Genomic DNA, 72,089 nt, shown 5'->3' with positions numbered 1-72,089 from the left:
GCACAACCCCAGAGCTGAGACTGGACTGCTTAGAAAGGTGTGGCTGGGATGTCAGTCGCCCGAGGGGCTCAAGAAGCCCTGGGCTTGTAGCCTGAACTTCTCCTCCAGCTGAACGGTGACATCAGACCAGCCGTTCCCAGCCTGTGGGTGGGCAGGCAAGTCTCAAGTCTCTAGTTGTCCCAGTTTCTGCAGACAACAGGCAACTCTCCCTAAGCTACAGCATCATCCCCAGGTTTCTGCAGCTGCCATGGGGCATTCAGGCCTGCTGGGATTAGTAACTGGATCACAGCCCAAGAGCCAAGGCCCCAAATATAGGGCTGCCAGTGCCTACTGCAGAAGACCTTGGCACCAGCTGTTCCACCTCCTCAGACCTTATGTCCTAGACTGGGAAACTGAGGCCTAGAAAGGGAGGTGGATTTTTCCACTGTTGCTTGGTGAGCGAATGGGGGCCAGACCAAACTTCCCACATCAAGTGCTCATTCAGTCCCTGTCTTGAAGCTTATTTCCCTCAGCCCATCCACTCTCCTTGGCCCACCCTGAACTACATATCCCAGCTGATGACACTTTTACCTGATGGTCACATCACCCTCCATCTAATCTATTCTCATACAACAGTCAGGAGGAGACATATGTCACCTCTTAAACGCTCTTACAATTTCTTGTGTAACCCAGAATGAATGTAAAATTACACATGGCCAAGAGTCATCTGGTCCCTCAGAGCACACATATACATCGTCTTGTGCTCATACATGCACACACACATATGCATGTGATCGCCGCACACAGCCATGCTCATGCATGGAAACGTGTCTATGTACACACATTCACATACACATAACTATGCACGTCCATACAAGCACATGAGAATGGGCACACACATGCACACATTCATGAATACACATACATGCAGGCAAGTCATGTGCATGTATGTACATAGACACACACACACATACGAACATGAATGTACTGGTATTTGCTTCATGAAAGTACTGGTATTTGCTTCACCCACAATCTTGGGCAATAGGGCCCAAAGGAGGCAGTGACCTCTTAAAAGATAAGGGAGAAGGTTCATGAGTCCCTTCCCCCTGCTTCTTGCTTCCTGGTGTGATCAAACTGCCAGGTGGATTCGCTACCACTCAGATCAGAGAACAACTTCAGCTGTCTACTCTGTTCTGTATTCGTGAGTGTATTTCCTCAATTTATATCTTAATAAATCCCTACTACCCATTAAATAGACCCATGTGGATTGATCTTAATAATGCATATGAACATATATGCAGGTATAGATATGCGCCTTTACATGGACATACACACACACACACACACACACACACACACATATATATATATATATATACACACACATATTTGCATGCACACATGAATAAACATATTCACATGCACACAAATAAGTACACACACAGAGGCATACATATACATAACATATACATACACACAGATGCATACATACAATAAGAACCTGATTATGTTGGCCTGTTTGTTGTCTCTGGAAGGCCCTGTACCACTGGGGCCTATATGTGTAGATACACATATGAATAAGCCAGTGTGTGTGTGTGTGTGTGTGTGTGTGTGTGTGTGTGTGTGTGTGTGTGTGTGTGTATGCATGAATGTGTGTACGTGTCCTGTTTTATGTGTATATGAGCATATATGTGCATTATGTGCACATCTATGTGATACATGTGCATATTTTGTATGCAAGTGTGTGTGTGTCCACATGTGCCTGGGTCTTTGTGCCTGCTTCTCTTTCTTTGTATGCTTGTCCTGAGCATCACCGTGCCTGGTCCCCCCTGTCCCCCACGCTTCCCTCTTCAGCCTACAGTGGCTTCCCTTGTGACCATTTTGTCCCGCTTCTAACCCACCTCTTCGTTTTCATGAAAACTAAGTCATACTTGGGGGTGATAACAAGTTGCTTCTAGTCAAAGACAATTTTTATTTTAAGCTTTGAAGGTTAAAACAAAGCAAACAGACATAGAGTAGCTGGTGGTGGCTTCTGTGCTCCTTGTGAGGTTGAGGACCGTCCTGAGCCCCCGGAACTGCACTCAATACACGGCTATTGCTCCTGAGTGAGACAGTCTACGTGGCTTTTTGGATTGTGCCTGTCCTTGTCACCTCATTCCCCTCCCCCAGCCACCATTTTCCCAAGATAAATCAGCCAGGTCAGCCACCACATTTTGGTGAAAAAGAAACAAGTTAGTCTTTGGACTTGACAAAGTCCGCCTTTCTAGGGGCAGAGGGGCTGGGGCAGTCAGGAGCATGTGGAATTGGTACTGCAGGGGCCAAGACAAGGCTCGTTTTGTGTTCTGGGACAAAGATAAAGTGTCCTGGCAAGATGGGGCCAGGGCCTTTCCAGCGCCAGCTCTGGCAGACAGGATTGGCTGGCAGCGGGTCAACTCACCCCGTGTGACTGGATGGCCCAGCTTCCCACCACCTCCTCCCCTCTAGTGAGCAAACAATCGAGAGCGGGAAGACAGTCATGAAAGTATGCTGCTGCTTGCCCATCCTGGCCACCTGGCATGCCCGGGCATGGGCATCCTCAGATCCTGCAGACTGGAATTTGCGGGGTCAGGAGCCTTAATTTGCTGCTTCCATGGCTTTGGGGGAGGCAAAGCTGGCCTCAGTTCTAAGTCAGGTGACTTTGGACTCTCCGAGCTTCTGGCTACCATTGGAGAGACAGTACAGCTGCAGGACAGTTCCAGCTGTACAGATTCGGTGACATGTTCCCTAGTAACGGCGAGGCACATGCTGGATGTAGGGAGGGCTCTCGGGCTTCAGGGTGCTGCTTGACATCTGGTGTTTCATCCGATTCTTAATGTCACCCCTGTGTGGGGAGCAGCATGCTCACTGCCATGAGTTAGAAACTGACACTCTGGGAGGAATGAGACCAGCAAGGTGATGGCAACATTTGAGTAAGGAGGCAAGGAAATCCCCATCGTGGGAATATTGGAGAGTTAAGAGTGCTGGGCCACACCTCTGGCCCTGTGGACCACTTTCCCTTCTGCAGAGGATGCCCCTCCCCCACCCCCAGCTAATGGACTTTGCCTTTTATGACAACCTAACCTAGAGCAGGAAGAAATTTGCTTTTTACTGGGAAAATCTGTATGCTGTTTATAAGTTTTTTCTATGTGGAAATTTTTTTTTTTTTTAATTTTGAAATTTGAGTTTTGAGTCAGTTTCTCTGTGTAGCCCTGGCGGCCTCTGCCTCCTGAGTTCTGGGATCAAAGGTGTGCACCACCACTGCCCTACGTGGAGGATTAAAAAGTGTGTTCAGCCGTATGGCTTATTCACTGGATAGCTCTTGGTTGAACACCTGCTCCCCTGGTTGCTACACACCGAGGAACAAGTTAGAAGAGGTCCCGGTCTCCAGGAGCTGACATTCAGTCCGCAGCTCTGGACCCTAGCAGCACAGCAGGATCGTTTGGGGGAATGTTGACCGTTTTTGATGGCTGTGTCCTATACTGGGGCCATGGGCCTTTAAATGGTGATTCTGGGGGCCAGCTTTGCTGAGAACTGGAGCATGAGGAAGGAAAGAAATGAATGACCACCTAGAAAAGGAAATTAGCCTAGGGAAAGGAATCCATAAAAAGTGGGGCTGCTTCAACATAGTTCAGCCTGTAGGGCCTCTGGTGAGAAGCCTGTAGCAGGAGGGACCCAGAAAAGCTCCCGAATACACCATGGGAAGTGATGGGGCATGGGCCCAGGCCATGGGAGAGCAAGGGCCAAAGCAGAGTGGGTTGGAGCGTGCTGATTAATTAGTAAGGCAACATATTGCTGCAAAGTCACAGGTGGGCCACAAGGCCCAGACATGGTCTATAGTTCCCCAAGGTCGGAATGAGCTCACACTGCCTCAAGGTCCATCCTGTCTTTACCCTGTAACCCAGATGGTGAGGAAGGCCTATGTCAGTGTATTCAAAGACTGATCCCCAGGACTCGCCCTACCCACCCTGCCCCCAAACCAGCTCACAGAAACCTGGGGTGTAGAGTAATGAGCAGGGAGAGATAAGCAGGGAATCAAGGTCTTTAGAAAGTCTGTCGCTGCTATACAGCTGGGTGTATCTGACTGGGTCCTTGAGAGGCCGAGAACTGGGGAGTGCTCTGGCCTCACAACCATGGCCTACACAAATGCCTTGGTGAATGGTCTGTAAGGAAGCCATGAACACCGAGCATGGCTTAGATTCTGCAGTACCTTGCCCAACACAAACCCAGAGTCACTAACACTAAAGTGGTACCTGAGAAAAGTGTTTGAGCGAGTTGAGGTCAAACTGTGTTCCAATAACACAGACCTCATCCTTTATTTTTTTTTTTCTGAGGAGCCTAGATGCTGTGTTCCATATATTGAGAGTCTGCACTGAGATGCTGGGGGTCATGCTATCTGTTAGAAGGGTGGGTTGCCTTAGAGTTTTAGATTGGAATGTTGGTAAGAGCTGTGTTTTAAAATGTTGAAATAAAATACGAATCTGTGTTCGCACATTCTGTTTGTAATAGGATTTTAGGGCATTATGCTAAAATATGTTATTGCATTGGAATGTAGTGTCACTGTGCTTTGTTAGTGTGGTGTGTGTAAACTTAAAATCAAGAGGATGCTCATGGAACTGTGGGAGTTTTGGCAGGAGCAGAACGATGCCTGGCTTGATTGTCAGGGACAAGGTTTGGGCTCGGTTTTGACAGTGGCTCCTCTGAACTTTGTCTTTGTTGACTTGCTAGCCCAGCAGGGGTTGCTAGGCAGTATTACCTGCAGGCCCTCTTCTGCCATGGATCGGGCTCTGAGTACAGCTTCTGAGTACTGGGCTCTTTGCCTCCTTGAGAAGGAGAGGAGGCTCTTTACCAAGAAGATTGATCTTATCTGGGAACAATTGACTTTCTGGGAGTAAACAGCCTCCTCACTGAAAGGGAAATGATGAGGATCAAGTGACCAAGCTGAGAGGACTGTAGACCTCATGGGTCTGGGGTGGCAGTCCACTGCTCACACCTGGTCTGGGGTGGCAGTCCACTGCTCACACCTGGTCTGGGGTGGCAGCCCACTGCTCACACCTGGTCTGGGGTGGCAGTTCACTGCTCACACCTGGTCTGGGCAGGAACCCAGCTCTCCTCCAACTGTCTTCCTCGCCTCCCCTGCTGACTGCCTTGCCGCCAAGCAATAGGAGGAACTGCTGAATTCTGATCGCCTAGTTACCGCACCCCAGGGCCTAGTGAGGTCCTGTGACTCTTGAGTTCTCCATTCCTGTTCCTGTCAGGCTCCTTCAGAACAGGCTTTGAACAAGTGGTTTGTGCAAAAATATCCTGGGCTTCCCCACACCAACTCTCACTGCTTCTCACTCATGGGAAACAAAAGCAAGCCATGCCAAGGCAGCCTGGGAGTATGCACACACTCACAGAGACTCTGCTGCCTGGGAGTATGCACACACTCACAGAGACTCTGCTGCCTGGGAGTATGCACACACTCACAGAGACTCTGCTGCCTGGGGGTATGCACACACTCACAGAGACTCTGCTGCCTGGGAGTATGCACACACTCACAGAGACTCTGCTGCCTGGGAGTATGCACACACTCACAGAGACTCTGCTGCCTGGGAGTATCCACACACTCACAGAGGTTCTGCTGCCTGGGAGTATGCACACACTCACAGAGACTCTGCTGCCTGGGAGTATCCACACACTCACAGAGGTTCTGCTGGCGGGACACCTCAGCTTTGCATACTTCTAACTGCCCAACAGTCCAAGTAATCTGTAACCCAAGACAACAAGAGAGTTAAAAGCATGGCGCAGCTAATGTCCATGAGATCTTGTCTTGGTCAGTTTTGTAGTTATAACAGAATACCTGAGACAATTTGTATACATAGCTTATTTGCACTAGGGTTCCAGAAGTGGGGAAGGTCAAGAATGTGAGAAGAAACTCTGCTAGGCTTATTGTGAGGGCTTGATGGTCCACCCACAGAGAAGGGAGGGAAGGGGGTGAGCTGGTTAGCTTTCTGTCATCTTGACACAAGCTAGGGTCATCTGAGACAGGGAACCTCAGTTGAGAAAATGCCTCCACAAGGTCAGACTATAGGCAAGCCTGAAGGACATTTTTTAAAATTAGTGATTGATAGAGAGGGGGCAGTCCACGGTGGGTGGTCTCACCCCTGGGCAAGGGGTCCTGGGTTCTATTTAAAAAAGCAGGCCAAGCAAGCCATGGGGACCAAGCCAGTAAGCAGCACCACTTCATGGGCTCCACATCAGCTTCTGCCTCCAGGTTCCTGCCCTGTTTGAGTTCCTGTCCTGACTTCCCCTAAATGGACTGTGACTCTTACATATGCCCTGAGTGGATTTGTAAGCTGCATAAACCCTTTCCTCCCTAAGTAGCTTTGGTCATGGTGTTTCAGCATGGCAATAGTAACCCTAACTAAGACAGGGGGTTATACAGAAGAGACAGGGCAAGGGAGACCACTGTCTTTTTCACAATCTGCTCTAACAGAAACTAGCTCTCTCTTGTTAGTTTCTCTTGAAACTGATACCTCCTAGTGGCTCGGTCACATCTCAGAGTGTCACCATGGGGAACTTTGGTAGCAAGCAGACCATGGTGGTGTTCTTGTTCCAGTCACTTCCTGGCAGGCTGGTGTCTTCTCCGGCAAAACATGCAATGGCTTTGGCCTCGTTGAACTAGAGACATACTTGCACAATGTTTAGCTCAGTGCCTATCAATTGACAAGGACCCTGAGCCTGGAGAGGTTAAAGGTGTTCAGGCTCAGGTATCCCCCATGTTCTTCTATATCTTCTAGTCTTGGAGAATGAGACTCATGGTCATCCTTAAATGAAAGGAAAAATCTAAGGAGGAGGGAGCAGGAATCGGAACAGATTTTCTGTGGAAACTAGGAGCAGACAGGATGGGTTTTTGTAAATCAAGTCTCTTGATACTTTTTTTCTTCAATTTTATGTTTGAGATTATAATATAATCACATCATTTCCCCCTTCCCTTCCAGCTTTGCCTATCATTCTCTGTGTCTGTTTGAGCCCTCTTGGGCTTTTCCCCATCCAATTTGGCCTGTCCGTTGGAGTCATCCTTGATTGGTACACATTTGGGCAGTCATGTTGGGGAGATTTCATGGGGGTATCTTCTGACAGTACCAGGAGACAGTCTCTTTGCAAACTCCCTAATCCTCCGTCTCTTACATTCTTTCTGCTCCAATTCTGCAATTTCCCTTGACCTCAGGTGCAGGAGTGTTTTGTAGATGTGTCCAATGGGCTCCACAACGATGTATTTTAGTTGATTGTGGATCTCTGTAGTGGTCTCTATGTGTTGCAAAGAGACTTTTCCTTGACAAGGGGTCAAGCCTACATTTATCTGTGGGTATAGGACAAATGTTTATAGATCATTGTTAGGGATTATAATACTTCTGAGGGAAGATGAAGACTTCAAAATCAGACTCAAGGCTGGGCATGGCTCTGGGCCCAAGCAGCATCATTGGTGGGTTTACTAGTTAGGATTTTATCACTGTGATAGGGCACTGTAACCAGAAGCAACTTTGGGAGGAAAGCTTATTTCACCTTACAGCTTAGAGTCCGTCATGAAGGGAAGTCAGGGCAGGAACTCAGAGGCCGGACCTGCAGAACACTGCTTACTGGCTTGCTCTCATTGGCTCACTCAGTTTTCTTATATACCCCGGGACCGCCTGCCCAGGAATTGTACTGCCTACAGTAGACCCTTTTACATCAATCACCAATCAAGAATCACCATAGGCCAATCTGCTGGGGGCATTTTCTCAGTTGAGGCTTCCTCTTCTCAGATGACTCTAGCTTGTGTCAAGTTGACACACAAAAAAAATAGAAACAAACAAAAACAAACAAACAAACAAAACCCCCCAGCAACTTAGTTATCTCATCTGTAAAATAAGGCCTAAAAGAGAACTTCATTTTTTTCCTTGTGGGTGCAGTGAACTTTATTGATGGTATTTAAGAGACTAGGGCTCCCTAAGCCCCTCCTGTTATTCTAGGGGTCTGATATGGAAACTGTAAGGGGGATGCTCAGTGTCAGGGGCTGAGCTGGGACAAGGACTCCGCAGCCACCAAAGGCATCTCTCTTGTTCTCATGTCCTTGCTGGGGCGGGTGGTCCAGTGCTCCTTACTCCTTGGAGGCCATGTATACCACGAGGTCCACCACCCTGTTGCTGTAGCCATGTTCACTGTCATACCAGGAAATGAACTTTACAGAGTTGTCACTGAGAGCAATGCCAGCCCCAGAATGAAACGTGGAAGAGTGGGCATCACTGTTAAAGTCACAGGAGCCAACCTGGTCCTTGGTGTAGCCCAGGATGTCCTTCAGTGAGCCCTCTGATGCCTACATCACCACTTTCTTGATGTCATCATACATGTCAGTTTTCTCCAGGCAGCGTGCCCGATCCACAATGGACACACTGGGGATAAGAACATGGAAAGCCATACCAGTGAGCTTCCCATTCAGCTCTGGGATGACTTCGCCCACAGCCTTGGCAGCACCATCGGATGCAGGGATGATGTTATGGGCAGTCCCAGAGCCATGATGCCACAGCTTCCCAGAGGGACCATCCACAGTCTTCTGAGTGGTAGTGATGGTGTGGACTCCACATGAGTCCTTCCAAAATGCCAAAGTTGTCATGGATGACCCTGGCAGAGGCAGGAGTGGTGGTGGGGGCGGGTGGTAAGCAGTTAGTGATGTAGGAAGCATTGCTGACAATCTTGAGTGAGTTGTCATACTTCTCATGGTTCACACCCATCACAAACATGGGGGCATCAGCAGAAGGGACAGAGATGATGACCCTTTTGGCCTCACCTTTCAAGTTGGGACCCAGCCTTCTCCATGGTGGTGAAGACACCAGTGGACTCCACAGCATACTCAGCATCAGCATCACCCTGATGTTAGAAGGATCTTGCTCCTGGAAGATGGAGATGGCCTTCCCATTGATGACAAGCTTCCCATTCTCAGCCTTGATTGTACCTTTGAACTTGCCATGGGAAGAGTCACACTGGAATGTGTGGACCATGTAGTTGAGGTCAATGAAGGGGTCACTGATGGCAACAATTTCCATGTTTCCAGACATGATGGCAGTTTGGGTAACCAGGCACCCTATATAGTCAAATCTGCTCACTCTGCTTCACCATTGAGTCTTGGGGACGAGGCTGGTACTTCATGAGAAGATATGGCTGTCTCTGGAACAGAGAGAATCAGAAAGCCTAGAAGAGAACTTCTTTTAAAAAGGACTTTATTTATTAATCATTTCATGCATCCATGTTTATGGTATGTGCATGTGTGGGCATGTGTGTGCCACGGTGTGAGTGTAGATGTCAGAGGACAACTTTTAGGAGTCAGTTCCTCATTTCATGTGGTTCCCCAGTGTAAAATTCAGATTGTCAGGCTTGTAGGCAAGTTATGTTACCTTCTTAGTCATCTTGATGGCCTAACAATCAAATTTTTAACCCCACAGGACCACCATGGGAGTAAAATTGTCCTTTGGTATAACATGAATATAGAAAAAGCTGAAATAGGCCTTATGTGGCGGAAGGCAGAGGACAGAGCATCATGGGAAGTGGCCAGTGACAAGGAACGTGAATGGGAGGGTATGACAGAGGAATCATAGATTATGTGTAGTCTCCTGAAGAAATGGCATGAGGCAAGTAGGGTAATGAACAGACTCAAGTCTGTCTGAACGCTAGCTCCCTGTGTGACCATCAGCTGATACCTGTCTGGGTTTCAGTGTCCTCCTAGGAAATGCCAGCTCCAGTGGGGAAGCCTTTTAGAGTTTTCATATTCCCCTGACATGTACTCACAAACCTTAGAATGCTTGACTGGGGAAACTCGATCTACCTGTCCAAGAACCCTTGTTCTCATCTTCATGACTAGAACGTGGATAGCAAAGAACAGATATCCAGTTCCTGAATGGGACATCCAGGAGAGCTAAGGATGGCCAGTGACAGTCCCCGGACCTCACTCATTCACTTTCCTCACTTACTGGGGACAGTGGGAATTGAGCTAACATGCATAATAAGTCTCGGTGCCGCAGCTAGGAAGGGAGCCAGCCTAGTTCCTGCCCTCAGGATGCCCATTCAAAGGGTGAGCTCTGCCATTTGCTGCACGTATATGTACAAGTGTCACATCTTTTCAGCAAATTGACATTTTAAAAATAAATATATAATGTTCCTCTTTGTCTCTTCAAGTCACAATTGATTTAAAGGGCACTTTATATGACAGTATAATCACCCCAGATTTCTCTTGGTTACTCTTTACATGAAATACCCTTTCCATCACCTCCCTTTCATTCTATGCACGGTGTTGGATCTAAAGAAAATCTTTTCTAGACACCAGACAGTTGAATTTTATCTTCATTTAATCCATTCATCAGTTTACGCTTTTGTGCATGTATGATGTGTGTGTGTGTGTGTGTGTGTGTGTGTGTGTGTGTGTGCACATGTGTACTTGCCATGGTGTGTGTATGGAAATCAGAGGATGGCCTCAGGTGTTAGTCCTTACCTCCCACCTTGTTTAAGAGTGTTTCCCTAGCCGGGCGGTGGTGGCACACACCTTTAATCCCAGCACTCGGGAGGCAGAGGCAGGTGGATCTCTGTGAGTTTGAGGCCAGCCTGGGCTACAGAATGAGTTCCAGGAAATGCATCAAAGTTACACAGAGAAACCTTGTCTCAAAACACCCCCCCCCAAAAAAAATGTGTTTCCCTAAGAGTTACTATGATAGAGGGAGACATCAAGGGAACAGGGAGAAACAGGGTGCTAGAAAAGTTCCCAGGGAGAAACAGGGTGCTAGAAAAGTTCCCAGGAATCCACAAAGATGACCCTACCTTAGACTACTAGCAATAGTGGAGAGGGTGCCTGAACTGTCCTACTCCAGTAATCAGATTGGTGAATACCCTAACTATCATCATAGATCCTCTATCTAGTAACTGATGGAAGCAGATGCAGAGATCCACAACTAAATACCAGGCTGAGCTCCAGCAGTCCAGTCGAAGAGAGAGAAGAGGGATTTTATGAGTAAGGGGCATCAAGGTCATGATGGGAAAATGTAGAGACAACCAAACTAGACTAGTGGGAACTCATGCACTATGGACCAATACTTGTGGAGCCTCCATGGAACTGGACTAGGCCTTCTGCATAGGCGAGACAGTTGTTTAGCTTGACCCGATTAAGGGGCCCCTTGGCAGTGGGATCAGGATCCATCCCTGCTGCATGAGCCGGCTTTTTGGAGCCCAGTGCCTGTGATGAGACATCTTACACAGCCTTGGCTCAGAGGGAGGGTCTTGGATCTGCCTCAACTGAATGTACCAGGCTCTGCTGACTCCTCATGGAGTCCTTGCCTTGGAGGAGGTGAGAATGGGGGGTGGTTTGGGGGGAAGGCTGGGGGTGCGGGAGGAGGGAGGAGAGGGGCACCTGTGGTTGTTATGTAAAATGAACAGAAAATTTCTTAATAAAAATAATAAAAGGAAAAGAAAAAGAATGTTTCCCTTGTGGTGTTTGGCACTGTGTACACCAGACTGATCGGCCCCTTGAGTTTCCCCAGACTCTCCCTGTCTGCACCTCTGTCTTACCCAGGACTGGTATTACAGAGCATGCCACTGCCTGGCTTTATGTGGGTCCTGGGGACTTTAACCCAGTCCTGGTGTTTGTGTGGCAAGTGCTTTATCCACAGAGCCAATTCCCCAGCTCAGTATATCCCTTTTGACTGAACAGCTTAACCTATCTACATTTAAATGAGTTACTGATACTTACTTTGGCCATTTTGTTACTTGTTGCCAAATCTTCTAGCATTTTGCCTTTCATTCTCTCCTCTATCACTTTCTTCTTTATTTAGCTGGGTTTTTGTAGTTCTGTTTTCAATTCGTTCTCATTTCCTTCTGTGTATTTTGATACTTTTTTTTTTTTTTAAAGAATACCCTCTTCCCTCTTTTTTTAATGTTACAGTTTCATTCTCTGAGACAAGGTCTCACCATGTAGCACTTGCTGGCTTAAAACTTGCTATGTAGACCAGGCTAGCCAGGAACTTGCAGTGACCCTCCTGCCTCTTTCTGGGAGCAGGGGTTACTTGTGCTGGCCACCATGCCTGGCAATGATGCACCCATTCTTTGAAAACAAGTGTGAATTGGGGATCTTTCCTTAGTTTGAAACCAAGATCATTCTTTCTTTTTCTCTTCTCTTTCTTTTCTTTTCCTTTTTTTTTTTTTTTTTTTTGTTTTTTGTTTTGTTTTTTTGGTTTGGTTTGGTTTGGTTTTTTTTTTTTTCAAGACAGGGCTTCTCTGTGTAGTTTTGGTGCCCGTCCTGAATCTCACTCTGTAGACCAGGCTGGCCTCCAACTCACAGAGATCGCTTGGCTCTGCCTCCGGAGTGCTGGGGATTAAAGGCTTGAGCCCTGCCATCCGGCTCTTTCTCTTCTTAATGAACAAAGCCCTATCCAGCTGTGTGTCCTGGTCATTCTCTCCCATATGGCAGTGTTACTGAGTGGGGCCTAGGGCTTCCCCATGGCCTTTTAGTTTTCTTTGATACATTACATATTGATCCTGATCAAAGTTACTATTTTTCTCTCCTGGATTTCTAAGAAATGTTCAGGACAGACTTTAAATGTTTCCACTTAGAGTCTCGTGGAGCTTTACCGTCTGTCTCACTGTTTGGGACACAAAACAACTGTGTCATATTGTCACTAGTCAGGAATTCCTGTTCCTCTCAGATGGCTTTGATTTCAGTCAGTAGTCACAAAGTTGTTGAAGTAAAACAGCGATGCAGACATTATCAAATGATTGCTGATAGGACTCTGAAACATTTGTGTCTTACCTCCACAAACCCATTCTCAACAGTACAGCAAAATAACAACAAATAACTGCATCCTAAAAAACAAAAGCAAAAAACAAACAAACAAACAAAAACCAAAAAACAAAACCTCCCTATTGACCAAGTTAAACTAGCAAGAAATGCTTTCACAATTGCTACTTTCCAGGAGTTGAAAACAGTTATTGTAGAATAAGGCTATAAAGGTTCAAGTTAATATTTCAATGAAAATTCCTAGGAGGCATTCACAGTCTGCCGAAATGAGAGGAGTTGATTTGGTCACATCGTTGAATTATTTTGTAGAGAACTTCAGGTCCCGCTGTGTTCTCTCTGAGAAGCACAACATTTCAGTGGCCACACACAGCCACAGAAGCACGGCCCAGACCTCTCCACAAACTAATATGTCCTTTTATAATCTATTAACGTAGTTTCTATTCACATAGTCATTCTTTCAAATGAAAATAACCTTATAGAAAGACAAGCTCCCTATGATAGGAAATATTTTTATTACTTTTTAAGACTACATTATAATTACATCATTTTCCCCTTCCCTTTCTTCCCTCTAACCCCCTCTGTCTAACCCCCTTGCTCTCTTTCAAATTCTTGCCTTCTTTTCTTTAGTTGTTGTTACATATAGGTGTATATGCACACATATACATATCTTAACATACAAATACTATCTGATCAGTCTACATGTTACTTGTATGTATATGTCTTCAGGGCTGACCATTTGGTGCTGGATAAATAGTTGGGGTGCTCTTCCCTGAGGAAGACCGTTTCTCCCACTCTCAGCACTCCTGAGTTGCCTGCTGTTCTTTGTCTGAGGCTGAGGCTTCATGGTCACTCTGACTTCCATGTTAGTATGTCTTAGAACATACTTAGACACATCTGTAGTTCTGTGACCTGTCAGACTGCAGGTATCTCTTATGGTTTTCACAGGGATTACACACATCCTAACTTCTTAAACTGTAAGTTCCACCCCACATGAGATCTTACAACTGAATGTGGGAGTTGGGGGTGAAATCTGGCAACAGCCAAAGGTTCCTGAAGGCGAACCAACAAAGCATCCTTCAAAATCAAACATGGAATGAATCCCAAGTTTCAGGCGGTGTTCACCCATGTGGCATCTTGAACTTCATGGAAGCTGTGGTTCTGAACACACATGTGCATTTTGTACTTCACATGCCATGATGCAAAGTATCACTGACGTCCCCAGCTTCTGCCTGGGGTCACAGATGGCTTATTATGTATGCCTTCCACAATCTTTGGCCACAAGCATCTCTGGCCTATTGTGTGTCCTGCTCTATTTTCTTTAACAGAGCCTGTGGGTGGTCTCTGCTTGAGAGTGATCAGAGTCAAAATAAACAGAGTAACATGCAAGTGGCATCGCAGCATGCTGGTATGTTGTGAGTAAGGTTTGCAGGAAGAGAACCAGGAGGACAGCTACCTCGTCCAGTCCAATACAGCAGCTGCACTAGGGAAACATTGGGGCTGAGCCAAACAGAGGCTGGTGAACGTTTCCTACTGTTTTGACAGTGGCTGTTCCTTAATTGGATATGTACTTGGTTGTTATAAACCTGAGCCTGGTATCCAGAGCTTCTGTATCAATTCATCCTGTTCCTAAGTGTCTTAGTTTGGTGCTTCCATAGAGGAATGAGACCTTGGAGTTTTCTGGCTTGCAAAAGCAAACTGGCAGAGGCTACACACTAGAAATGCATTGACGTGGAGCACATACTCACATGGTGTTCACGGAGGGCGGTGCTAGAGATGAGATCCAAAAAGACCATGGGGAAGGAATGGCTTCTGAACACAAAGAAAAGAAGGAAGAAGAAGCCAGGAGGGGATTGAAGAAGGAACAAGAGCTTGGAGTAGAAAATCTGGTTTGACCTGGGTCCTGGTGAAAGGGAGGCAGAGAACGTGGAACAGAGCCAGGACAAGCACTTTAGCTCCTATTCCGTGAGGATAGGAACTCATGAAGGGTATGAGGAGACTTGTCGCTTTGTCTGAAAGGGACAAGGTCATTGTTCTGATGAAGGCTAGAGCTGAAGCAAATATACCAAGGAATAGACTACATAGATACCTGGGCAAGCGATAGAGCCAGCGTGTCCAAATCAGAAGCAGTGTTTGGCAAGAATTAGGAGGCTGAGAGTTTAATAGCAACAGATTGGTGGATCCCTGAGCTCTTTCAGAAGGGAGCCAAGGGAAGGTCTGGCTAAGGAAACCAAGTCTGGCCCTGAGAAAGGGAAATGCTCTGGCTTCTCGGGCTTCCTCCCTCCCAGGAAAGGAGATATGTTGTTTTTCTGGGCTTAGCTGAGACAATATCTTTGAGGTCTATGCTTTTCAAATGGGAACCATTGAGAAAAACAAGGAGGCTTGGGAGCAAGGGAGGAATGTGATTACGGACTTGTTCCCTGTCCTGTGGTGAGTCAGTTCCCTCAGACACTGAAGTGTCAGCATTTTTAGTATGTCTTAGGTTAGACAGAGAATTCCAGAGTCAAGCTCATCTGGCCAGTGTCCTGACCCCACTGGCTCACAGTGTGAGGTTGTGTAGGCTGCTGCTCTTCTCTGAACCTGTTTCCTCATCTGTCCCACAGAGGCGACAATAGTCCTGAAACCCTGGTTAGGATGAGCTACACAAAGTACTCAGCAGGGGTCCTGCTCATTGTAAGTGCCCCCTGTTGACATTTCTAATGATATTATGACTTTTGGAATGGCTCCACTCTTTCCTTTCTTTTTCCACTTTTATTGATTCTTTGGGAATTTCACACAATGCACCCCAACCCCACTTATTTCCCAGTCCCTCCATATCCACCACTCACTCTGGTAGTGTCCCTTCCAAAGGAAAGCTAAAAAAAATAAAAAATAAAAATAAGATAAAAATAAACAAAAATAAAAGAGAAAGAAAGAAAGAAAACCACTTCTTCCCCCCTCACCCCCATCTCCTTCCCACCTCTCCATCCTCTCTTCATTCATCTTAGTGGCATTGGGAGCTGCTGTGCATCATGCAGTAGATCCTTTTGTCTAATGTTCATTGTGTGATGAATTGTCGACCTCCACTGACATTCATCTCCAGTATCCTGCTGTTGCCCTGGGTCATGGAAATCTTGCAGCTATGGTTCCACAGGATAAATCCCTTCACACCCTCCAGCGGGTCTTAGATGGGGTAGATGTTGGGGTGGGTCAACTCCAAGCCCTGGATGTGTGCCTGGGTGGTAGCTGAGTAGGTTGGTCCAGGCTGCTAGGACCACTTCTCTCAGGTGAGGGGTGGAGCCAGCTCCCCAGATCCGTGGTAAGGGGTGGGGCTAGCTTTCCCAAGTATGGAGGGCCAGTTCTCCTCTTTAGGGTGGGGCCAGCTTTCTGGTGCAGGGGTCATTAGGGCCCATTATCCCAGGGCAGGGAGGTTCAGGGTCAGCTCTCCTGTGTTGTGGGGAGCAGGCCACTCTGGGGCCAGTTCAGCAGGGCTCGCGTACTTCAACACATACTTTGCATGGGCCCTTGTGGTAACACAGGCAACAGACATCTAACAGACCCCAGTTGCTGCAGTACTGCGGATCCAGATGTGATCATTGGCAGCAGCTTTGAGCTGGATGTCACCATGGTCCCGGGTGGCAGCGTAGGCCTCTCAGATCCAGATGGGCCTAGCAGCAGCGGTAATCCCTGGGCTCCAACCTGGCTCCATGTAGTGGTTCAGACCTCAGGTGGTCAATTGGCCAATGGTAACAGGAACCACAGACCTCAACACAGACTCTGGCTGTGGCAGGGCCATGGACTCAGAATTGGCCCCAAGCCCCAGTTCAGGCCCAGGCATCAATATGGCCCTGGGTAACAGTGCTGTCCACCCTGATTGAGGGCACCAAGAAGGCCTCTGGTGTCAGCCGGGGTGTATGCTTTGCCTTTGGTGGTAACCAGAGTCTTGGACATTGATGCAGACCCTGACTACAGTGAGGCCACAGACACAGACATGGCCCTAGGTCTCAGTTCAAGCCCTGACAACACCATGGCCATAGGTGGCAGCACAAACCACTGAGGTTGGCATAGTCCCTCAGCACCATGTCCTTCAGACTCCCAAATGGCCACAGGTGGTGGCCAGAGGTGGTAGTGGGGTAGGGTTCTTGTGGTCTTTGGTGGCAACATGGACCATGAATATCACCATAGAGCCAGGTCGTGGCAGAACCATGGACCCAGACATGATCTTGGGTGGCATACCTGACCTGGATGTCACCATGGCTCCAGGTGGCTGTACAGGCCACTCAGATCTGCATTGCCCCAGCTGCAAGGCGGCCCTCTGACAAGAGCATGACCTCAGCTGGTGGCCCAGATCTCGGGCATCTGTCCGGCCTTCAATGGTACCAGGCACCATGGATATCAACATAGACCATGGCTGCAGCAGTGTCATAGAACCAGACACGGCCCCAGACTGCAGCTCAGGCCCAGGTGTCACCATGGCCCTGGATTGCTGTTCAGGGTATTCAGATCTGCATGGCCATGGTGGCTTCAGGACCTTCGGACACCAACATGGTCTCAGGTTTCAGTTCAGACCCTGGATTTCTGCACTGTTTTCCCATAACAGGAACCATGAATATTGGCAGAGTCCCCAGGTGTGGTGGGGCCATGAACCCCGAAATGGTCCTCGGCTGCAGCCTGGACTGGACATCTCCATGCCCCCAGGTGGTGGCTCTACTTTTAAACAAGGGATCCTGTACTTTGAGACTCCTTTAGAGCCCCAGACTCTAGCTTGATTCTGTGTCCAAGAATGTCAGGTAGATCCCTCCATCTTAATCCTAGAGTTCACCTGTTCCCAGGCTCTGAAGGGTGTCCTAAGTCAAAACGCCAATGTCAGGGGTGAAAGGGAAGGATGGTAACAGGAAGAACAGGGAGAGCTGGCACTCATGCTTCTTAGGCAGATGACAATGTCCTTAGGTTGGCTTGGGGTTGCATGTGTCATGGTGACAGGAACTTTGCAGTGTTCAGAGTTGTAAGCTGCTGACCCTAGGGCATGGGAGGAGAGTGTCCCTAGCTTCCCCATCCCCTGCCAGGAGTGAGGCAGGACCAGAGGCTGCTGCCTCTGAAGGCACCCTGTGGTAGGTTACTGGTTACCACATAAGCCAAGCCCTTGATCTGCATGTTTGAGGAAACCCTTTGTTCCTTTCAAATCTCGATTCTCTCAGCTGGCTGGTACAGTGACTGGAACAGTCAGGTTTTTTTTCTTTCTTTTTTTCTTTCTTCCTTTTCTCTTTGGATTTTTAAAAATAACTGGCTTGTGAGTTCAGACAGAATTGGGTTCCAGGCTTGGTTCAGGGCCAGGGACTTCTGCATCCTTTTAACCCCCTCCAAGGCCCAGTAAAGAGGGAGAACCTGAAGATTAATGGGGGCAGGGGAGGACATGCAGAGGTGACCTCTAGCTGAGGGTCTAATATAGTAAGACTGACAATGTAGGGAACAGGGTATACACACTCAAGACAACAGGGAAGCCTTTGACAGACACAGGTGGTGAATGAGCTTACCATCCACAATAAAACAGGAAAAATAGTTTATTGAGTATACTGCAAGCAGGCAGCAGTCTGAGGCACAATTAGAGAGAGTCCTGCCTATAACATAATGTTGGAGCAATGTCTCCATTTTAGAGAATCACTTTCGGCAAGGATGAGTGTCTTGTGTGCAATTACCTAGCATGTAATTCATGACATGCAGAGGGAATGCAGCTCAGATTGGCTAGTGTACAGTCCAGGAGGTTAACATGAGTTGCTGCACACATAATTTCCAGTTTTGCGTCTCTGGCATGCAAATAAGGTCTATGCAAATCATGGTCATGCAAATATGGGCAGCCCTGGCTGATTAAGGTTCCATCCTAGCCAAAGGTTTCGGTTATAGGGCACTTGGCTCTGTGCTATGCAACATTCCAAGACCAGCAGTTAGGGATTCCTGGAACATGCTCATGAAGAATCCTTAATTGGGATTAGGTTCCTTTTTCTGGTCTCCTGTGAATGGCCTTCCATCCACAAAAGACACAGAAAGAATAATGGGGATTCCTATGCTGTCTGAACTCCAGGTACCCCATCTCTGGAGCTCAATTTCCTTTGATATAAAACCAGAGGCCCTGGGAGACAAGACTGCTTTGTTAGTTCATGCCTGACATTGTTACTTACTTTTCCTCATGCACTTTGGATTCTCAGATCTCTGAGAATGCTTTTCAATACAGCGCTTCAGTTATCTACTACCAATTGTATCTGGCCTTCAAAAGGAGACCTTTCTCCCATCCTGAGACAAGATAATCTCCAAAGGACCAACAGGAAGTGAGTATGCAGTAAATATTTGTTGAATGAGTGTCTGGACAGTTGTTTTTAGCTCTTATAACATGTCAGGGCTGTTTTAAGAAATTTTTTTCTTTCTTTTGGGTTTGTTTTTTTTTGTTTTGTTTTGTTTTGTTTTTTTTGGTTTTTTTTTTTTTTTTTTTTTTTTGAGACAGGGTTTCTCTGTGTAGCTTTTGGAGCCTGTCTGTAGACCAGGCTGGCTTCAAACTCACAGAGATAGTCTTGGTTCTGCCTCCTGAGTGCTGGGATTAAAGGCATGTGCCACTGCCACCTGGTAAAAGTTCTTGACCTTAATATAATGTATATGGGAGATGGGCATCAAACAAATAAGGGAAAAAAAAAGATACATCGCATGCTAGTTAATGAGCAATTCTAACAAGTGAACAAACATCAAGCAAGAGAAAGTGTCATTGGCCAGGGCATGTTGCAGACAAGAAATCAGGAAAAGCCCTTGAAGGTAGGAACACGGAAAACAGAAGTCAACATATTGAGGATCTCCTGGGAGCCCTCTAGATTTTTAGTCTAACTTGGTCCGACTAAGATTTCTTTTAAGGAAGATCCTAGAGGTCTAGAAAAGATGAGTTACTTTTCTATTATTGTTATAAAGTGTCATGACTAAGGCAACTTTTAAAATAAAGCATTTAATCGGGAGCTCAGAGTTCCAGAGGACTGGAGTCCATGACTACCATGGTGGGAGCACAGTGCCAGAGCAGAAGCTAAAAGCTCACATCTGATCTGCAAGCACAAGGTAGAGGGAGGGGGGTGTGGTTTGGGTTTTTGAAACCTCAACTTCCACGCTCAGTGACAAACCTCTTCCAACAAGACTACATCTTCTAATTCTCCCCCAAACATTCCCACCAGCTGGGGACCAAGTGTAGTTAGAGTTTTTCTCCAGGTCCCACTAAGCCCCAGCAGTTCAGTAGCCCACTTATAAAATGAACACACAGACACTTATATTATTTAAACTGCTTGGCCATTAGCTCAGGCCTGCCATTGTCTAGCTCTTACTCTTATATTTAGCCCATTTCTATTAATCTATACTTTGCCACGTGGCTCGTGGCTTACCTGTACCTTACATCTCGCTTGTCATGGTGGCGGCTGGCAGCTCTCTCCTCCCGAGCCTTCACTTCCCAGAATTCTCTTCTCTCTTGTCCCACCTATTCTTCCTGCCTGGCTACTGGCCAATCAGCATTTTATTTACACAGAGCGATACCCACAGCACTTCCCCTTTTCTTTCTTTTTTTTTTAAAAGGAAGGTTTTAACTTTTACATAGTAAAATTACATATAACAAAACAAGCAAGAATTACAGTTACAATATTAAGGAAGATATCCTATCTATCTTATATTTGTGAGTCTAAGGTTTTTATACCTAACTTACCTTTTATCATAACTAAGGAAAATTGTAACTATCTAGCTTCAACTACATCAAAGACCTCAGAAGGATATAATATTACCTGAGAAATGGGAGAAGGACACAAGCAACTTTCAGGAGTCTTGTAGGGTAGACAGAGACAGCTGGCAGCCTGGACAGTCACCTAATGTTCCTTTGTAAAGTTGGGGCATCTGTCTTCAGCCCACAGGGCTAGAGTCTCTTGGTCACTTTCCTCAGTGTCCTATAGAATGTCTGGCAGTTTCCTCTGCGAAGCAGGAATCTGAAGGAGGCTACCCACTACAACCAAGCATTAAAATATGAGGCCACTCTCATTCAAAACACCACCCCTAAGAATCTAGGAATCTATAGCAAAATTATAGATTTCCACTGCTCCCATATTGCATGACTATGGTTATACTGGTTTTGGCAATTCTGAGATTCTAAGATTCATTGGAGCATCGATGCTTAAATATACCAGGAAACATTGTTTACTCTCTTCCCCTTATTCCTAGGAAATAGGTTTTTAAAATACAGTTTATTTTATTTTCTATTTAAAAAATAGATTAAGAAAAAAAAACAGTCAAAAACATCCATTTCAATTCTAAGTATCATATAAACTATAGACAGCACAGGGGTCTTTGTGTTCACAGATGAGCACTTGGGAGCCTGGAATGTTGGTACATGGGGTTGTTCCTTCAAGGGGAGGAATGGTATACCTGTTACTCACCCAGAATGATGGGAGTGAACGAGCATTCTAGCCCACTGTCCTTTGTGCTATCTATGTGGCTGGAGGCCACACTCTTTTCCAGACCCACATCATAAGCTTGTTTTGTTTTGTTTTTCTGACAATCTAGAGAATCTATCTTTATGGAAGGTGTCACATATACTTTACAAAGAATTTCAGTGTAGTCACATCTGATCTTTATTTAACTGACTTTATTCCCCCAAGAAGATCTCTGTATGCTTTATTGTGAACACTGGATTGAGTTAATTATCATCAAGAAAATTTCACCAAACTGCGCTGTGCTTAAATATGCTTAAAATAAACCACTTGGGGTCAGACTCCCAAGGTTGGAGCCAACCCTGGCTACTTAGTTGTATTAAGCAGAACTGCCTTCTTGCCTCCCACAGATCATCACTCTGCTGGACGTGGGGGTTGCAGAGTACTCACAACTTGGAGAAAGTAAGAAAAATTTTCTTTTAATAGAAGTGGGGGGAGGGGGGTAAGAATTCAGTCCTCTCACCCAACAAGTTTCAACTGTAAGAGAGAGTGAAATAACATGAATTCTTCTCAGTCCTCCGAGCAAAGCATTTTATACAATTATTGAGATGTCTTTTAGCACAATATTCAGAGAGTTCATGCAAGTGACTGTAAAATCCTTGGTTTCCTGAACAAGGAACCACAGACATTGCCAACTGGAGAGGCACAGGAGCAAATATGAAAGGAGCCCATGAAGAGGGAATAAAATCCCTGTCAAATTGTTTTACAGTCTCCACTGTGGTGGTGTACTGCTTGGAACCCCTCCAAGAGGACCATAAAGAGAAAGATCCTCTGGACACATCAGCTGGGGGCTACTGCTCCTACCTTTAATGAGACTGATTTAGATACATATGCTGCCCCCCCTTTCAAACACCTCAATTTTATAACCGTGTACAACAAATACTCATTCTCATCAATCTGATTCAGAAATTCTGTCTATGCTGCCTCACTTCCAGAGACTACTTATAGAAGACGAGGGACATAATCAACAGGAAAATGATTGGACCAAACCTCTCACGTGCCAGCTCTTATGATGCCTGTGATTTTAAATCCTTGAGACTCAAATGTGTGTCAACATTACCAATTTACTTTTGAGTGTTCAAAGAATTTCAGAAAATCCATTGCTGATACGATATGGGAAAATTTAAGCAGGGATATTGTTACTCCTTGGGACAATAAGCAAGTATGTAAAGCTTTCGCCCAGGACAATATTTGATATGGAAAGCAAAACAGTATGATGACTGTGATGAACAGGCAAAAAGAAACCATAGCAATAATGTCCCTATTAACTCGACATACTTTGGGGAGAGGGACAATATAGTGATGCTCTACTACAGATGAGTGGTTTGGCCCAGTGTTTTGACCAAGGACACCTTTGTGCACTAGAAGCCTGGAGAACTACTCCTGATCATGGAGAAACTGCAGATTTTCTGGCCACCAAAACAGAAGGTCAATGAGCCTTGGTCTGCATTTCCTAGTCAAGTTGAGAGGTTGTCCAGCAGAAAGTAACTCATGGGGAAGCTGCAGACACCCTGACCAGGCAACTCAAGTGTGATAGAGCTGCTGCCACAGCACCAGGAAACCAGGGTGGTTTTTCTAATTGGCCAACAGTCAGTCACTCAAGATGGTGGCAGCTGTCTCGTGTTGCATCATCAGTCACTGCAGCAGCTGTTCAAAAAACTTTTCAAAGAGGACCTTGCTTTGAATGTGGGGATAAAGGACACTGAAAAAAATAAGCACACACACACACACACACACACACACACACACACACACACACACACATCTAGTAATCCAGCCCCTTGCCTTTGCCCATGATGTCAAAAAGGAAAGCATTGGGCTAAGGAATGTCAATCCAATTTTGACAAGGATGGTAAACCTTTAAACTCCCAAGGGGGCAATCCCCAGCCCTAGAATCATGGACAAAGTTGACCCAGACAATAAAAAAAATGTACCAGACTCAAAAGCAGTATCCAGTCACTCAGGATCTAGTGCAATGGGACTAAATCTCTTAGCTCTAAGGACAAGACCTATATCTGAGGATGGAAGTCCTATGTTGACCTTATACATGGAAAACTATTCCATTAAAAGCATTCTAGATATGGGGGTAGATTATTCAGTTATTATCAAGAACAGGGCTCCCACATTGCCAATGTCTAGAGGCCCACGTTTACAAGGTGTTGGCGGCCAACAGGATTCTTTAAAAAGTACTAATGTCTTAAATTGGACCAATGAAGATTCTTCCTCTGTGCAGTCTTATTGTCTCAGGACTTTCATATAATCTGTGGGGAAGAGATATATTGTAACAAATTCAAGCAGTGCTTACCATCACTACAATGAATCATCTGATAATTATAATACAAGGAAGTATACCCTCCCTAATAGGGGTCATTGATCAAAGGCCATTAAAAATACAATGGGTCTCTGATGACCCAGTATGGATTGATCAATGGCCCCTTCATGGGGAAAAAAATAAAATATACCCAGCTTCTAGTTTGGGAACAATTACAGCTAGCACACAGAACCTTTAGTCAGTCCCTGGAATGCCCCTATTTTTGTAATTCATAATAAGGCAAAAAATAAACTTCCACTGTTACATGACCTCAGGGGCATAAATGCTACTATGAAAACAGTGAGCCTCCAGCAAGGGCTCCCAGCTCCTACTATGATTCCTCAAGGATATTCAATGTTACACTTGACTTAAAAGATAGCTTTTTCTCTATTCCTTTACATCCTGGTAATAAGGAATGTTTTGCATTCTCTCTTCCTACTTTAAACAATCAACAGCCAATGACCTGATATCAGTGGAAAGCTTTACCACAGGGATGAAAACTAGCCTCACTATGTATCAATATTATGTACATAAAGCACTTACGCCAGTGCTGATTGAGTTTCCCAAGCTATTGGTCATTCATTATATGGATGACATTCTGCTCTCCTGTTCATCTATTCAATACTTAAATGAGTGCTTAACTTTCATGGAAAATAAAAATAAAACAAAATGTAAACATGGTTCCAGATCAAATGAAAAGCAATCATTATGATAATTTAGGATATTATTATGCAACAATAATATCCACCATCCTCTGCTTAGAACTTCCCAAACAATGTTCTCTCAATTATTTACAAAACCTTTTGGGCCATACCAGTTTGATATGTCCTTATCTGCCCATCACTACTAAAGATTTGACTGTGCTCTTTGTTACTTTCCAGAGTCTGTCAGTTAAATTTGATAAGAAACATAACACTGAAGCAGAGGGAGTTATTCGTTTATTAAATAGTGCTGCTGCATGATCTGGGGATAAAGAGGCAGCTCAGAGGCCAAGAGCACTTGCTGTTCTCCCAGTTCCAGAGGACTGGAATTTGTTTCCCAGCACTCATGTCAGAGAGCTCACAACCACCTTTAACTCCAGCTCCAAGGAATCCAATGCCTCCTGGTCTATTACACACAAATCAAAATAAAACTTTAAAAGGTATAGTGCAGCCTAGAAATATAGACTCTCTACTAATACCTAAAAGTCCAAGGTATGTTAACTGGGGGAAAAGATCACTCCATAAGCTAAGTAAGCAAATGCATACAAACTTCTGAAAGACTGGACTCAAAATTGTAAAGTAAGAAATAAATGTTGTTCCAGATCAGAGGTTAAAAACTGCAAACCCCTTCCCATACCTCCTACCTTTCTTGGTGCTGGGGCGGGGGATTAAACACAGGGCCTTACGTATGCTAAGCATGAGCTCTACCACTTAGCTACATCCCCAGACCCAACCCTGCTTTCTATTCTCTTCATTTTTAGAACTTAACAATTCAATTCAATATGATGTTTGTATGTTGTGGGATGTGTGCAAAGATAAATAATTAAGAAAACCAAAAACAAAGACTTGACCAATAGGCATTTGAATTCTTTTAATTACAAAATAAATTTAAAAAGCCATGTCTAAACTTTCAAAGAAATAATGTTGCTGCTAAAGTGGTGGATCATATCATTAATCCTTACTTCCTTATCAGTGACTTGTCCTTCCTTCCTCCTCATCACCTCCTAGACTTACATATCAATAAGGTAATAGTGTTATAGAAATTTATGCATGTTATAATTATCTGTTACTCCTTACTTACAAGAAATTATAGACTTGATAATGGTGGGAAAGACACTTCTTGAACAACTTACTGGTAAAGAGCTTACAGAAGTCACTGTGCTATTAAATAAAAAGCAAGTTGGTTATTTGTTTCACACTGCTAATAATTGGCAAGTAATATTATCGTGTTACTCTGGATCTATAGTTAATCATTATTCCAAAGATCCCCTTTTAAGATATTTCTGAAAATACCCCATTGGTATTACCTAAAATTACAACTAATAAATCCTACAGAGATCCCATTTAATGCTTTTACAGATGTCTCTTCAAAAGGACAAGGAATTTATGTTCTATATACAAATTCTACATCCTCCACAAAAAGAGACTGAACCCACCCCAGCTGTCTGAACTCACTGAAATCAATCAGCTTTTCTTAGATGTTTCTCAGCAATTGACTCTTGTAACTGACTCCATGTATTGTGCTCAAACTATTTCTCTTTTAGAAACTGCAAGACTTAAACCCAAGGCCACCACTAATGTTATTTTATAATTATGTATCTCCCTTCAGATGTCTATATGATAATGAACTCAACCTTTTTCATAATTCATATTCCTGCTCATTCTAATTTGCCAGGTCTGTGAGCATTCACTAATGCTCAAGATGATGCACTGGCTGCCTCCTTGCCCTTAGTACTTTCTTTACAGGCCACTCATAAATCTCAGGAACTTCTTCATCAAAATGAGACTTTGTTCCAAATACAATTCTCTTCCCTCATGAACAACGTACCATTTGTTCCTGTCCTTTTCTTTCACCCCACTGCCCTCTGCTGGTGTAATTAATCCTCAAGGATTACAATCCAATGCCATTTGGCAAACAGATATCTCAGAATTTTGAAATTCAAAATATGTTCATGAAACAGTTGATAGTTTTTCTAATATGATTGTTGCTTCTGCTCACAAGGATGAAAGCATATTGGATGCCGTCAATCATTTACTAAACACTGTTTCCTTTCTAGGACTCCCATTACAACTAAAACCTGATAATGGTCCTGCTTATACTAGCAAGAGCTTTAAGGAATTATGCAATAAACAGAATATTAATCATGTAACTAAAATTTCTTACAATTCACAGGGTCAAGCTATTGTGGAATGACACTATCTAACACTTAAATGGCAAATTAAAACAATTTTATACACCCACCGAAATCCCTACATACTATGCTACATTTAGTCATGTTCACTTTAAAATTTTTCACTTTAAAGGATAATGCTTCTTTTGCTGCCCCCCCCCACCCCCGCAACTTTTTGCCCTAGAGGAGACACAGCTTAAAGTATTTGTTAAATGAAAGCATCTGGAAACTAATCAATGGAAATGACCAGTTCTTCTAACATCAGGGTGAGGCTATGCTTTTGTCTTTCCAGAAAATGAATGAGGTCCCAGATAACTCCAGTTCCAGTAAACCTGACCAGGACAGCACTGACTTGGGGAGACATTAAGACTTTAACCCATCAAGTCAAGACCTTGGGAAGACAACAGGGCACAATACTACTGACCCAAAAATGATGCTGTGGTATTTACTAATTTTATTACATGTTAATTCTCAGCTTGTCAATATAAAATCCAAATGTCAGTGGAGAGAAAAGACATGCCCTAATAGGAGACAGCATAATGATGTTTTTTCCATGCTGAGGATTGTTTTTATGCCTTTTCAAAAATTACTAGTACCAGGCATGATTACTAGAAATCGAAGAGAGGTTTCAAACATGGCCTGCATGATTAGTAAAACTACTGACATTATAGCAAACATATTAGGAGAAATTAACCAAGAAATGGGTGAGTTGAGAACCACAGTTTTACAAACTAGAGCTTGTTATGGGATATGTGTACACTGTGAAGATGTATTGTGATTGGTGTAATAAAAAACTGAATGTCCAATAGCTAGGCAGGAGGTATAGGTGGGATTTCCAGGGAGAGAAAGAGAGGGGGAGGAATCTAGGTGCCCAGGAGATGCCAAGAGGCACAGAGAGGAAACAGAAGGTGGAAGATGGAAGAGAGGTGAGGCCATGTGACAGAACATAGATTAATATAAATAGGTTAATTTAAGTTATAAGAGCTAGTTAGGAACAAGCCTAAGCTACAGGCCGAGCTTTCATAATTAATAAGTTACTGTGTCATTATTTGGGAGCTGGCTGGCAGGACAGAAAAAGACTCATAACAGGAGCTACTACTATATATTTATTTGTTGCTCAAGCATAACCTTGGTTGTCAACAATTTCCTGGTATGTGTTGCTTTACTGTGGCAGATTTTTCTCACACTATTGACAATCAAATTAATGATCTGCAGAAAGAGATAAACAAAATCTCTCAAGTAACCTTTGAATGGCCATCATGGTTAAGAGGACTTTCCCCTTTCCTTTTTTCTCTTCTAGCTATTCTTATAATTCTGTTATGCTTACTTGTAATAGTTAGACTAGCCATGTAGGTAATGTATATAACCTTAGCCTCTACTATACCCACAATTTTTTCTTTAAAAATAAAAAAGGGAGAGATGTAGAGGTATGGAGGTCCTTGTGCTCACAGATAAGCACTAGAGGATCCTGGAATGCTGGCCTACAGGGCTATTCCTTAAAGGAAATGCTCTACTTGTTATCTGCCCAGAAGGCTAGGGAGGGATGTACATTCTAGCTTGGTGTGGTGGGAGACTGCACTGGACCCTTCCCCAGGTCCTTTCCATAAAGTTATTTGTCTCAGTCAATCTATAGAACCTATTTGATGGAGGGTGTCACATGTACTTTCCAAAGAATTTTAATGTAGTCATGTGCAATCTTTATTTTGCTTACTTTGTTCCTCAAAGAGTCTTATGTATGCTTTATTGTACACACAGGATTGAGTTACTTAATAGCAGGAAACTTTTCGCCAAATTGTGCTGTGCTTAAATATGCCTAAAATAAACCACTTGGGGTCAGACTCTTGACGCTGGTGTTAAATCGAACTGCCTTCTTGCCTCCCACGAATCTTCACTCCTCTGACTGTGGAGGTCTCAGAGATTACCTGCAGTAAACAAAGGGTCTAATGTTGCTCTGAAAGTTTAGTCAGCAGCATTTTTACACATGCCTATTCATGAAGTACCTGCAAGTAACAGAGAGGAGGAGTGAGACCCTCTGGTGGCAGTGCTATGTCTGGCTCTGGCACCTGAGGCTGATGCTTCTGGGGATGGACAAAGTCTCATCAGTCAAAACTCTAGTGGGCTTGATCAAGCACTTAGAAAATTATTGGGACAGTGCGGTGGTGTGGAAGAAAATGGCCCCCAAAGGGAGTAGCACTATTAGGAGGTGTGGCTTTGTTGGGATAGGTATGGCTTTGTTGGAGGAGGTGTGTCACTGTGGGGGTGGGCTCTGAGGTGTCCTTTACTCAAGCTACTCCCAGTGTCACAGTGTACTTCCTGTTGCCTTCTATCAAGAGGTAGCCAGCACCATGACTGCCTGCTCCACCCAGAACTGGGGTATTGCTGTGAAAGGCCTGATCATGTTTTTGTTTGGAGGAATTTGGACTTTGGTACTTTGGGTTATGAAATAAGTGAAATGCTTTAAGCACGCTAATGGGCCATGCTAGTAGGAACATGGAAGACAGAAGTGGTAAGAGTTATTTGAACTGTGGGGCCTGGATCAAGAGGTCTCAGAGGAGAAGAATATTAATATGTGGCCTAGAGATCATTCTTGAGATATTTTGGTGAAGAATGTGGCTGCTTTTTGCCCTTGTCTGAAGAGTCTGCCTGAGGCTAAAATGAAGAGTTTTGGATTAATTCCATTCTCAGAAGAAATCTCATAACAGCCTAGTATAGACTCCATTATGTGGTTACTAGTGTTAACTCTAATGAAGATTTATAATGAAGAGGAGCAAGCTGAGCAAATAAAAATAACAAAATGAACAGATAGAGAAAAGGGGCACCAAGAAGTAGAATAGAGCTAAATCTCATGTTCAAGGAGATAAATAGATTAAGAAAAGGAATAAAGGGAGTGGTGAGCTCCAGGCAAGCTCCCACCCGGGTAAATTTCCAACTTGTAAAAAGGAACTAAAGAAAAGCTTAGAGCCAGGTATGGTGATGCATGCCTTTAATCCCAGCACTGGGAAGACAGAGGCTAGTGGATCTCTCGATTTTGAGGCCAGCCTGGTCTAAAGATCCAGTTTCAGGACAGCCAAGCTTAGGCAGTGAAGAACAGAAAGCTGGTGAAGATGTAATTGAACAAGGGGGCCATGTTCCAGCCCCAGCAAGCAGTGGAACTGGGCAGCTTCGACCATGTGGTTCTGGCTTTAGAATTAAGGATAGAAGAAATGGGTTGTTGAATTTGTCTTCACGCTTAAGGAAAGCCACTGAGGTCTGGCCTATGTCAGGGGTGTCCCTGTAGTGGAGGCCTAGAGAGGCCAGTTCATGAAGCTGTGAAATTGAAGCCTTAGGTTGCTTCAGAAACACTAAAATGTTAGAGATGCCAGAGTCGTGGGATGCCTGCCAAGGAAAGCTGTTAGCAAGGAGCAGAACCAGCCCAAGAGAAAGAAGTCTGTTGTTCAATAAAGCTGAAGGAGTTGGAGATCTGAAGATCATTTTGACATCAGACATGGAGATAGGGAGTTTGGAATTTGCCTAGCTGGTTTTTGGTCCTGCATTGGTCCAGTATTTTCTCACTTTGCTCCCTTCCCTACATTTTGGAATGGTAATGTATATTCTGGGCCATTATTTGTTGTGAGTATGTGATCTGCTTTTTTATTTTAATTTTACAGGGGATTACAGTTAAGAGATTGCCATGAGTCTCAGAAGAGACTTTGGATTTAAAACAAGTTTGAAACTGTTATAGACTATGGGAACTTGTGAAGTTGGACTGAATGCATTTTTGCATTATGATATGGCTACCAGCCTGTGGGGACCAGGGAGTAGAATGTGATGACTTGAAAGAAAATGGCCCCCAAAGGGAGTGGCACTATTAGGAGGTGTGACTTTTTTGGAGTAGTAGGGCCTTGTTGGAGGAAGTATGTCACAGTGGGGGTGGGCTTTGAGGTCTCCTATGCTCAAGCTACTCTCAGTGTTACAATCTACTTCCTATTGCCTGATGATCAAGATGTAACCAGCACCATGTCTGCCTGCACTCTGCCATGCTCCCTGCCATGATGATAATGGACTGAACTTCTGAACTGTAAGCAGCGAGCCACCACAATTAAATATTTTCCTTTGTATGAGTTGCCATGGCCATGATGTCTCTTCACAGCAATAGAAATCCTAACTATGACAGACAGCATACAGGTGGGCACATGTCACACCCCTAACTCAAGAGCTACTTGCATTTGATTGCATCTGGGAGAGGGAAAGTCGGTTTTCTTTAATGTTGTGACACCTGGTGTATAACACCTAGGGTATCAACCATACTGTGGGGCAAACCCCATGCCCAGGAGTAGTTAGTTAAGACAAACTGTACTTGATGGGGGTCAGGGTTGGGGTGAATATAAAGTTGGGTGAATAGGTAGTTTGGGGAAGATCCAGGAAAAGTTGGGAGAGAGGGATCAATATGATCAAAATACACTGTATGAGATTTTTAAAGACTAATATAAACATTACTTTTTAAAGAATCAATTAAACAACAATTCCAGTCACAAGGATCTCATGAAACAGTAGGCTTCATAAAACTGGAATGAAATGGATGCTCTAGTCAAGTAATGTGTAAAGTGTGTTGTAAAGCAAGATCTTTTGGGAGGTAATTCTTTGTTTCTGGGAGGTTGGAAAAGGCCTCATGGAGGAGCTGTTGGTTTTTGAGCTGGGCTTTGGAAGGACATGGGGAGGGGTGAATAAAGGAAAGGAGGTAGTTTGAGAAAGCATGGCTTGTTAAGGGCCAGGTTGGCTGACTCAATGGGTATGGAGAAGGATCCTGGGGGAGAGGAGGTTGGTTCAATTTGGAAGAGTATATGCCATGTTTTGGCTTGCCCCTGTCCATTCATCTCTGCCTGCCCATACCAGAGCCAAGGAGTTTAATTAGGTACCAGCTCTTAAAAAAGACACATCTGTTTAGCAGATTTTATCTTTCACCCAAGATGAAGGTACAGCTTCTGCAAGGCATCTAATTTGTGAGGCTGTAGAGTGAACAGAATGCAAGACACTATGATCATCCTTCAACAACATTCACTCATTACATCCCCTTTCCATGACTGTACCACCACACACATCAGACATTCCTGTTGGCTTTGTCTGGGATCGGAGGCAGAGAGCCCTACTAGATAGGGACCTGGGGACTAGCCTTGCTTGTTGTCACTCAGAAAAGAAAAGTGACCAATTCACAGAGCCTATGAGAACACTGATAACAATGAAAAAAAAAAAAAAAAAACCTCTGTCGAGCACTTGCACAGAGCCAGGCAGGTTCCAGCTGCTTCAGGTGTGTGGTCTTGAGTCTCTGATCCTTCCTGAAGTTAGGCCCAGCCCCTCAAAGCAGCAGGAAGTGGTGACACACACTTTGATCTCAGCACTCCAGAGGCAGAAGCAGCCTCTGTGAGTTCGAGACCAGCCTGGTCTACAAGGTCAGTTCCAGGATAGTCAGGCTGTTACACAGAAAAGCCATGTCTCAAGACAACAACAACAAAAATAGAACAAAGTGAAGGCTTATATTTTTCTTATCATTATTCCCTAAACAGTGTAGCAACTGCTTATTGTTTTTAGTTATTATCATTAATCAGCATAGTTAATCTAGAGATGACTTAAAGTGCATTGGAGAGTGTAGGTTATACACACACAAGGCCATTTTACATAAGGGACTTGCTCACCCAAGGATTTCTATATTAAGAATCCTAGAACCAGTCCCCCGTGGTTACCAAGAGAAGATTGTACTGTTTGGTGTCTATTTCTCTTCTCTAGAATTTGAACTTCCAAGGGCAAGGATTTTTGTCTGTTCTGTTCATTGTGGGCTTTGGAGCATTCAGAGCAGTGCATTCAGACACGGGCTACAGTTTCATAAACATTTGTTCAGTGCGTGGAAGAATGACCAGTGTGGCTCTCTTTGAACAAAGGAGAACAATGTCATCAAAAGCCTCTTCTAAGAGTTACAGCCAGGAAGCCGTGAGATGGGATTAGAATGCAGGTCTGCATGATATCAAGGCTTTGCTCTCTCCATTTCCCCTTTATAACTTATACCTCTTATAGATTCTTGATTGCTCCTGCTTTACCTCCACTTCCTCCCACTGATACGGCAGCTCCTATTCATCTGGTTTGTTCACAGCTGAATCCTGGGTACCTCCTCAGTATGTGTTAGAGGAAGGGAGGAAAGGCTGGAATTGGAACATGTGAGGCTAAGGGTTGGCTAGGAGGTCTGCATACCTTGGATGTGCTGGGATTGGGTGGATGTCTAGCCCCTCTCACTTACAGATTGCCAGCAAAGAATCACTAAGCCTTTACACATGAGCAAGTTGAGTTCAATCAGCTCAGCCAGCTAATGAGTGGCAGAGCTGGCATTTGAACCCATGTTTCCAGAGCGCACTTGTCATGCAGAAAGGACTCCAGTTAATGCTTCCTGGCTCATGCTACCCAAAGGTAACAGCTGTCTGGCCAGAAGGTCCACTGGCAACCAATTAGGACCTATGTGTCTCATTCAAGGTCAGAGCTTTTGGGGACAATGTGAAATTCACTTTTAATTCACAACTCCCCAGTTGTAGCCATTTATGTAAAAACTTTCATGTTATTTAAGCCCAAACCCCCCTTGGACTTCAATGGAAGCTTTGAATCTATGTGGAAGGTCAAAAGCATTTCTTTGAAAGTGTGTAGGGACCTGGTAGAAATCACATTAGCATATTCATTATCATCAGGGTTCTTTGAATGTAGCTTTTCCTGTTCTCTGAAAGTGATTGGAGGACTGTGGCTCTTTTTTGTTCAAAAATTCCTGGTCTGAAGTGAGGCTGTGGCTGCCTACTGGGTGCTGCATCATACCTTCCAGCAAGCAGTAATGGATCCGTGTTGCATAAGGCAGTGGTAAGTGTCACCCATCCATGAGGAGTTTCCACGGTGACTGCATCTTGTTTGATTCTGGAAGACATACCTTTCCCACTCTTTAAGAATGATTAGTGGCAGAACCCCAAGGCAGGGCTTAGCTGACAAAAGATGGTTTTGTATGGAAGTCAGACCCTGTGGACAGGAGGGCCCTAGGTGAGGCAAAGAATCAGAGTTGCACCAGGGATGACAAAGTAGCAGGTCAATTCTACTAAGTGCCAATACCATTTGAGGGAACATTCAGTAACCTTAATGCCTAGCACTTTTAGACTGTTTGGATCTAATTCTTAGTGATGAGTGGAAGAGACAATTTAGTATAAAAGTTCTCAGTGTCCTTAGATGCCTTCCATGTACACACAGATATGTCCTTTAGCAGCAGAGGGCCCCAAACAGGAGGCACTATTGGGTCATCCCAACTGACATCTTGGCAGCTCAGAACATGCTAAGAAGTAGTCAGGCTCTACATTGGAAAGGTAGAACCAATAGAACCTGATGGCCAAGGAAATGTTGGAGAAGAAATATTGGAAGAAGAGACAGGAGAGCAGACAGGGATGGCTTCTGGTACTGATTTCTACAACAGAACCATAGGGTTATTGGTGTTTCCTGAAGAGGGGATTATGCTTGAGGCATGACCAGGAGTGGGTTTTGGATGGGTAAGATGGGACATGCCTGCGACACACTCACAGAGTTGTTAAGGGGGCAAGTGGGCATGTGTCTGTGGCTCAGGGGAGAGTAAAGCATGGCATAGAGTCGCCCTTAGTGGTGGGGGGCCATGAAGGGTACCACATGGAGAGAAGTGTACCAGGGACTGAGCCAGGTTTCTGGTTCCGCAAAGCTAGGCCGGGCTCTGCCTCCTGGACCTCCCTGCCCATGGGCTGTGGGAGGGAATGACCTGGTGCCATGTCCCTCTCGTTTGCCCATTCTAGTCACCCTGCAGTCACAGGGGAGGGTGGATTCGAGCTAGATGTCTCTCTGCTGATCTTGCTCACAGAGGGTGTTGTAAAGCTACCTGGAGAGATTCGTGGCGGGGAATTTGACCATGCATCATAGAACATAGTTGAGTCCTTGGGGAATTATTCAGGACTTGGTGTTCAGCTATGCTGATGGCCCTGTCTGGATTAGGACTGGTTCTCACCTTCTCCCTTTCCCTGTGCTTCTCTCCTGAGGTCTGGGCTGACTCCCCAGCCCTCCATTCTCTTTTTAAGTGATGCAATCTGTAGAGTCTTTCAGCTTTCATGTTCTTGTGTGGCTTTTCCTGGCTCAATGGCAATACAGGAAATGACCAAGCTAGGAAGCAGCTTTATTGCACGAATACAACAGGCCTAGGCAACACCAAACCCCAAACTGAGCTTCAGTTCAGTGAAACAGAGCATTTGCTATCATTTCAGTCCCCTTGCCTGCTTCCTCACCCCCACATAGCAACCCAGAGTGACATATTTTGATTGGCTATATTAAGCTTGTTTGGTAGAGTTTGCTAAATTTCTCCATAAGCAGACGCTTTCCTCAAGCAGAAGAATGAGCCACAGATCATTTATAGTATAGAGGGGAGAGGTGAGTAGCATGGTTACAGACTGGACAGTGATGTACCACAGGGGCACCACCCAGCTTGTTGCATGTGTTTCCATCAGCTTCTTAGAACCTCCTGCCATTGTGATGCTCAGATCCCTTTTAGAGTCTATCTTAACTAGGGTTTCTATTACTGTGGATGCATACCATGTCCAAAGGGTTTATTTCATCTTACAGCTCTCAGGTTGCACTATATCACTGAGTGAAGTCAGGGCAGGAGCCTAGAGGCAGGAGCTGATGCAGAGACCAGGGGAGAGTGCTGCTTACTAGCTTGCTCAGTCTACTTTCTTATAGAACCCAGGACCACCAGCCCAGGGGCTCAGTCTACTTTTTTATTTTTTCCGAGACAGGGTTTCTCTGTGTAGCTTTGCACCTTTCCTGGAACTCACTCTGTAGCCCAGCCTGGCCTCGAACTCACAGAGATCCGCCTGCCTCTGCCTCCCGAGTGCTGGGATTAAAGGCGTGTGCCACCCCCACTCCCCCCCCCCCCCCAGTCTACTTTCTTATAGAACCCAGGACTACCAGCCCAGGGGTGGCACCGCCCACAAGGAGCTGGGCCCTCATACATCAATCACTAATTAAGAAATGTCCTTCAGGCTTGCCATCAGCCCTATCTTACGGAGACACTTTCTCAAATGAGAGTCCCTCCTTGCAGATGACTCTAAATTATGTCAACTTGACGTGGGACTAGCCAGGACAAAGTCAAAATAGCATCATCTAACATTTCTGGTGGCGGCATCCAGATACTTTGAGAAATATAACTGTACCAACATACCTGGACAGTGTTTCTAGTACAGGAGCTGTACTTACTTACCAAAAGTCTCCTAGTGTTGAAGGGCAGAATTCCTTGGTGTGTGTGTGTGTGTGTGTGTGTGTGTGTGTGTGTGTGTGTGTGTGTGTTTGGATATATCCTTGTTCTAAGACAAGGTTAGCACATGGTTTGTCATATTATATATATCACACAAAAGATATTGTGACTGGCTTAGGGAGCTCAGTCATTAACAATGAAAAAGATAAAAAAAATGTTAACAGAAGCTTTTAAGAACTATATATATATATATATTTAAGAACTATATATAATATACATATATTATGTATACTATATTTACTCATATTTTGTTTGTTTGTTTTTGTTTTTTGAAACAGGGTTTCTCTGTGTAGTTTTGGTGCTTGTCCTGGATCTTGCTCTGTAGACCAGGCTGGCCTCGAACTCACAGAGATCTGCCTGGCTCTGCCTCCTGAGTGCTGGGATTAGAGGAATGTGCCACCACCGCCCGGCTACTCATATCTTTTTTAAAAAGTCTTCCAGAGAGAGCAATCAAAAACTATTAGAAGGAAGACAAAAGCAACAGAAATGTTTCCCAACTATTACTCATCTAGGAGCCAACAGAAGCTTTTTGTCATGTTTCCTATTTGCTGGTGCTGTGGCAGTCAGGCCTACAGCAGAGATGAAAACAAATGCAGATAATGTCAAGGAGTGCAATATATAGAAATAAAAAAATGATTTGTTTCTGTAGGTAGTCAAATTCTCACACTTCCACTGTGCTCGTCTAGTTAGCTTCCAGAGTAGCCAGAGCAATGATGCAGACATCTCATGATCCTCTGGTCTCTCTGGGTCTTCTGGCACCAAAGCTTGGCCTCTCCGGATGGTCAGTTTACATGGTGTTGACAGGTCAGGAACATATTCCCAGTTGCAAGAAGCTGGCTTCATTCTCTTTTGTTGAGGCCAGGGAATCATCTCTGCCACATTTATCATAATAGGGAAAGATTTAAAAACAAGCAAGCATTTCCAGCAGGGGTCTCACTGGGTTTTTCATGCAATGAAAGAGATTCTGTGCCATATTCTGAGGAGTTAGAGCTTGACTTTACCTTCTTCTTCTTCTTCTTCTTCTTCTTCTTCTTCTTCTTCTTCTTCTTCTTCTTCTTCTTCTTCTTCTTCTTCTTCTTCTCCAAGACAGGGTTTCTCTGTGTAGCTTTGGAGCCTTTCCTGGAACTCACTCTGTAGCCCAGGCTGATCTTGAACTCACAGAGATCCACTGGCTCTGCCTCTGGAGTGCTGGGATTTAAGGCATGCACCACTCCTACACCCCCCCCCCCCCCCGCTCGACTTTCTGTTGTTACGTGGCTGGATGGCTTTGTAATTGTGCTGTCAGAAAATGTGTTCAAAAATGCCATACTGCAAAGCATAGTACAATTTTGGAGAACAATATAGATAGCGAAGGACTTGGGTATTGTCCTCTATTCCTGGGATTAGCTTTGCTAAGAGGAGAAGAATGGAGCGCCAGGGTAAAGGGCACTGCCAATGATCTGGTGTTCAGGTCCCAGCAGTCTGGTGGTAGGCTTGGGTTAAACATTCCCTCGTCCATCTATCATATTTCAGCTTGTGGGATGAATCCAGAGTACTTATCATCTGCCCTTCCCTCGTTTGAGATGTTCATAGTGTGGGTACTGGCTCCAAAATCCCTCATTAGGCAAAAGAATCCACCTTCCCGTTGTATGAGACTTGAGGAGTAGCTCACCTTTGTTGGTAGGGAGGGGTTTAGTGGCCCTGCCTGTACAGGAGCAACAGGTTCTGGCAAGCCTTGCTTCCCCATGTTCTTACTCTGTAACATGCAGCACTTATCACGCAGTTATTCCAGTGGGGTCTGTGTCCCATCCAAGGAAGGAGTACTGTTTTAGCCTGGGGATGTCCTGACGTGCAATCATCATGTATTTTAAATTTAATCCATTTTATCAAAGTATTTAGTTCTTCATATTTAATTCTTATCAGCATACTTAGCAAAAGTAAAACCAAAGTGAACTCTATCAGCATTATGTCCTTTATATAATAAGGTATTGTAGGGTTTGCCCTTAGTCCTGGCCCATTATAATAATAGGAATTACGAACGTAGGGACCCTTTCTTCTAGAAGCTTGGCTACCACATACGTCTTTTCTGTGTGAGTAGAAGACTTTTTTCCAGCCAGAGAAAGTACAAAGTAAGCATTTGTAAGTCCTGATTTGAGGAAGTTCTGTAAAGTCAACAACAATTTTTTTTAATTGGGCTTTTTTAAAGTTCTGTATTTGGGGAGGGCACTAAGTCACCATCAAGGGTTATTGCCGGGCACAGGGTCTTACTGCTGGGCACAGGGTCACACTGTTCACGAGTTCATCAGGTATTCTGGCAAGCCAGGGAACATAAAAGTATCAGGCTAACATAGTTTGGAGAACTGCCTGGCTGACAAAAGTCCCCTAATGGAACTGTTTAACAAATGCAAGGGCAATGGCCTCAGGGATGGCTATCTTTCCATCTTTGAATGTTCAATAGTTCCCATTTTCAGTCTTAAACAGCCATTTCTTATTGTACTTGGGGTCCCATTTACTTAATAGGCTGTAAATTAATGCAGCTTGTCACAAATGTCAGTTCTCCCCCCCCCACCTCCCACCCCCATGTTGGGGAAGTTACTAGTTCTGTTTCTCCATCTGCTCTGTGGTTGCCCCAGGCAGTAGCAGTGTTTCCCTTTTGCATGTAGCAGGAGACAGATAATTTTACCCACATTATCAGCAGTAGCAGATAGGAGAGGGCAGGTTGTTTAGCTGAAGATCTAGCCCATTGCCATCTGTATTTATTTTAGTTTGTATAACCCCCTTTTCAATGTAAGTTGCATGTCTCTCACATACATGTTTAGCACTGGTGTAGACCCCATATATTATAGCTTCTCTACTGTATCATATATAACTTGAGGACTCTGGTGACATTCTTTCTTGTAGGAGGCCCTTTGGCTAGAGTTTAATCTCTGTAGACCCAATGGCTTCTCTGATCAAAAGGATGAGCAACTTATCAGAAGGGTCTCATTGTCCCCAGGGTCCTGGCTCACCATGGATCTCAAGGGCCCAAATAGTGGGTGTCCTCTTTGACCTTCTTAACCCATTTGTGTAACCTTCAAGATTTGCTAAACACCCAAAAGGATGGTGTAGTGGGAAGTTTCTCTGGTCCCGCCCGGTCCCTAGGTCTGGACAAATCTCTCCCACCCTTGGTCCTGCAGCTGCTTATAAAATAACCACTCAGAGGCTTATATTAATTATAAAATGTATGGCCTATAGCATTAGCTTCTTGTTAGCTAGCTACTTCATCTTAAATTAACCTATTTCTATTAATCTATGTGTTGCCATGTGGCCATGGCATTATGGGTCTGCTGGCATTTTGTTGCTCCTTTGGAGGTCCTCTAGCATCTCTCCTGACTCTGCCCTTCTCTCTGTATCTCTGCTTGGTTTTCCCACCTGGCTGTAAGCTTCCTTGTCATAGGCCAAAAGAGCTTTATTTATTATCCAATGGGAGCCATACATATTCACAACATACAGCAAGACATCCCACAGCAGGATGGCATTACCAGTCTTATGCTTTAAACTCTGTATAGCAGTTAGATAATGTCTAAACAAAACAACCCAAAGAGTTTTAAATAAGTAAGTCTTGGCTTTGTTATGGCTCAGGCAGGTTTCCCAAGTGGCTAAAGTTTAACAAAGGAATAAAAATTTGAGTGCTTATCTGGATTAAACACAGTTTTTGTTTGTTTGTTTGTTTTCAAGACAGGGTTTCTCTGTGTTGCCCTAACTGTCCTGGAACTTGCTCTGTAGACCAGCCTGGCCTCAGACTTATATAGATCTGCTTGCCTGTTTCCCAAGTGCTGGGATTAAAGGTGTGTAGCAGCACACCTAGCTCTTAAAAAACTAACAATTTTGTAAGTTTGTTTTTTGTTACCATGAATAGATCATTATCACCTTAGGAATTTCAATAAACTTTAATTATTATATACCATCCTAAAGTCCTGTCTTAGTTAAAGTTCTTATTGCTGTGATGAAACACCATGACCAAAGCAACTTGGGGAGGAAAGGGTTATTGGCTTGTGTTTCCACATCCCTGTTCACCCTTGAAGAAGTCAGGACAGGAACTCGGGAACTCGAGTAGGACAGGAACCTGGAGGCCAGGGCTATGGAGGGGTGGTGCTTATTGGCTTTCTCTTCATGGCATGACCAGCCAACTTTTTAATAGAACCAGGATCACAAGCCCTACCCACAGTGGGCTGGACCCTCCCACACCAATCACTAATTAGGAAAATTCTGTACAGGCTTGCTTCCAGCCCAGTCTTTCGGAGATGTTTTCACAACTGTGGTTCCTTCCTCTTCAACAACTTTAGCTTGTGTGGAGTTGACATAAAACCAACCAGCCCAATGGCTTCTTTGTCAGTCCAACTCACCAACAAATCACTGTTCAGCCACAACCTTTCCTTTCTTCTTCTTTTCCAAGATCACACACGAACATCCACGTTGCAATATAAACATCCCAAATTTTAAAAGTCCCACAGTCTTTAAAAATTCAAACACTTAAAAATTCAGTCTCTTTAAAATATTCAGTCTCTTTTAAAATCCAAAGTCTTTGTAAAATTCCAAATCTCTTTAAAAGTTCAAAGTCTCTCAACTGTGGGTTCCTTTACATTCCATGATAAAACCAAATTTAAGCAGTAACTATCTACAAGTACAGCCCTACATCCTGTGCTAGAAGAAAAACCTCAACCTGAAGTGGCTAACCACAACCAAGAAAACACAGGAATAAATAAAATCAGACCATCAAATTAGAGGAATCTGGGGAAACCCACACTACCACAACAAGACAACAGAATCAACAAACACTGCTCATTGATATTGCTCAACATCTATGGTCTCAATTCCCTAATAAAAAGACACAGACCAACTGAATAAATTTAAAAACCTTTGGCCTTATCCAAGAAACACACAGACATACACCAGGGTAAAAGGATGGAAAAACATATTCAAAGCTAATAGACCTAAGAAGCAAGCTGGTGTAGCCATTTTAATATCTGACAAAAGAAACTTAAAAAGAAAACCCTCATCAGAAGAGATAGGGAAGGACATTACATACTCATCAAAGAGGAAAATCTACCAAGATGACATTGCAATTCTTAACATCTATGCACCAAACCCAAGAACACTCAAGGTCATATAAGAAACATTACTAGGGCTTAAATCGCATATTGACCACACACACTGATAGTGTAAGACTTCAATATTTCACTCACAGCAATAGACAGGTCACCCAGACAAAAAATTAATAGAGAAATGCTGGAGCTAACTGATGTCATAAACCAAATGGACCTAACAAATATTTACAGAACATTTCACCCAAATACAATATATATATACATCTCCTCATCAGATCATGGAACATTCTCCAAAACTGACCACATACTTGAACACAAAGCAATTCTCAACAGATACAAGAAAATTGAAATAACACTCTGTGTCCTATCTGACCACCACAGATTAAAGCTGGATTTCAACAATAACAAAAACAACAGAAAGCCTACAAACTCATGGAAATGGAACAACTCAGTACTGAATAAAAAATGGGTCAGGAAAGAAATTAAAAACTTTCTAGAATAGAATGAAAATGAAAAATCAATGTAACCGAACTTAGGGTACACAATGAAAGCAGTTCTAATTCAAGTTCATATAGCACTAAATGTATACATTAAAAAAATGGAGAGATCTCATATTAGTAACTTAACAGCACACCTGAAATCTCTATAAAAAATGAAGTAATAACACTCTGAAATAAATAGATGGCAAGAAATAATCAAACTCAGGGTTGAAATCAATAAAATAGAAACAAACAAACAGAAAAAAACAAAGAATAAATGAAACAAAGAGTTGGTTCCTTGAGAAAAATCAATAATATTGACAAACCCTTGGCCAATTTAACTAAAAGGTGGAGAGAGAAGATCCACATTAACAAAATTAGAAATAAAAAGGGAAACATAAAAACAGACATGGGAAAAATCCAGAGAATCATAAGGAAATACTTTAAAAACTTGTACTTCACCAAGTTGGAAAATACAAAATGGATGATTTTCTTGATATAGACTAGCCACTGAAGTTAAATCAAATAAGTAATTTAAATAGACCTATAGTGCCTAGTAAACAAGAAACGGTAATTAAGTCTCCCAACCTAAAAAAGACCAAGACCAGAATTCCACCAGGCTTTCAAAAAAGAGTTATCCCCAATATTCCTCAAATTATTTTAATTAAAAAAAAAGTAACAGAAGGAACATTGCCCAATTCGTTTTACAAGGCTACAGATATTTAGGTATTTACCGATTCCTAAACCACATAAATACACAGCAAAGTAAGAGTATTACAGACTGGACTCCTGGAACTCTGCCTGGGACCTGGCCATGAATCTCTGCATCTGCTTCCATCAGTCATGTGATGACAGGGTATTCAGCCATCCGATCACCAGAGTAGGTCAGCTCAGGCATCCTCTCGACCATTGCCAGTAGTCTATAGTGGAGTCATCTTTGTGGATTCCTGGAGACCTCCTTAGCACTATGTTTCTCCCTATTCCCATGATGTCTTCATTTATCATGGTATCTCTGTCCTTGTTCTCCCACTCTGTTCCTGATCCACCTCTAACCTCCCATTCTCCTAAGCTCTCTTTCCCCTAACCTTTGCCCTCCATTCCCCAAACCCCCAGTTTGCTCCTGTAGATCTCATCCACTTCTCCATTACTAGGCAAACCTTGTGTCTTTCCTAGGGTCCTCCTTACTAGCTAGCATCCCTGGAGCTGTGCATTGCAGTCTGGTTATCCATTGCTTTATATCTGGTATCCACTTATGAGTGAGTACATACCATGTCTCTAGTGCATGAGCTGGCTTTTTGGAACCTAGTGTGTAGTTGGAGTTTTTCTGTCTGGCCCAGTCAGGACAAATCTCTCTTACCCACCAGTCCCACAGTCACTCAGACCCAACCAAGAAAGCACACAGAAACTTACATTGTTTACAAACTGTATGGCTGTGGCAGGCTGCTTGTTATCTACTTTTTCTCTCTTAAATTAACCCATTTTTGTTAGTCTATACTTTGTCACATGGCTTGTGGCTTACCAGTGTCTTTACATGTTGCTTCTCATGGCGGCAGCTGGCGGTGTCTCTCCCCAGTCTTCTACTTCCCAGAATTCTCTTCTCTCTTGTCCCGCCTATACTTCCTGCCTGGCCACTGGCCCAATCAGAACTTTATTTACACAGATCGATATCCACAGCACTAGTGCTTATAGTGAGACACTTTGCACAGCCTCAGTGCAGGGAGGAGGGGCTTGGACCTGCCTCAACTGAATGTACCAGGCTCTGCTGACTCCCAATGGGAGATCTTGCCTTGGAGGAGGTGGAAATGGGGAGGGGGGGTTGGAGGGAAGGCTGGGGGTGTGAGAAAGTCAATCCCAAAAGTAGCAGGTAAGACTGACCTAAAAACACATATCCCCTAGCCAGAATTAACAGTCAAATTTTCAGGAGAAAACAAAGGCATATGTATAAAACAAGGTTTCCCAAAATGAGTGAATGCTTGGAGATCAATTGCTATCTGGTACTCCAGCCAGCTTTATGTATAATTACTTACTTTCAACTTGCAAGTATTTGGAAAATAATAGGGAGATGTAATTAGTGATAACCTGACTTTAACTTTCCCTCAGTGGGGAACGTTTAATATTCCTAAACTGGTGTTTCTGTACATAAAACTTTGTCTTAGATATTAAAACAAAAGACAATGAATGAGTAAACTATTTTAAAAACTTCTAAGACAGAGGTTCTCAACTTATGGGTTTTGACCCCTTGATATCTAAGGACCCTTTCACAGGGGTCGCCTAAGACCATCAGAAAACACAGATATTTACATTACGATTCATAACAGTAGCAAAATTACAGTTATGAAGTAACAATGCAAATAATTTTATGGTTGGGGTCACCACAACATGAGAAACTGTATTAAAGGGTCATAGCATTAGGAAGGTTGGAATCAATGATCTAAGATAAGAAACAATAAAATGATTAATTTAAAGAAAATGAATAGACAACATTTTGAAAATATAACAGGTCCCCAGACCTCAGTAGGCCCCAAAGCTTAGCCCAACTGACTCCATGATGGAAGTACCATTCAGGCCATAAAACTCAACATGGAGACAGCACTATTTGGCATAATAAAAACAAAGACCTAATCCATCAAGTCCATAGTCCTAGGACAGTCTGTAAATGTATTAACCCTGCATTTTGGCTTCTGTAGTTCTGCTTCTGGCTAACTGTTCTTGTTAACTGAAGTATGTCAACCCAGGACATGATTTTTGTGATTAAAAGCTCATTCTGAGAAACACTCAGGATACACTGGGATCCTGAACACTCAGTGTAGTCACCAGGCAGCTAATAAAGACTTTCTTTCGGCTTAAACCCATGTTGGAGCAGTTGTCTCTGGTGGATATCCCACAACAAAAAATGGTATCAGAATTAAAGAAAGGTATTTGAGGAGCAGGAGACCAGAAAGGAAATCTTAAGAGAGTGTGTGAAAAGTAAAGATAAACACTGAAGTACTTACACAACCCTCTGCTGCCATCTATCCCTCTGTCCCCTCTTTCCCTCCAACAGAACTCAGCTTTCTCCTCCTGTGCCAACCTTCCCACCTACCCTCTCCCTAGCAACTCCCAGAGAGAATCATACCATTCTCAAGAGGAACAAAATTCTATAGCAAAAGGAAACTATTATTATAGCTCCCTTAAAACTAAAACTGAGAGGGAGAGGGACTCAGATATTGCCTATACTCCCTGGACAAAAGGGAGCTGAAATCTTTGATTATGGGCTTCTCCCACCCATATGAGGAAGCTCTAGGGTTTGGTAAAGAATTTCATATTATTCTATTAGCATATGAACCAAGCTTTTCCAGCCTATGTCAATGAATCCAATTATTACTTTCAGGGAGTAAGGCAGAAGAATGGTGTTGCTTGACAGAGTGGGCCCCCCACCCCTCCCCATCTCACGTGGCATTTGCTCCTCCCAGGACCTTGGGCCTATACTCCTGAAGGAGGTGGTGCTTCATGCTGTTGTGGGTGACCTCTGATGCAAGAAGCACCACCTCGGTCAGGCATATAGCCCAAGGTCATGGGTGGAGCAAATACCACTACACCTCCCCTACCCACTACCCTCCCACCACCCCCCATTCCCCCCTCACTCCCCACACCCACACCCATCCTCCACCCCACACTCCCTGGGGACTTTTGTAAATTAGATGCAGATGCTAAATATGCTAGCAGTGGGTTAAGAAATCATCTTTCTGATCTGATAACAAAACTATTCCCACAAACTACTGACTGGGCCAAAATATTACAATGTAAAATAAAGCCAGGAGAAACTGTACCTGACTTCCATGTCAGGTTTGCAAAAACATTAGAGTACTCATGAATTCTCCCAGAGAGCTTTGAGGGTCACAGAAATGATGTATGGTTCCTGGGCCTTGGTTGTGGTGTGCTTTGGGGGGCCTTGTCCCTGTGTTTGATGAGATGTTTCCTGGAATTGCAGCATTCCCTACAAAGGAATATTTCCTCCAGGAGGGAAAGGGAGACTCCGTAGCCATAAACAAGAGAGAAACAAAGGTTGTGCCTGAGACTAAGATTCTTGGAGACCTTTCCCTGTTGTAGAATATCATTTTAAGGTGTGTTACTTTTGTTTATGCTGCCTTTGTTTAACTCTGTGAAGCTGTGTTACTGTGCCTGTCCAACACACCTGATGGTCTAATAAAGAGCTGAACAGCAAGGCAGGAGAAAGGATAGGTGGGGCTGGCAGAAATCTGTGAGGAAAGAGAACTAGCCAGAGAAGGAGGACGACTCCAGGGCCAGGCAACCAGATATACAGCAAGCCATAGAGTAAGAGTAAGATTTATAGAAGTAAAGAGAATGGGAAAAGCCCAGAGGCCAAAGGTAGACAGGATAATTTAAGTTAAGGAAAGCTGGCTAGAAACAAGTCAAGTTAAGGTCAAGCATTCATGAGTAAAAATAAGCCTCTGTGTGTGATTTATTTGGGAGCTGGGTGGTGTCACCCCAAACAGTAAAAAACAAACAAACAAACAATAACAACACTTCCCCAACAAGTTGCAGGGTTTTGGGAGTCATCACCCATGTTAAGTGGGCTTCCTAGTGATGCAGCTGCTTTTGAATTATCCCCATTCCTTGTAAGTAACCCTCATCCATACTTGTGCTAGTAATTTCAATAAAAACTCATTAGTGTGCTACATTGGGCATTGGTAGAATTGTGACTTCAGCCTGTTCTTAGTTCCCTTTCTGAAGTAAGTTGATTTTCCTTATTTTTCCACAAATTATCAGAAGTTGTCTATACAGAGTCACCAAATCTGTCCCTCTCACAACTGGTGAATCAAGATTATCAAATGCATTTGTCTCCTTAACTGTGTAAAATAGTTCACACCATGGACTTTTAGATAGATGGACAGGCAGAGAGAGAGAGAGAGAGAGAGAGAGAGAGAGAGAGAGAGAGATGAATGGATGGACACACACACACACACACACACACACACACACACACACACACATTCTGTCTACCAACAGAAGGTTCAAGAATCCTGTAATTGTTCAGTCCAAGAGACTGGATGCCTCAGCTGGTCTTCATTGTGTGCTGGAACTCTGTAGAAGTAGGCTCTAAGCCAGTGAAGGCTGGACTTGCCAGTGAGAGCAAGGAGGCAAAGAGAGCAAGCCTCCTTCTTCCATATTCTTTATAGAGGCTGCCAGCAGAAGGTATGGCCAAGATTAAAGGTAGATCTTCCCACATCAAAAGATCCAGATCAAAAGCAGTTCTTCTGACTTCAAATTATTTAATTAAGAAAAATCCCTCACAGGTGAACGCAGTCACTTGGGTTTTAGTTAATTCTAGATGTATTCAAGTTGACACTCAAGAATATCCATCACAAGTCCCCCTCTTATCAACTTGACACAATCTTCTCCTTATACCATGTTCAGTTCTAAGTAATAACAATAACCAGATTATGATTATGCCTAACATGGTAGGACTGCCCCATGTACAATAGAAAAAAGAATTATATATTTAACCAGGACATAATTATGTATAATATAACTATCCCTCATACAATTGCAAATGCATTACAAATTTTAGAATGGGGGAAATGTCTCTTGAGAGACATTCCTTTAGTGTCTCAAATTTGAATGTGAGAACCACTGATAGTCTCTTAATTGACATTACATCACATGATAAAGAAATTGAAGGAAAACACAAGTATTGTACAAATACTTTCTTAGCAAAATACAGCAGAAACATTCATGTCAATCACAATCCTCAAGTCTGCAACTAATCACGTGGCCTTAGGTTGTATTTATAATTGCCTTCCTCTACTACCCATTCTGTATTTCCTCCACCCTCAGCAAGCACCTCAGCAGGTCTTAGCTCTTTTCCTGGAGAAATGACCCATACCTTCATCTCTAAAGGGTCTGTGTCCTTTGCCATTCTGCCTGGATTAGGTTATCTGACTCAGCTCCTCTGCTCCAACCTTGGAGTCCATGCTGAATCTTTGCTTCTGGGACCTCTTGTTGGGAGCCAGTACCCCAGAATATGTTCTTCCTTTACGCAGGCTTCTCCACCTCCCTCCCCCTCACTCCCCATCACTCTGCCTTGAGGAAGCTGGCTCTTCTCTTTCCATTTTATTCCCCAATAGGTTGCCTCTTCTCACTTCCTCCTTTCTCCTCATCATCAACAGGGCATGAAGATATAGTCCAGTAAACCTGTACCAGAAGAGAGAGGACCCACTTCTTCCTCCTGGGAGGACTGGGTCTCTGGGAGTTCTCTTTCTTGGAGTGCCCTGCTTAGTTGAGTGGTGGTAGTTGGAAGAAAGGGAGAAAATTCCATAAAGGTTTCCCTCTCAGGCTGATAATTCCACTCAGTCTCCTCCCACATTAGTTGAGTGGACACTATGGGGGGGGGGAAGTGGGATGTGGTATGAGAGGGGACAGAAGGTGGGCCTGCTTTATTATCACTTCTGAGGACACACCTGACACCAAGGGTCTCCTTATTATTGTGGTATTTCTTCTATGCACTCAGGATATGCAGTGTCTTTCATGTCAAATTATTTTTCATAGGGGAAGAAGATAAAATCAGTTAAGGTTGGTGTTGTATCTCGGTAATAGCTTAATTATATAATATGCATAAAATCATTACATCAATTCTGACTACGACAAACAAACCCAACCAAATGATCAAAACAACAAAGCAGAGCATTTGTCCAAATAAACAACTGAGAAGTCAAACAGAGCAGAGTAAGGGATGGTGAGAAACCCAGGGGAGAGCTTTTCCCTATCACTCAGAGAAACAGACTGCTATGTCTTGGGTTCATTTTTCTGTAGCTTGGTAACTATTATATGGTTCTGAACAACAGGAAATGCCCAGGCCACATTTATGAGCCCAGGTGAGTGGAGACCAAGGGGTAAGTTTTAAAGTCCATGTTCTGTCTTCATCATGTCTGGTTGTATTCACAAGGTTCACTGTATCTGCCTTTCTGGGACTCAGCATCCATTCTACATTTCCAGAAGTTGTCCTAGGACTATAATAGAGCAGACTCTGAGTGGCAGTGATGTCTGTTGAACGTGTTGGTCCCTCCAGGAAGGGGGAGTCTAAGGCTCAGTGCATTAGAGACCAGTCCTGCAGCTAGAAGCTGGGGGTGAGCTCAGTCCCTCCCTAGTCTGGAATATGGGGTTCCAGAAAATCCGCACCCAGGCAACATGGTAAACTTTCTGTGGAAGTCCTCCCTTTAGAGAATGCTATTGGACCTGCAACTGGGCCCCCTTTTTTCCAGATACTTCCACCAAGAAATGAGTCTCCTCTGATGCACTCATCATTGTAGTGTGATCCTAATTAGTCTTAATAATAATAACCCAGAGTCAGATATCAGGGTAAAAGTGAAAGATTAGAGAAGCAAAGGAGCAGCCACAGTCACCTCTTACCTCTCCAATTCCTCAGACAGAAAAGGGGCTAGCTCCTGTCTCCAACCCGTCTTTTATTTCCTCTCTCTGCCCACCCATTACTTCCTGTCTCCTGCCTGTACAGACCTCAAGACCTCCATGGTTAACTAGTGGCTAACTGTATTACCCTCTGATCTTCAGGCAAGCTTTATTGTCAGAACACAAACAAAATATAACAATGTTTGCCCCTTTTTGTCTAAAATAAAATAACTAACATAGAAAAACTATATACAACAAATACAATAATTATATACAAATATTTGCAGACAATAATTATATCAACAATGTCTAGGTCATTAACATTTGACAAATTCAGGGAAAATAATCTATTATCTATCCTATCTTAGTGAGTCCAAAGGTTTGTATCTTATTCACCTTCTATCCTAATTTTTTTTTTACCAACCCAAAACTATTTCCTGAGGTCTCTTAACTCTATGCACATTACACCTCTTTAGCGAGTTTTTTTTTTTTTTCTGAATTTGTTAACAAGGAAAACTATAACTATCTAGTCTTCGAACCCATCAGAGACATGAGACGTAAATAATATTACCTAAATAAGCAGGAAATGCAAGCAAGAGACTTCCAAAGAATTTGAGAAATGATAGCAATAGCTGGCTCCCTGGACAGTCACCTTAGGGTCCTCTGTAACTTTGGGGCATCCATATTTGGCCTACAGGCCTAGAATATCAGCCAGAATTTTTGTGAAGCAAGATATTCAGAAAGGCTTTCCTACCTTGTCTTGGCAAGGTGCATCATTCCTTTCTTTTGTGTCCTGCTTGTCCAATTTGGACAGCATATGTCAGCAGTTGAAGCAAGGGCACATTCTTCCTCAGTGGCTGACTTTTACTACAAAAAGAGTGAACTCCATATGGAGTTTCTTTGATATCCATCATCTTTTCTGATGTAGATTGGTGCTGGCAGGAGCAGACATGTCTCATTGCCATAAAAAAGAACCTATGTTATTAAAACATATTAAATGTCATAATCTATAGATATGAAGTGTTTGAAAACCACCCATCTACATAAAATGTATCTGCTTGACCCTGAAGTCATATCAAATATGACTATAACTTTTAATTGCAATAGGTTACTAACTACTAACCTGCTTTTCCTTATTACCCTAAATAGTTTGTAATAATAACTTTTAAGGACTAGAAATTTGTATTACATTGTTAAAGGAGTTGTATAGGTAAAATACCTTGAACAGAGTAGAAATGTATGTATAGTATGTTCTAATATAAATAACCCCAAATTTGTATAAATAACCAAAATCAAAATAAATGAAAATATTAAAAATCTAGTTATTGCTTTTTTGGTTTAAAAGTATATTTAATAATCTGTCTTTTTATCCTATCATTTCTCTAACATACACACAGTGTAACAAAATTAATCTTAATTTTGTATCAATATAAAAAATCAAAGCCAATGTAAAATATTTAAAACTAGTAGTTACTATTTTGGTTTAAAATTAGATTCAATAATCAATCCTTTTATTCTTTTTCTGTTTTTTTTTTTTTTTTTTTCGAGACAGGGTTTTTCTCTGAACCTTTGTGGCTTTCCTGGATCTTGCTCTGTAGACCAGGCTGACCTCGAACTTACAGAGATCTGCCTGCCTCTGCCTCCCGAGTGCTGGGATTAAAGGCGTGTGCCACCACTGCCTGGCTCAATCCTTTTATTCTATCATATCTATATCCCCCCTTTTCTTTTCAGAATAGATTCAATAATCTATCCTTTAATTTTATCATTTCTATGTTCCACCTTTTTCTTTTCAAAACAAGAACACTGAATCTAATCTCTTTTCTTCAGCTTTTTTCCTGACCATTACCAATTACAACTTGTAACCAATCACTCTAAACAATGACAAATATCTATAACCCACTGAACAGCCAGAAACCACCCAACCCACCTCTTGGGAATATGCTGGGGACCACAGAAATGTGAAGTAGGATTTCAGCTGATTATGATAAGCCCATACATGGAAGAAGCCAAGGACCTTCCAGAGGTCAAGCTGAGGCTCAAAGAGTCTTGGTGATATTGGTTCTTGAATATTAGCTGTTTTCCTGCAATGAAATTCTTGCATGTTATCATAGCTTTTCTATTCAATTATTTTTCTAAGAACAGTGTATTTGATCATTCATTGGGCACAATTTCCCCACTACTATTGGAATATTTGGATAACCTTCTTCCAACTGAGCTAACAATAGTCAAAGCAGTTGCCCAATGAAATCCTGAATATGTATCTATGGTGTGGTGTACATATTTTAATTTTCCAAATTCTACAAAATGAAACACATCCATCTTCCATCTGCCAGAATTCACTTCTTTGAGTACCCTTTGGGTTACTTCCTGAAGGTAAAGGAGTTTGGTTATATAAAGAACAAGTAGGGCATTTTCTCATATTTTCCTTGGCTTGTTGCCAAGTGATGGAAAAATCTTTTTTCAAACTTTTGCATTTGATATGGTATTTTTTTATGAAATTCTGAGGCATCCAGCAAATTTCCTACCAATAGTTACTCAATATCATTATTACCTTGTGCTAGAGGGCTTGGTAGACCCGTATGGGATACAGTATGTGCTATATATCAGGGATGACTTCTATTTCTGATTATCTCTTGTAACTGAATAAATAATAATGCCAATTCTGTGTCATCTGGTATAAATTCAGCAGTTTCAATATGTAAAACAACTCTTTCACTATATTGAGAACCAATAACTATATTAAGAGGGTCTGAAAAATCTAATAATACCATGAGAATAGCATACAATTCTGACTTTCAGACAGAGTCATAAGGGATTTAAGCCACTTTATTCAAATTTCCTGATTTATAACCTGCCTTTCCTGATTTGTTTGCATCAGTATAGAATGTAAGGGTTCCAGAAATTAGTGTTCCCCATACAGTGTGAGGAAGTTCTCTTTATAAATTGAATTTTCTTGCTTTGTGGGATATTTGTTGTTAGTCTCTCCAAAAAAATTACTACAGACTCTTTGCCAATGTTCATTTTCTGCCCACAATGAGTCAATTTCAGCATTAGTAAAAGGTACTACAATTTGTGCTGGGTCTATTCCTGCTAATTGAAGAAGTCTCTATTTTCCTTTTAGAATCAACTCAGAAACTTTTTCCATGTAAGTTTTTTTTTTATTTTTTACTATGTTTATGTGGTAAAAATATCCATTCTAAGATAATATCTTCCCTCTGCATTAAAATCCCTGTAGGGGAATGTGTAGAGGATAAAGGACCAGAATGCAACCAAACGTGCATCCACATTCTGGATCAACGTGTGCATCCTGTAATTTCTTTTCCACTAAAACAACTGCTCTCTCAGCTTCAGCTGATAATTCCCTTGGACTATTTAAGTTCTAGGCACCTTTCAAGGTTTGAAACAAATTACTCAGCTCTTGAGTTGTTACTCAATAGTGGGCTGTAGCTAGATAATGTCTCCCAGCAAGTTTCAAAAGTCATTAAGCATCCACAATTGATCTCTCCTTATTTGTACCTTTTGGCACTGAATTTTTGTAAGCACTTTTTATATCCTAGGTAATTAATAAAACCTCCTTTTGTATTTTTTTCAGGAGCAATTTGTAATCCCCAATGAGGCAAACTTTTCTTTACTCCTTCAAGCATTTTTTCTAAGGTATCTACATTTGAACCAGCTAGAAAAATCTCATCCATATAATGGTAAACTATAGATTGAAGAAAATGCTTACATATCATTTCCAATAGCTGTTGTACAAAATATTGGCACGGAGTCAGGCTATTTAACATTCCCTGTGGGAGAACCTTCTATTGATATCTCTTAACAGGCTGGGAATTATTATAAGTACATACTGTGAAGGTAAATTTTTCTCTATCCTTTTCTTGTAAAGGTATAGTGAATAAACAGTCTTTTAAATCAATAACTGTAAGAGGCCATCCTTTAAGTAATAGAGGAGGCAAAGGATTCCAGGAGGTAGAGAACTCATTGGCTGAATCACCATATTAACAGCTCTTAGATCTGTTACCATTCTCCTTTTTCCAGATTTCTCTTTAATAACAAATACAGGAGAATTCAAAGGGCTGGTTCATTCTTCAATATGCTGAGCATTTAGCTGCTCCTGTACCAGCTCTTCCAAGGCCTGAAAATTCTATGATGTCAAGGGCCATTGCTCAACCCATACAGGTTTGTCTATCAACATCTTGAAGGTAGGACTGTTGGTACTTTTGAAAGATCGGGTGCTATTGTGCCCTGTTATTGTACAACATGAATGGTCAGTGACTATTGTTCATAATACCTTTTAATATTTTTTCCAGAAAAATGTTAGTTTACAGTTTGTTTCTGAGATTGGAAAAATATTAATTTGTGTATTCCATTCCTTATCAAATCACATGCCTGTAAATTCTTTGCTTTGTTAGCCACACATAACTTTAATTTTTCTCTCTGTCCTTCTGTCCCTATACATTAGACCCATCTCATGCTTTGTTTTACCTGAGATAATGTTCTAATCCCTAAAAGCTGAACATATACCTCCTGAAGATGCCAATTTTGATGCCATGGTTCTGGTGCAATTATCATTACATCCTCACCTTTGTCTATAAGACCTTCAATGACAATGTTATTTATTCATATATTTAACTTTGGTCTTTGATCATTTATAGAAGTTTGCCAAAATATTTGCTTTACAGTTTCTTCTGAAATTTTTGTTTTATCTTCAATAGCTGTTCTATCATCCAGAGAAGTATGTTTCTTGTTTGTTTGTTTGTTTGTTTTTACAATAGGCATTAGATTCTTTAATTGCTCTGAGAAGATATTTTCCCCATGGTTACAGTAAATGACTGAACCAAATTTGATATGGGGGCCTTCAAGAGGTCCCCCAGAGTGTTTTCTGATGGCAAAGAGTTACCGTGTCTGTCCTTTGTTGATCTACATTCATTGGTGCAATGTCAGCCTTTGCCGTACCTTCTGCATACTCCAGAAGGGAGAAGCATTCTGTTTGGATTATTCTTAGAAAAAAAAAAAACCACTTTCTAGGACTACCCTGCCTGCAATCCCTTTTTAGGTGACCTTGTTACCACAATTAAAATATCTGACATTTTGATTTTTCTTCAAGTCTCTGGAAATCACCTCTCCTATCCAAGCGTCATCATTGTTATGAGATCAATATTGACTATATCTCAGATCCACACCACTAAGGGTATTGATCTTACCTTCAAAAGGCCCTTTTGCATTGTGAATTAGCATTTTCAAATGCCAAAGATTCAATTATTATTTGTCTAGCATCTGAATTTGATATCATTCTATTGACTGCTGAAGTCAATTTTTGTTAAAAAATAATAAAACAGTGAAGGTTTCTTTTGGGTCCTGTACAACTTTAGTAAATGACTCAGTTCTCTTTCCAACTCCTTCAATTCTGTCTCAAGCATTCAAAGCTGCTGCATGACATAGATCCAAGGTGTGATCATCATTTAGAGACTGTCTTTGTACATCACCATAATTGCCTTCTCCAAGAAGTTGGTCTTGGGGGATTCCAATACTTCTAGCCCTACTTCATTGTTCAGTGGTCTTAGCCTTTTCTTTTCATGAGGTCCTCCACTCTAATTAGAGACCAGGTTCCAATACAGAAATTGCCAAATATCTCCAGTCTTGTGGGATAATTCTGTTACTAGTTGACCATGAATTTAACATCTGCCTCACAAAAGGTGAATACATACCATATGAGACTATCACTTCCTTAAATCTCCTCAAATCTAATATTTCCACAGGAGTTGATTCAGCTCTTGCATAGCCTTGGGAATACCTGTTATTTGGCAGTTCCTGTAAGGTGACTGGTTAAATTAAGTTTTGTTGTTTGAAAACCTTGGGCTGTTACTCTCTAAGCTTATAATGTAACACTGAGATTGGTTCTCCTTTAAATTCCTCTGTCTGGGTCTCAATATCTCTATGATCTGTTTTAATAAGTAGCCTGGTCTACCAAGTGAGTTCCAGGAAAGGCGCAAAGCTACACAGAGAAAACCTGTCTCGAAAAACCAAAAAAAAAAAAAAAAAAAAAAGGTTGTTCTAAAACTTGTATCTTGGAACTCATATTAACCAACGTTTTTAGGGATAAGATAAACTGATACTGTTTATAATTGACAATATGTAAATCACATCTAACTTAATTAGCCTCTCATTTAATTGTTACATTTTGAAACCATCCATGTATCATACAGAGACCTAACACCCTCCATCATAATAGTGATTCCCATTTTTTAATATGGGAAAACACTCTCTTTGTCTTTTTTTATTTTATTTTTTATTTTATTTTAACTCAGATGTTCTATTTCCAACATTCCTTATGCTAGTGTCTTCTTCATTTTTTCTATTTCCCTCTTCAGGTCTTGGATTGTCTCCCTTGCTTTTTCATGATATTGATTCAAGGATTTATTGTTTTCTTCTGCTTTAATTGTCCTTTCCTCTAGTACTTTATAGCGTTCTTCTCATATATTGTTTTTCTGTTCCTCTACTTTATTTTTGACTTCTTCTATATAAGGCTCTAGTCTCTTCATGATGTTACTTATAAGGTTGTTTTCTTCTTCTTCTTCCATTCCATGATGATCAGGTCTAACTGTTGGAGAAGAGCTAGGTTCTGGTGATGCTGTATTGCTCTTTATTTTGTTGTATGTACTTCTGCCTTGATGTGTGCCCAGCTCCTCTTGTGTTGGTTCTTGGTCTTATCAGTGTACTTGAGAGTGTCCAGAGAGACTTGACAGATTTAGGGAGCCTCTCTCTGGTCCAGATGGAAGCTCTGGTCCAGATGGGAGCTCTGGTCCAGATGAGAGTGCTGGCCAGATAAGAGCTGGGGGGCTGGACTCTGAGTCTCAGGAAGTCCCTGGGGTCTCCTTATTTTGTCCAGATGGGAGCTCCTCTTGTCCAGATGGGAGTTCCTCTGGTCTCTGTTCCAGATGGGAGTTCTAGGGCAGGATGGAAGCTTGGGGTTGGTCTCTGATTCTCAGGAAGTGGCTGGGGTCTCCAGCAGATGGGTGTGGGGGCAGGGTGTGGAGACTGTAGTGTCTGCCTGCAGTCTTGGAAAAGGGGAGCCTTCCCACAGGGCCCGCTGATTGGCAGGAAACTGGGGCCAAGTTGGTCAGGTCCTCTCGGGGTGGCCTGTGTCCAGCGGTGGGACCCAGGCGCAGTTGCCAAACCTATGAATAATAGAGATAGAAGAAGAATACAAACTCCAAGGCACAGAAAATATATTCAACAAAATCATAGACAAAAACTTTCCCAACTTAAAGAAGGAAATGCCTATGAAGATACAAGAAGCCTATAGAACACCAAACAGACTAGACCCCCCAAAAAAGTCCCCTCACCACATAATAATTAAACAACTAAACCTACAGAATAAAGAAAGAATTAAGAGCAGCAAAGGAAGAAGGCCAAGTGACTTACAAAGGGAAACGCATCATAATAACACCTGATTTCTCAATGGAGACTTTGAAAGCCAGAAGGACCTAAACAGATGTAATGCAGGCACTAAGAGACCATGGACGCCAGCCCAGACTAATATACTCAGCAAAACTTTCAATCACCATAGACAGAGTGAACAAGACATTCCAAGACAAAACCAGATTTAAACAATACCTATCCACAAATCTGGCCCTACAGAAAGCACTAGAAGGAAAATTCCAACCTAAGGAAATCAGATACACCCACGAAAACACAGGCAATAGATAACCCCATAGCAATAAATCCCAAAGAAGAGAAATACACACACACACACTACCACCAAAAGATAACAGTAACTAACAATCACTGGTCATTAATATCCCTTAATATCAATGGACTTAATTCACCTACAAAAAGACACAGACGAACAGAATGAATATAAGAGCAGGACAACAATTTTAAAGATAGACACTACCACAGAATAAAAGGCTGGGAAAAATCTTTCCAATCAAATGGTCTTAAGAAGTAAGCTAATGTAGCTATCCTAATATCCAGCAAAATAGGCTTCAAAATAAGTCAATCAAAAGAGATCAAGAAGGACATTACATATTCATCACAGGAAAGATCCACCAAGATGAAGCTTCAATTTTGAACATTTATGCCCCAAACACAAGGGCACCCACATATGTAATAGAAACACTATAAAAGCTTAAATCACACATAAAACCCCACACATTAATAGTGGGAGACTTCAACATCCCACTCTCACCACTGGACAGATCTGCCAAATCAAAATTTAACAGAGAAATAAGGGTCTTAACTGATGTAATAACTCAAATGCACTTAATCAATATCTACAGATCATTCCACCATAACAAAAAAGAATATACCTTCTTCTCAGCACCCCATTGAGCCTTCTCTAAAATTGACCACATACTCAGTCACAAAGCAAATCTCAACAGATACAAAAAATAATTAAATAACCTCCTGTATTCTATCAGACCACCATGGTTTAGAGTTAGATTTCAACAACCACAAAAATTACAGAAAGCCTACAATCTCATGGACACTGAATAATGCTCAGCTGAATCACCAATGGGTCAAGGAAGAAATAAAGAAAGAAATTAAAGGCTTCCTAGAGATCAATGAAAATGAATATACTACATACCCAAACTTATGGGACACTATGAAAGCAGTGCTAAGAGGAAAATTCATAGCACTAAATACCCACATAAAGAAGTTGGAGAAATCTCACACTAGTGACTTAACAGCACACCTGAAAGCTCTAGAACAAAAAGAAGCAAAGTCACCCAGTAGGAATGGTTGCCAGGAAATAATCAAATTGAAAGCTGAAATCAATAAAATAGAAACAAAGAGAACAATACAAGGAATCATGAAACAAAGAGTTGGTTCATTGAGAAAATCAACAAGATAGAAAAGGCCTTATGCAGAATAACCAAAAGTCAGAGAGAGATCATCCAAATTAGCAAAATCAGAAATGAAAAGGGCGATATAACAATTGACAATGAGGAAATCCAGAGAATCATCAGGTCATATTTCAAAAACCTGTACTCCGCAAAAATGGAAAATCTAAAAAATGGTCAATTTTCTGGATAGGTACTACATACCTAAGTTAAATTAAGACCAGATGAACTATTTAAATAGGCCTATAACCCCTAAGGAAATGAAGCAGTCATTAAAAGTCTCCCAAACAAAAAAGCCCAGGACCAGATGGTTTCACTGCAGAATTCTACCAGATCTTCAAAGAAGACTTAATACCAATACTCTTTGAATTCTTCCACACAATAAAAACAGAAGGAACATTACCAAACTCCTTCTATGAGGCTACAGTTATTCTGATTCCCAAGCCAAACAAAGATCCAATAAAGAAAGAGAATTACAGACCAATCTCCCTCATGAACATTGATGCAAAAATACTCAATAAAATATTGGCACATAGACTCCAAGAACACAACAAAACAATTATCCACCATGATCAAGTAGGCTTCATCCCAGAAATGCAAGGTTGGTACAACATATGAAAGTCTGTCAATGTAATACACCATATAAACAAACTGAAAGAAAAAAAAACACATGATCATTTCATTAGATGCTGAAAAGGCCTTTGACAAAACCCAACACCCCTTCATGATAAAGGTCTTAGAGAGATCAGGAATACAGGGAACATACCTAAACATAATAAAGGCAATTTATAGCAAGCCAACAGCCAACATAGTAAATAGAGAGAAACTCAAAGCGATTCCATGAAATCAGGAACAAGACAAGGCTGTCCACTCTCCCCATATTTATTCAATATATTACTTGAAGTTCTAGCTAGAGCAATAAGACAACAAAAGGAGATCATGGGGATACAAATTGGAAAGGAAGAAATCAAACTTTCACTATTTGCAGATGACATGATAGTATAAATAAGTGACTGCAAAAATTTGACCAAGGAACTCTTACAGCTGGTAAAAACCTTCAGTATCGTGGCAGGATACAAGATTAACTCAAAAAATCAGTAGCCACATATATACAAATGAAAAACAGGCTGAGAAAGAAATCAGAGAAACATCACCCTTTATAATAGTCACAAATAATATAAAATACCTTGAGGTAACTCTAACTAAGCAAGTGAAAGACCCGTGTGATAAGAACTTTAAGTCCCTGAAGAAAGAAATTGAAGATATCAGGAAATGGAAAGATCTCCCATGCTCATGGATAGGTAGGATTAACATTAAAAAAAAAAAAGGCAATTTTATCAAAAAGCAATCTATGGATTCAATGCAATCCCCATCAAAATCCCAAGACAATTCTTCATGACCTGGAAAGAATAATACTTGACTTCATATGGAAAAACAAAAAACCCAAGATAGCCAAAAAAATCCTGTACAATAAAACAACCTCTGGAGGCATCATGATCCCTGACTTCAAGTTCTATGTAGAGCTACAATAATTAAAACAGCTTGGTACTGGCATAAAAACCGACATATGGACCAATGGAGTCGAATGGAAGACCCTGACATAGATTGGCACACGTATGAACACCTAATTTTTGACAAAGAATCCAAAACTGTGCAATAGAAAAAAGAAAGCAATTCCGTAGGCCCTGCAGGAAGGCTCGCCTTTTCCAAGACTGCAGGCAGACCCTGCAGTCTCCACACCCTGGCCCCACACCCATTTGCCAGAAACCCCAGCCACTTCCTGAGAATCAGAGACCAGCCCCCAGCTTCCATCCTGTCCTGGAACTCCCACCTGGACCAGAGGTGAGTGCCTGGGGTCATACCCAGAGAGGCCTGCACCTGGGTCACAGTCTGGGGCACCAGCCACTCTGGGGAAGACCTGTCCAACTGGGCCCCAGGTTCTGGCCATAGGGCAGGATCCCACCACCACCACAGGGAAGGTTCCCCCACTTCAAGACCCTCTGGAGAACCCTACAACCTCCACACCCTGCCTCCACACCCATCTGCCAGAGACCCCAGCCACTTCCTGAGACTTAGGAACTCCCATCTGGACCAGATTCCCCAGTTCCCATCTGCCCTGGAACTCCCATTTGGACCAGAACTTCCATCCTATTCCGGAATTCCCATCTGGATAAGAGGAGCTCCCATCTGGACAAAATAAGAAGAACCCAGGGACTTCCTGAGACTCAGAGTCCATGCCTCCAGCTCCTATCTAGCCAGCACTCTCATCTGGACCAGAGCTCCCATCTGGCCCAGAGCTTCCATGTGGACCAGAGAGAGGCTCCCTAAATCTGTCAGCTCTCTCTGGACCAAGTACACTGATAACACCAAGAACGAACCCATGAGGAGATGGGCACACATCAAGGCAGAAGTACATACAACAAAATGAAGAGCACTACAGCATCACCAGAACCTAGCCCTTCTCCAACAGCTAGACCTAAACATCATGGAATGGAAGAAGAAGAAAACAACCTTATAAGTAACATCATGAAGAGACTAGAGCCTTATATAGAAGAAATCAAAAATAAAGTGGAGGAACAGACAAACAAAAAATGGGAAGAAAACTATTTAAAAAAAAAACCTAGAGGAAAGGACAATTAAAACAGAAGAAAACAATAAGTCCTTGAAAGAAAATCATGAAAAAACAAGGGAAACAGTCGAAGACCTGAAGAGGGAAATAGAAAAAAAATGAAGAAGACACTAGCAGAAGGAATGCTGGAAATAGAAAATCTTAGTAAACAAACAGGAACTTCAGAGGCAAGTATATCCAACAGAATGCAAGAGATGGAAGAGAGGATCTCTGGTGTTGAAGATACGTTAAAAGAAACAGATTCATCAGTCAAAGAAAACACTAAAACCAACAAAGTCATGGCCCAAAATGTCCAAGAAATTTGGGACACCATGAAAAGACCAAACCTACAAATAATAGGGATAGAGGAAGGAGAAGAATACCAACTCAAAGGCACAGAAAATATATTTAGCAAGATCATAGAAGAAAATTTTCCCAATTTAAAGAAGGAAATAACTCTGAAGATACAAGAAGCCTTTAGAACACCAAACAGACTAGACTCCCCCAAAAAGTCCCCCCGCCACATAATGATTAAACAACTAAACCTACAGAATAAAGAAAGAATATTAAGGGCAGCAAAGGAAAAAGGCCAAGTGACTTACAAAGGAAAACCCATCAGAATAACACCCGATTTCTCGATGAAGACTTTAAAAGCCAGAAGGACCTGGACAGATATAATGTAGACACTAAGAGACCATGGATGCCAGCCTAGACTAATATACCCAGCAAAACTTTCAATCATCATAGATGGAGTGAACAAGACCTTCCAAGACAAAACCAGATTTAAACAATACTTCTCCACAAACCCAGCCCTACAGAAAGCACTAGAAGGAAAATTCCAACCTAAGGAAGGCAGATACACCCATGAAAACACAGGCAATAGATAACACCACAGCAGTAAACCCCAAAGAAGAGAAGTACACACACACACTACCACCAAAAAATAAAAATAACAACAGGAATGAACAATCACTGGTCATTAATATCCCTTAATATCAATGCACTTTATTCCCCTATAAAAAGACACAGACTAACAGAATGGATATGAAAACAGGACCCATCTTTCTGCTGCATACAAGAAACACACCTCAAATTCAAAGACAGACACCTCCTAAGAATAAAAGGCTGGGAAAAGACTTTCCAATCAAATGGTCTTAAGAAGCAAGCTGGTGTAGCCATCCTAATATCCAGCAAAATAGACTCCAAACTAAAATCAATCAAAAGAGATGAGGAAGGACATTACATACTCATCACAGGAAAGATCCACCAAGATGAGGTCTCAATTCTGAACATTTATGCCCCAAAAACAAGGGCACTCACATATGTAAAAGAAACATTACTAAAGCTTAAATCACATATAAAACCCCACACATTAATAGTGGGAGACTTCAACACCCCACTTTCCCCTCTGGAGAGATCGGCCAAATTGAAACTTAACAGACATATAATGGTGTTAACTGATGTTATGACTCAAATGGACTTAAGTGATATCTACAGAACATTCCACCATAACAAAAAAAGAATATACCTTCTTCTCGGCTCCCCATGGAACCTTCTCTAAAATCGACCACATACTTGGCCACAAAGCAAATCTCAACAGACACAAAACAATTGGAATAACCTCCAATGTTATGGAGGTTTTATCAGACCACCATGGTTTAAAATTAGATTTCAACAACAACAACAACAACAAAAAACCTACAGAAATCCTACAATCTCATGGAAACTGAATAATGGTGAACTAAATCACCAATGGGTTAAGGAAGAAATAAAGAAAGAAATTAAAGACTTCCTAGAGATCAATGAAAATGAATACACCACATACCCAAACTTGTGGGATACTATGAACGCAGTGCTAAGAGGCAAATTCATAGCACTGAATGCCCACATAAAGAAGCTGGAGAAATCTCACGCTAGTGACTTGACAGCACACCTGAAAGCCCTTGAACAGGAAGAAGCAAAGTCCCCCAGGAGGAACAGACACCAGGAAATTATCAAATTGAGAGCTGAAATCAGTAAAATAGAAATAAAGAGAACAATACAAAGGATTAATGAAACAAAGAGTTGGTTCTTTGAGAAGATCAGCAAGAGAGACAAGCCCTTATCCAAACTAACCAAAAGACAGAGAGAGAGCATCCAAATGAACAATATCAGAAATGAAAAGGGGGACATAACAACAGACAATGAGGAAATCCAGAGAATCATCAGGTTATACTTCAAAAACCTCTACTCCACAAAACTGGAAAATCTAAAAGAAATAGATAATTTTCTGGATAGGTACCATATAACTAAGTTAAATCAAGACCAGATGAACCATTTAAATAGTCCAATAACCCCTAAGAAAATAGAATCAGTCATTAAAAGTCTCCCAACCAAAAAAAGCCCAGGTTCTGATGGTTTCACTGCAGAATTCTACCAGATCTTCAAAGAAGACTTAAAAGCAATACTCTTTAAACTGTTCCACACATTAGAAGCAGAAGGAATATTACCAAACTCCTTCTATGAGGCTACAATTACCCTGATTCCTAAAAAAGATGCAACAAAGATGCAACAAAGAAAGAGAACTACAGACTGATCTCCCTCATGAACATTGATGTAAAAATACTCAATAAAATATTGGCAAACAGACTCCAAGAACACATCAAAACAATTATCCACCATGATCAAGTAGGCTTCATCCCAGGGATGCAAGTGTGGTTCAACATAAGAAAGTTAGTCAATGTAATACACCATATAAACAAACTCAAAGAAAAAAACCACATGATCATCTCACTAGATGCAGAAAAGGCATTTGACAAAATCCTACACCCCTTCATGATAAAGGTCTTGGAGTGATCAGGAATACAGGGAAAATACCTAAACATAATAAAGGCAATCTACAGCAAGCCAACAGCCAACATCAAATTAAATGGAGAGAAACTCAAAGCAATACCACTAAAATCAGGAACAAGGCAAGGCTGTCCCCTCTCCCCCTACTTATTCAATATAGTACTTGAAGTTCTAGCCAGAGCTATAAGACAACATAAAGAGATTAAGGGGATACAAATTGGAAAGGAAGGAGTCAAGCTCTCCCTATTTGCAGATGACATGTTAGTATACATGAGTGACCCCAAAAATTCAACCAAGGAATTGATACAGCTAATAAAAACCTTCAGCAACATTGAAGGATACAAGATCAACTCAAAAAAATCAGTAGCCCTCCTATATACAGTAGACAAACAGGCTGAGAAGGAAATCAGAGATACATCACCCTTTACAATAGCCACAAATGATATACAATACCTTGGGGTTATGCTAACTAAACATGTGAGGACCTATATGACAAGAACTTTAAGTCCCTGAAAAAAGAAATTGAAGAAGATGTCAGAAAACGGAAAGATCTCCCATGCTCATGGATAGGCAGGATTAACATAGTAAAAATGGCGATCTTACCAAAAGCAATCTACAGATTCAACGCAATTCCCATCAAATTACCAACACAATTCTTCACAGATCTAGAAAGAATAATACTCAACTTCATATGGAAAAACAACAAACCCAGGATAGCCAAGAATCATTTACAATAAAACAACCTCTGGAGGCATCACAATCTCCTACCTCAAGCTCTACTATAGAGCTACTGTAATAAAAACAGCTTTGTACTAGCATAAAAACTGACATGTGGACCAATGGAATCGAATTGAAGACCCTGACATTAACCCGCAAACCTATGTACATATAATTTTTGACAAAGAAGCCAAAAATGTACAATGGAATAAAGAAAGCATCTTCAACAAATGGTGCTGGCATAACTGGATGTCAATGTGTAGAAGGCTGCAAATAGATCCATATCTGTTACCGTGCACAAAAGGAACAAAGACCTCAACATCAATCCAGCTACTCTGAACCTGATAGTAGAGAAAGTAGGAAATACTCTTGAATGCATTGGCACCAGAGATCACTGTCTAAATATAATACCAGTAGCACAGACACTGAGAGAAACAATCAATCAATGGGACCTGCTGAAAAGGAGAAGCTTTTGTAGAGCAAACGACAGCCTACAGAATGGGAAGAGAGTCTTCACCAACCCCACATCTGACAGAGGGCTGATATCCAGAATATATAAAGAACTCAAGAAATTAGACATCAAAATGCCCAACAGTGCAATTAAGAGGAAGTTCAAATGACTGAAATACATTTAAGGAATTGCTCAACATCCCTAATTATCCGGGAAATGCAAATCAAAACGACTCTGAGATACCACCTTACACCTGTCAGAATGGCTAAGATTAAAAGCACAGAAGACAGCTTATGCTGGAGAGGATGTGGAGCAAGGGGAAGTCTCCTCCACTGCTGGTGGGAATGCAAGCTTGTACAGCCACTTTGGAAATCAATATGGTGCTTCCTTAGAAAATTGGGAATCCATCTCCCCCAAGCCCCAGCTGTAGCACTCTTGGGCATGAACCTTGGGAATGCTCAATCATACCACAAGGGCATTTGCTCAGCTATGTTCATATCAGCATTGTTTGTAATAGCCAGAACCTGGAAACAACCTAGATGCCCTTCAACTGAAGATTGGATAAAGAAAATATGGTACATATACACAATGGAGTACTACTCAGCAGAGAAAAACAATGACATCATGAGGATTGCAGGCAAATGGATGGATCTAGAAAAAATCATCCTGAGTGAGGTAACTCAGACTCAGAATGACAAACATGGTATGTACTCACTCATAGGAGGATGCTAGATGTAAAACAAAGATGACTAGACTTCTACACAACTATAGGTAGGCTACCTAGAAAATGGGACGCTAGGAAAGATACAGGGATCGCCCAATGACAGAGAAATAGATGTGATCTACATGAACAACCTGGATGACAATGGGAGTATTGAAGGGCAAGGTTTGAGGGAAGGAAAGCTTAGGGGAGCAGGAGATCCCAGCTGGATCAAGAACAGAAATGGAGAACAAGGAATAACAGACCATTAGTGAAGACCACATGAGAACAGGAATAGGCAGAGTGCTGGAGAGGTCCCCTGAAATCCACAATGATACATCCTCTGTAGACTGCTGGCAATGGTCGAGAGAAAGCCTGATTTGACCTAGTCTGGTGATTGGATGGCCAAACACACTAGCAGTTGTGCTGGAACTCTCATCCAATAACTGATGGATGTGGAAGCAGAGATCCTCAGCCAGGCCCCAGGTGGAGCTCCAGGTGTCCAATAGTCAAGAAAGAGGAGGGACTGTAAGAGCGTGAATTGTTGAGACCAAGATTGGAAAAGCACAGGGACAAATAGCCAAATGAATGGAAGCACATGAATTATGAACCAAGGGCTGTGGAGCCCCCAGCTGGATCAGGCCCTCTGGATAAGTGAGACAATTGAATAGCTTGATCTGTTTGGGAGGCACCCAGGCTGTGGGACCAGGACCTGTCCTTGGTGCATGAGCTGGCTGTTTGGAACCTTCGGCTTACACAGGGACACTTTGCTCAGCCTGGAAGGGGGGGACTAGACCTGCCTGTACTGAATCCACCATGTTTAAATGAATCCCCAGGGGAGCCTTGGCACTGGAGGAGTTGGGAGTGGGGGGATGGAGGGAAGATGGGGGTGGGATGGGGAGCGGGGAGGACAGGGGAACCCATGGCTGATGTGTAGAATTAAAGCACAAATATAATAATAATAAAAAAGAAAAAAGAGGGAAAAAAGAAAAAAGAAAGCATCTTCAACAAATGGTGCTGGCATAACTGGATGTCAACATGTAGAAGATAGCAAATAGATCCATATCTGTCACCATGCACAAAACTTAAGTCCAAGTCGATGAAAGACCTCATCATAAATCCAGTTACTCTGAACCTGATATAATAGAAAGTAGGAAGTAGTCTTGAATGGATTGGCACCAGAGATAACTTCCTAAATATGAATTCAGTAGCACTGACACTGAGAGCAACAATTAGTAAATGGGACCTCTTGAAACCAAGAAGCTTTTGTAGGCCAAAGAACACAGTCAATAAGACAAAACAGCATACAGAATGGGAAAAGGTCTTCACCAATCCCACATTTGACAGAGGGATGATATTTAGAATATATAAAGAACTCAAGAAACTAATCTTCCAAATACCTAACAGTCCAATTAAAAAATGAGTTACAGAGCTAAACAGAGAATTCTCAACAGAAGAAGCTCAAATGGCTGAAAGACATTTAAGGAATTATCCAACATCCTTAGTCATCAGGGAAATGCAAATCAAAATGACTCTGAGATACCACCTTACACCTGTCAGAATGGCTAAGATCAAAAACACTGAAGATGGCTTATGTTGGAGAGGATGTGGAGCAAGGGGAACACTCCTCCAATGTTGGTGGGAATGCAAACTTGTACAGCCACTTTGGAAATCAGTATGGCGCTTTCTCAGGAAATTGGAAATCAATCTCCCTCAAGACCCAACTATACCACTTTTGGGCATAGACCCAAGAAATGCTCAATCATACCACAAGGACATGTGCTCAACTATGTTCATAGCAGCATTATTTGTAATAGCCAGAACATGGAAACAACCTAGGTGCCCCTCAACTGAAGAATGGATAAAGAAAATGTAGTATATATACACAATGGAGTACTACTCAGCAGAGAAAAACAATGACAGCATGAGGTTTACAGACAAATAGATGGAACTAGGAAGTATTATTCTGAGTGAGGTAACCAAGACTCAGAAAGACAAACATGGTATGTACTCACTCATAAGTGGATTCTAGATGTAAAGCAAAGGATAACCAGACTGCAACTCACAGCTCCAGGGAGGCTAGCTAGTAAAGAGGACCCTAGGAAGGACACAGGGAATTGCCCAGCGACAGAGAAATGGATGAGATCTACATGACCAATCTATAATGGAGGACAAGGGTCGGGGAAAGAGAGCTTAGGGAGCATGAGGTCCTAGCTGGATCAGGAACAGAGTGGGGGAACAAGAAAGAGATACCATGATAAATGAAGACACCACGGGAATAGGAAGAAGCAGAGTGCTAGAGAGGCCCCCCAGGAATCTACAAAGATGACTCCACTATAGACTACTGGCAATGGTCGAGAGGGTACCTGAGCTGGCCTACTCTGGTGATCGGATGGCCAAACACCCTAACTGTCGTGATAGAACCCTCATCCAGTGACTGATGGAAGAAGATGCAGAGATCCACAGCCAAGACTCAGGTGGAGCTCCAGGAGTCCAATTGAGGAGAGAGAGGAGGGATTATATAAGCAAGAGATATCGAGACCATGATTGGAAAAAGTACAGAGACAACTAGCCAAACTAGTTGGCTGTGGACCAATAGCTGAGGATCTCCAATGGAACTAGACTAGGTCCTCTGGATAAGTGAGACAGTTGTTTAGTTTCAACTGTTTAGGAGGCCCACAGGCAGTGAGACTGGGACCTGTCCGTAGTGCATGAGTTGGCTGTTTGGAACCTAGTGCCTATACTGAGACACTGCTCAGCCTTAGTGCAGGGAGAAGGGGCTTGGACCTGCCTCCACTGAATTTACCAGGCTCTGCTGACTCTCCAGGGGAGACCTTGTCTGGAGGAGGTGAAAAAGGGGGGTAGGTTGTGGGGGAAGGCTGGGGGTAGAAAGAGGAAAGACAGGGCAATCCGTGGTTGATATGTAAAACAAATAGAAAAATCTCTTAATAAAAAGAAAAAAAGAATTCTCAAAGGTGATCATCCCACAAACCTTCAAATTTCCTTAGGTCCTAAGTTAGTTGACCAGTAGAAATGAGAAAACTATCCCACTAGTGGGAAGTCCTAATTTGGGCGACAAACTCCAAACTAATGCTTTTTCATGGAAAGTAAGTTGTTCATTTCTTAAAACTTTTTTAAAAATTTTATTGCTATTTTGAGATTTGTATACATTACTACAGCATTTACATTATTTACACTCCACACTTTCCTCCAAACTGCTCCCATGACCCCCATTACCTCTCACTTTCACAATCTTCGTAATTGTCATATATGTATGTATATATACTTACATAAATATGACCGGCTAATACTTCATACTAGGTTTTTCTTTTCTGTTTTATTTTTCTCCTACACTACCATTTAGTACATCTGACCCCCCATTGAAGGATGAACCCATGGCAGCATCACATTCATAGTTCCAGACAGCTCAGGGTCTACTGGGGTAGTTTCCTCTCTGGACACTGAGGCTTCTTCTAGTTGGTACTAGCACATCTTTGTAGCTGTACTTCACAGCCTTCCCAGATCCCTCTCCTCAGAGCCCTGACTCCTGTGCACATCTACTCACACACCTGTTCTGTGTGCTTAGTGGTGATCTACGGAGCACTAAGCACATATCACCTACAGAGCACTAAGCACATATCCCCACAGAGCACTAAGCACATATCCCCACAGAGCACTAAGCACATATCACCACAGAGCACTAAGCATATATCCCCACAGCGCACTAAGCACATATCCCCACAGCGCACTAAGCACATATCCCCACAGCGCACTAAGCACATATCACCTACAGAGCACTAAGCACATATCCCCACAGAGCACTAAGCACATATCACCTACAGAGCACTAAGCACATATCCCCACAGAGCACTAAGCACATATCACCTACAGAGCACTAAGCACATATCCCCACAGAGCACGTACTGCACAGCACTGTTCCCCTGACTCCTGTCCCACACTTGAGAGCTGGAAGGCAGCAGACAGAGTAAGATAGGATGACAGTCAGAGCACTAGACTTACAATGCCGCTGTCACATCACAAACGAACTGTGGCGTTTCTGTGTTTCTCTTCTCTGTCACCTGAGAACACAGACCTCGGGTTCACAGAACGCTTCTCAAATCCTGTTGGAAGGTGTTTATTTTTCTAGAAATGTCTCATCTGTCTATGCCATTCAGCTCCCTCAATCAAGCACTTAAACTTCAGTGATGTCTGAGAGCCCAGGCCTGTGACTTCATCATGTATGTCCCTCTTCTGCACGTCCCCTCCCCAGCTCTTGGAGCTCATGTGTGAACTTTGCAGTTGAATGGACCAGCGTCATACTGCAGGGTCAGTGTGGGCAATGCCTCTCTGTGTGATACAGGTAAACAATTCCCTTTTTAATTTGTTTCATCTATGCCAAGGCTTCCCTTCCTTGGCTCCTGCATGGCATCTGAACACAGGGACACAGTTGAGCTTCTGCAGTGATTACTCCAAGTTCACATGGTGCCTGTCCCAGAGCTGGACAGAAAACAAGACAATATTAAAGTCATAGATGGAGAGGCAGCTTTCTTTGTTGTTATGGGTATATAAAAAGATATATATAGATTTTGTAAGTTGAATTTGTATTCTATCATTTTTCTGAAACTGCTGACAATTTCTAGAAGCTTCCTGATAGAACTTTGGGATCTGTTATGTAAAATGCATAAGTCACATAAATGGACTTCAAGACAAAACTGTTATGCTCAGCTCAACAGATGTAGAAAAGGCCTTTGACAATATTAAATATGCCCTTATATCAATCATAGAAGGACTTCATCATCACATATCTTCTGCAATTAGGGAGAGTTCAACTGCTCTTCTGACTTTAACCCCACTCAATTGTGCCCCTCTTGTGTTACTCTAGCTAGTGCTCCAAGCACTGTGTCACAGGAGTGGGGAGAGTGACCAGCCTTGCCTCTCCTGATTTTAACAGGATTGCCTCAAGGTCTTCTCCAGTTAAGATGATGTTGGCTGTGGGTTTCTCACATGCAGCCTTTATTTTTGTTTACATATGTCTACTGATGTCTTTCTATAACTTATATCATGAACCCATGGTGAGATTTTGCCAAAGATTGTTTGGGCACCTATAGAGACAAGCATAGGATTATTGTCTTGACATCCATTTCAATTATTAAATGAACTGAGTTACTTATCAATCCTTGTATATCCAGGAGAAAGTGAACTTGATAGTGGTGAATGGTTTTTTTTAAATGAATAACCATATTCAGTTAGCAATTAGTCTGTTGAGGATTTTTGCATCTGTGTTCACTGTGGACATTGGTCTATAGTTTTCTTTATTGTTGTATCTTTGCCTGGTTTGTATACAGAATAACACTGGCTTGGTAGAAAGATATTAGAAGCATTACTTCTGTTTCTGTTTTTAACAGTAATTGAGGAAGTATTTTGGTATATCTTTGACAGTCTGGTACAATTCTCCTGTGAATCTGTGTTGGCCGGGATTGTTTTGTTTTGGTCAGGTTTTTTTATTTTTATTGTTATTGCTGTTTCCATCTCCTTAATTGTTATGGGTCTAGTTAAGTTGTTGATCTTTTCTTGGTTTATCATTGGTGGTCAGGAGAATCTAGAAATTTGTTGATTTATTTTCTTACATAATGGAGTATAGATTTTGAAGGTATTCCTTTATGATCTTCTAAATCTCTTTGGTGTCTATTATAATGTTTTCCTGTTCATATCTGGTTCTGTTGTGTTATCTCCTTTCTTTCACTTCATTGGGCTAGGGGTCTGTCAATCTTTATCTTCTCAAAGAACAGCCTCTCAGATTTGTTTATTCTTTGTATTGTTTTATTTATTTCTTCTTTTATATCTAAAAATTTTAAGTAAACCTAATTATAAAAAATCTTACAAAACAATCTACACACCAAAGTTTACCAGACCCACCCTCTAGACAGTTCAATGAATTTTTCTTTGCAGTTAGAATAACCATTTGGAATGGAAGTTGTGTACCTTCAGTGGACTTTACACTTTCGCCACTGGATATATTTTGTACACTTATCCACCAGCAAAATAAAAAATCCATGACAGAGGTGGAACTAAAACAATTAACTTTATATCCTATTTCAAACTCATATCCATCAGCTGCATTCAGTCCTTTCTCTTCCTTATATTTAGTCTTTCTTGTACTCTTTTCTACTTTGTTTACATATATGCATATGTTGATGTTAGGCTCCACATATGAGAAAGAATATGCAGTTTTTCCAACTGATATTTGTGTCTCACTTAAGATTATACATGAGAAGTCTACTCATTTTCCTTAAAATTTTGTGAATACATTTTTCTTCAAAGCTGAATAGTGCACCCATGTAAGGGGTGTGTGTGTGTGCGCGTGCGTGTGTGTGTGTGCGTGCATGTTTATGCCAGTTTTCATTATCCATTCACTGTTAATGTACAGCTAGGTTGATTTCCATTCTTTGCTATAATGAATAAACCAGCAAGGACCCATGGGTGCAAATAACTCTGTGAGAGGTGTGATGGTGTTTGGTATATCGCCAGGAGTAAATACCTAGGTCATATGGTAGTTCTATTTGTAATTTTTTTGTGAAATCTCAACACTGATTTCCTCAATGGCTGTATTAACTTGTATCTCTGCCAACAGTGACTAGGATCCTTTCTCTCCACATCCCCGCCAACATTGGTTGTCAGATTTGTTGAAAATAGCCACTCTCACTTGGCTGAGGTGGTACATCCAAGTAGTTTTAATTTACATTTTATTAATGGCTAGAAATAGTAACACTTTAATAAATAGATATTGGCCTTTAGTGTCTCTTTGGTTGAAAACTTTCTAGTTAGTTCCTTTGCCCTTTTGGTGATCGGCAGTTTTGTTTCCTTTGTATTTAAGTCATGCAGTCTTTATGAAGTCTGGATCTTTGTCCAGAGTCTGAAGTACAGCTGGTAAAGACTTCCTCCCACTCTTGGGCTGTCTGACTGCCAACTCTTGTTGCCTTTGCTGTAGAAAACCCTATGTTCGTGCAGTCCTGACTATTGACACTTGGGGTTGGTTCCTGTGTGGTTAGCGGTCTACTCAACAAGTTCTTGTCTCTCTGGGATTTCCAATATGTTTTGTTCTGGAAATTTCAGTCTCAGGTTTTAAATTAAGTGTTTGGTGTATTTTGATTTGATCTTTCTACAAGGTAAAAGATAAAAATCTAATTCTTCTACAGGTAGAAATGAAGTTTTGTTAGCATCAT

At 42.3% G+C, this 72,089-nt stretch overlaps 1 long non-coding RNA gene and 1 pseudogene across 1 annotated transcript; one reads left to right on the top strand and one right to left on the bottom strand.

Moving 5' to 3' along the window:
- Positions 1 to 8,116: 8,116 nt before the first annotated feature.
- LOC118581885 lies at positions 8,117 to 9,162 on the bottom strand (annotated as a pseudogene).
- A 9,813-nt stretch (positions 9,163 to 18,975) lies between these two features.
- On the top strand, positions 18,976 to 26,800 carry LOC118581174. The gene is made up of 3 exons (XR_004944666.1): positions 18,976 to 19,089; positions 21,612 to 21,663; positions 26,737 to 26,800. It is a non-coding gene; the product is annotated as an uncharacterized LOC118581174 (long non-coding RNA).
- Positions 26,801 to 72,089: the final 45,289 nt, after the last annotated feature.

The sequence above is a fragment of the Onychomys torridus genome, chromosome 4 (assembly GCF_903995425.1).
Source record: "Onychomys torridus chromosome 4, mOncTor1.1, whole genome shotgun sequence".
NCBI classification, from domain to species: Eukaryota; Metazoa; Chordata; class Mammalia; order Rodentia; family Cricetidae; genus Onychomys; species Onychomys torridus.
This window is presented reverse-complemented; position numbering and strand designations above follow the sequence as displayed.